Source organism: Coffea eugenioides, chromosome 6 (assembly GCF_003713205.1).
Source record: "Coffea eugenioides isolate CCC68of chromosome 6, Ceug_1.0, whole genome shotgun sequence".
Taxonomy (NCBI): Eukaryota; Viridiplantae; Streptophyta; class Magnoliopsida; order Gentianales; family Rubiaceae; genus Coffea; species Coffea eugenioides.
In genome coordinates, this window is record NC_040040.1 from 19,639,710 (window position 1) to 19,710,991 (window position 71,282).

The 71,282-nt window shown below is 34.9% G+C and overlaps 7 protein-coding genes across 9 annotated transcripts; 1 reads left to right on the forward strand and 6 right to left on the reverse strand.

Annotated features, from left to right (window-relative positions):
• Positions 1-6,225: 6,225 nt before the first annotated feature.
• Positions 6,226-7,747, forward strand: LOC113773785 (F-box/kelch-repeat protein At3g23880-like). The gene has a single exon (XM_027318397.1). The coding sequence runs from the start codon at positions 6,226-6,228 to the stop codon at positions 7,426-7,428; it is 1,203 nt and encodes a 400-aa protein (XP_027174198.1). The 3' UTR covers positions 7,429-7,747.
• Positions 7,748-8,089: 342 nt separating this feature from the next.
• LOC113774672 lies at positions 8,090-15,433 on the reverse strand. Of its 2 annotated transcripts, XM_027319270.1 has the most exons (9): positions 15,418-15,433; positions 15,157-15,313; positions 11,364-12,493; positions 10,980-11,274; positions 10,415-10,624; positions 9,889-10,062; positions 9,400-9,597; positions 9,185-9,298; positions 8,090-8,725 (listed from the first exon to the last, which is right to left on the reverse strand). In XM_027319270.1, the coding sequence occupies exons 3-9, from the start codon at positions 12,446-12,448 to the stop codon at positions 8,378-8,380; spliced, it is 2,424 nt and encodes an 807-aa protein (XP_027175071.1). In that variant the 5' UTR covers positions 12,449-12,493; positions 15,157-15,313; positions 15,418-15,433; the 3' UTR covers positions 8,090-8,377. The 2 variants fall into 2 exon arrangements, with proteins under 2 accessions (XP_027175071.1, XP_027175072.1); XM_027319271.1 differs by lacking the exons at positions 15,157-15,313; positions 15,418-15,433 and adding an exon at positions 14,498-14,515.
• Positions 15,434-29,562: 14,129 nt separating this feature from the next.
• Positions 29,563-30,223, reverse strand: LOC113774766. The gene has a single exon (XM_027319382.1). It carries the CDS (start codon positions 30,161-30,163, stop codon positions 29,816-29,818), a length of 348 nt encoding a protein of 115 aa, XP_027175183.1. The 5' UTR covers positions 30,164-30,223; the 3' UTR covers positions 29,563-29,815.
• Positions 30,224-31,621: 1,398 nt separating this feature from the next.
• On the reverse strand, positions 31,622-34,829 carry LOC113773786 (putative pentatricopeptide repeat-containing protein At3g13770, mitochondrial). The gene is given in 4 exon segments (XM_027318398.1): positions 31,622-33,047; positions 33,049-33,193; positions 33,849-34,192; positions 34,822-34,829. Coding segments are annotated over 4 exon segments (1,794 nt in total). The 3' UTR covers positions 31,622-31,750.
• Positions 34,830-35,025: 196 nt separating this feature from the next.
• LOC113774734 (exo-poly-alpha-D-galacturonosidase) lies at positions 35,026-39,506 on the reverse strand. The gene is made up of 3 exons (XM_027319344.1): positions 38,571-39,506; positions 35,818-36,149; positions 35,026-35,724 (listed from the first exon to the last, which is right to left on the reverse strand). Exons 1-3 carry the CDS (start codon positions 39,149-39,151, stop codon positions 35,222-35,224), a joined length of 1,416 nt encoding a protein of 471 aa, XP_027175145.1. The 5' UTR covers positions 39,152-39,506; the 3' UTR covers positions 35,026-35,221.
• Positions 39,507-39,606: 100 nt separating this feature from the next.
• Positions 39,607-44,993, reverse strand: LOC113774735 (transcription factor bHLH48-like). Its single transcript, XM_027319346.1, has 7 exons — positions 43,871-44,993; positions 43,650-43,781; positions 43,321-43,386; positions 41,350-41,418; positions 41,174-41,245; positions 40,263-40,470; positions 39,607-39,853 (listed from the first exon to the last, which is right to left on the reverse strand). The coding sequence occupies exons 1-7, from the start codon at positions 44,354-44,356 to the stop codon at positions 39,813-39,815; spliced, it is 1,074 nt and encodes a 357-aa protein (XP_027175147.1). The 5' UTR covers positions 44,357-44,993; the 3' UTR covers positions 39,607-39,812.
• A 20,983-nt stretch (positions 44,994-65,976) lies between these two features.
• Positions 65,977-69,529, reverse strand: LOC113775495 (protein cornichon homolog 1-like). 2 transcript variants are annotated; one of them, XM_027320401.1, is made up of 4 exons: positions 69,256-69,529; positions 68,099-68,280; positions 67,676-67,798; positions 65,977-66,336 (listed from the first exon to the last, which is right to left on the reverse strand). In XM_027320401.1, the coding sequence occupies exons 1-4, from the start codon at positions 69,328-69,330 to the stop codon at positions 66,267-66,269; spliced, it is 450 nt and encodes a 149-aa protein (XP_027176202.1). In that variant the 5' UTR covers positions 69,331-69,529; the 3' UTR covers positions 65,977-66,266. The 2 variants fall into 2 exon arrangements, with proteins under 2 accessions (XP_027176202.1, XP_027176200.1); XM_027320399.1 differs by lacking the exon at positions 65,977-66,336 and adding an exon at positions 67,313-67,585.
• Between the last annotated feature and the right edge of the window lie 1,753 nt (positions 69,530-71,282).

The window sequence follows — 71,282 nt, forward strand, 5'->3', positions numbered from 1 at the left end:
TTGTAGCTCTTCATATTGATAAAAGGTACATAATTATGCATTTGTCTTGTGATATATATTCACAACAAAATTCTACAATGAATATGGACTCTTTTTTTCTTATATATTTCTCTTTTGTTCTAAAAGCATCTATTTCTTTGATACTGGTATTTTTTATAATTTCAAAATTATGGCTAACGTAATTGGTCACACTATTTCTAATAAGAAATTGCTTTAGATAAGAAACTTTCACGCACATAAGAATTAGAGATGAGTGCAATGGTCACTAGATAGTTTTATTAGAGAGTTTTTTTATTTTAATTACTAACATTATTGAGATTTAATCATTTGGAATGTTTTATATTTGGAGTTATTGCCCCAATTAAATGCCACAACTTTAACTGAAAGACAAGAGGGTACTATAAACACAACAAAAACTAAGATAAAATAGTTCTTACACTCTATAATGCCAAAACTCATCATATTTTTAACATACTTTTAACATAGTAATAGATAACAAATAGATAGATAGATAGACAGACGGACAGATGTTTTATTTACTTCTCTACATGGTGAAATAACATTTGAATTACATTTTGTGTGTCAAATTTACAATGTGTGCTTGACTTTGTACCGTCTATGTATTTGAGTTGGTTAAAATATACAAGACACATTTTAAAAAAGAATTCTTAGTAACAAACTCTAATTGAGCCCCCAAGTCCACAATAACATACAAATAGAGCTCAGGACTGGTATGGTTTTGCACCCAATTTACTGCACATTGTAGTTTCGACTATAGAATAATGTGAACGTTTAGTACTCAAATTTTTATTTTTTTGCCACAACGACTCAAATGATAATGGACGATAAATTCCTTCGCATAAATTACTGACCTAAGTAGTATGCTAATGCTAGATAATAGGAGATGGTGATGTTTCTCTAGCTAATGATCTAACTATATACCCAATTGCACAATTTCTGCCCAAGTATAACACGTTTCAATTAGCAATTAGATCTTGCAAACAAAGTTAAAGCCTTTTACTACTATTTAAGACCACGAATTGGGGGTTCGAGTGCAAAACATTATAACCCTAACTCTGACCACAATGGAAAGTGGTTACAGTTCTCGTTTATACTAAACTTAATGCTGTCACTCTAATAACTTACTCTTATTCTTACTGGGAACGAAACCAGGATTTGTAGAAAAGTGGCTGATAAGAGTTTATTTTACGTATTTTTAAGTGCATTTTATTAGTTAATTTTGAGTTGATTATTTAGTTTTATAAATAAAATAAAGAGGTTTTTGGTAAAATTATATATTTTTGGTAAAAGTGGATAATATTGCATTTCTATTGATTTTAATGGTAAAAACTTCATTTTTATGCAGGAATGATGATTCAATCACCAAAGGATGTCAAATGAGGTAAAAAATAGAGATTTGGTGATGAATTCAAGTGGCAACAAGAAGAATGAAGTGAAAAACGTTCAAGTGAGGAAATGCAATACAAGTCAGTTTTGACACTCTTCAGTATTTTGACCATATCTGGAGCTACACTTATCGGATTGAGGTGATCTTTATACCATTTTAAAGCTAAGAAAGAGACCTACAATTCGTATGAAGACATCGAAATCCATTTCTGCCATCTTCATGGGCAAAACGTTGGAATACAGAAGCTGCATTCTGTGGTCGGAAGTTAAAACAGAGGTTTGAACAGGTGACAGTATTTCGATCATATCTCAGGCTACAAAGCTCCGATTTGGATGATTCTTGAAGCATTGGAAAGCTAACTCAAAGGGTTACAACTTTTGTGTTTTGTACAAAAGCTAGTTTGGCCTTTATCAATGAGAAAATCGCAGTTGAAATAAGGCCAGAGTGAAAACGCGAGTAGATAAAACGCGAGTTTTTGACGCGTTTTGTGTAGGCGCGTTTTATAGGCGAAATTCTGCAATTTGACTCAGCCAATTCTCTTGTGTTCATACCACTTTCCAGCTATAAGATGCAAGGGAATTCGGTGCACATGCTTCAGAAGACAAAAGGGCAAGAAAGGTGGCTTATTTTCAAGTCAAAAACATTGGTTATTGACAATTATAACAAAGTTAGATTTGGGGAATCAAAAGTTGGAATTTGACTTGGAAAAATAAGCCTTTGAGTGTTTTTTATGCAGAGATATAGGGAGAGGTCTGGACATCCATTTGTGAGCTTAGCTTCTTACAGAAAAACATATTCTCTCTACCTAGGAATTGCAAGAAAAATTGGGATTTCATTGTGTAATCATCTAAGTTGAAGAACAAAGAAGATTTTTGAAGGCTTCACCATATCTTGGCTAAGGCTTTCTTTACTCCTCTTGTATTTTGTAATTCATGATGATTTACATTAATGAAGTTATGAGTGTTTTATCATTCATGAGTAGCTAATTTTCTTTATCTAGGGAGTAGATGAAACTTATGGCCAAATGATATGAATTGATTGTTATTCATTCTTGTTATATGTTGTATTAACTTGTCTACTTGTGTATGCTTGATTACTTGTTGTTGTTTGATCACCAATAACAGGTTTATAGTTGTTTTTATTCATTAAGAAATGGTAAAAATAATGGAATGACACAAGTAGAACTTGAGTTGTATATTCATGAGAATAGAAATACATTCAAGTGGATGAAATCTGCATTTCATGTGTGAATAAGAACAGATTTAGTATTTACCAAGAGATTAGGACAAACCAATCTGTTTTAACCCATTATTATCATGAGAATGTGATTTTGGTATTTCTGGAAATGAATCCTTGGTTAAACAAGAGCAGTAACAAGTGTTGAATTAATTCATTTTAGATCTTTTGTGTCATAAGTGGAATCTACATCCCTAGATCTTAATATTTAGTGAATTCTACTCCCCTTGAGATATTGCAATTTTCTAGTTAAGAACTCTTGTAGTTGAATTTAATTCTAAATTTTCTGCTTAATTTTATTGTGAGTCTAAATAATAGAGTAAATTAGTATCTAATAATTGTTTTAATTGCTCCTCGTGGGATCGACCCGATACACATCTCGTACTACAATTGCGACCTGTATACTTGCAGTCCAACGGGTGTAAATTCGGAATTAAACTTGCACTTAAAGTAAAAACCCGTCAGTGGCAAAGGTGAAATGTAAAACGATTGAATAAAGTCTAATAAAAATCATAATCGCTTATTAAAGAGTTTAGCATAAAGCAAAGCATGTAATTGATACAGTAACAAATTCTCAAAAGGTTAATCAATTATAGCATAATATTCAATATAAAATATTTACATCTAGCAAAATAGGTATTAACTTGCTTCATTATAATCCACGAAATCTAGGCATTCTAAATTGTCCATGCTGTTCGTCTGTAGAGTGAAAAAACATCAGTCTAATTTAGACCTGTGCAATTACTTTGTACTGTCATTCCATCCATATCATAATTTGTAATTTGGACTTGGGCCACTATTTCTGTATTACCATTTTATGCATTTCACGAAGTTTGTGGGGGAATTTTATCCAAAAAAAAAAAAAGTCCTTTTTGTTGTGGGCACCAGGGAACTAAAACCAAAGAAATTTCTTCACTCTGAATACTAATTACATCAAAAGAATTTTACAATTCTTTTTTGGGATGGGGGGAGCGGCCCCTCCCTGCCCCCTGTAGTTCTGTAGGAGGTTAATTTCTAGGGAAAATCGTTCAAAACATTCCTCATATTTTTAAAATAACTTTTTTCGTCCCTCACTTTTAAAAGTGTAATTTTACGTCTCTTACAAATTCATATTGATCAAATTTGGTCCCTACCTAGGTTTCTGACTAGAGTTTAGTTGGAATCCATTACGTGTCTTGCACGTGATTATTTTTAAGGGGCAAAATTGTCAAATTAAATTTTACATAATCGGATCCATAGTCCCTCATATTTTGCAAAATGAATTTTTTCATCCCTCACATTTCACAAAATGAATTTTTTTTATCCCTCATTGACTATGTGTATGAATAGTTTTTTTTTTAATCCACATATATATCTATTTGATTTCATCTGAATAATACGAATAGCATGTAATATATCTCTATTTGATTTCACCTAAACAAGTTAATTGTAATTGTACACATGCTATTCAATAGATATATACTTGGGTTTAACACTAACAATTTTATTTTAAAGTCATGAATATATTTATTTGATTTTACCATGTGAATTTGTTCAATATTTATAGCCTTTTCTCTTTTAGTAATAATTCATTTATTTAGTTGTATAATAAGGTTATCTAATTAATGGGTCCTAAATCGAATTCTGTAGTCATGCTAACGAATTGCAGTTTAAATTTGAAGTTTCTACTCACCACCTTTAAGACCAACAATTGAATTACTTATCTTGTGATTGTCTTAAAATTTAAAAGTGCCAATTACTTTTTTTTTGTCATACTTTTTCTTTGATTTTTTTAATCCAAATTTAATTCGATATAAACACTCGACAATGTCCAAATTATTTGATTTCATCTAAATAGGCTAATTGTAGTTGTACGCATGCTATTTGTATTGTTGAAGTGAAATTAAATAGATACATATATGGATTTTTTAAAAAAACTATTCATACACATGATTAATGAGGGATGAAAAAAATTTATTTTATAAAATGTGAGGAATGAAACAATTCATTTTGTGAAATGTGAGGAACAAAAAAAATCATTTTATGAAATGTGAGGGACAAAAAAATTCATTTTGTGAAATATGAGGGACTATGGATTGAATTGTGTAAAATTAATTTGACAATTTTGCCCTTAGAAAATGATCACGTGTAAGACACGTGATGCATTCCGAGTAAAAACTATTCAGAAACTTAAGTAAGGATCAAATTTGACCAATATGAATTTGTAAGGGACATAAAATTACACTTTTAAAAGTGAGGAACGAAAAAAGTCATTTTATAAAATGTAAAGGATGTTTTGAAAGATTTTCCCTAATTTCTAAAACTGCCCCTTGCTGGGGCCGAAAAAATTCTATGTGGTTTACTTTGTGTAAAAGGTATAGTCCAACTAAAATGCCGGTAAAATTGTTAAATTGACTAAAATAAAAATATAGAGACTAAATTTATTTGATAAAAAAGTTGGAGTAATTGAGCAATTTTCATTTAAAGGTTCAAATGGATGTTCCACGAGTGGCTATAACATTATTGTGGCAGACAATTGCGAGTGGATTCTCCAACATTATGTCAAACATGCCAAAAATGCCAACTTACCATGTAGATGTCCCCGGTAGGACAAATAATTATTGTGTCTTTTTCGTTGAAAACCAAAAAAGAATAATGATAATAATGAAAGAGTAGAACGTCAAAGCTGTAACAGAGAAAGAGAGCATCTTTGACTGCCTATTTTTCTACACTAGTCTTTGAACCATCATCATCCATGACAAAACCAAAGGGAAAACCCCTATTTTAATTTTTTTTTTCCCTTTAGGGGTTAGTGGAGATTAAATCATCATTGGATCATATGGATGTACTATATATGCACCCGTCTAGATTTTTTAAGAAACCACTTAATGTAGCAATTGGTGGGAGGCAAGATTTGAACTCTTGCCTCCTATCCCACCAAGTGTAGGATATTATAGATAACGTGACAATTGACCAAAAAAAAAAAAAAAAGTCTTTGAACCATCCATGACAAAACCAAAGGGAAATTTTAATTTTTTTTTTTCCTTTAATCGGCCAATAATTTGTACCACTTCTGCAAAAGATCTCTTTATGATATGTTTTATTTTCTAATAACAAATATTAAGTTTCCCTGTACGGTATATTTATTAAATTGACATATGTTGGTAATTTGCCAATTAAACATTTTCTTGAAATTGTCATAAAATTAATAGAAATTATACAATTGTTTAGATAATGTACCAAATATTAATAGTATAGCAAAATGTAAAAAGAAAATTGAAAATTTGTAAGTGTATTGGTCACTCAGTAATGACCTATATATAGCTTGTATTATTTTATTAATTATTTAGATATTGGTCCTTCGATCTGTTATATCTATGTACAATTTATGTGATTTGATTTCTGCTATTAGTCTAGATTTAACAAGATTATGATGCTTATAAAAGAACAAAAGGTGTATTGATCACTGAGTGAGTGGTTAGGGGGTTAAATTGCAATTAGCTCATAAACTAAACGTTTAAAAGATTGTTTGATAAAAGGGGTACTATCTTGTTAATAAAAGCCTGGAATATCAAAGTAGAAAACATCCCATGATACCGCCCATGGCCACTGAAGGCCAATCCATGGCTCATCCACCAGAACAGGATTCCGTCCAGTCTATTTTCTCTGTGCCAGTGCCTCATTTTCCCCAAGAAATCATCACTGAAATCCTCTCCTGGTTGCCTGTAAAGTCACTGGGACAATTGCAATGTGTTTGTAAATCATGGTTTTCTCTGATCTCAAGCTCCAACTTCATCAAAAACCATCAAAAATATTCATCTAGACATCCCAAACATGCTCTGACTAAACTGGTTTTACAGGCCACTGAAGACAATCCTGATATCCTTTCAACTTTTTCTCTTCACTCTTTGCTCAATGGCATCTCCTCTATTGAAGTTGTTGAGCAGCTTGTGCTTGATTCTACTATTAAAGAAGATCCATATGACATCGTGGGTTCTTGCAATGGATTGGTTTGCTTAAGTAGCATACCTGGAGTTCTGACTCTTTGGAACCCTTGTACAAAAAAATCGAGAACTTTGCCATATGATTATCATGAGGTTGAGATACTTTACACTGGGACGAATATTTCTGACAGGGTTAGGGCTGCAACGGATCGCAGTTATTGTGCGACTCATGCCTTTGGTTATGATGACTCTAATAATGATTACAAGGTTGTCAAACTGTATAGTACTCTTACTTACAGTTTTCCAAAAGTAGAAGAACAATACGTGTATGCCTTGGGAGTTTATAGTTGGAAATCTGATTCTTGGAAGTTGATTGATGACATACCAGATGGCTTTAGTTCCTGGGATTCTTATGCTCTTGTGAATGGCGCTCTTCATTGGAGATCATACGAAGATGGCTCAAGGAGTACCCCCGTGATCATGTCACTGAACTTGGAGGCAGAGAAATATGGGAAAATTGCAGTGCCGGATAATCTACGTGGTAAGTTTGATTGGAAGTTGAGGGTTGTAGATGGATATCTTTGCATAGTTTGCACCTTCGATGATGGTACAATGGAAATCTGGATTATGAAAGAATATAGTGTGTTAGAGTCATGGACTAAAGTGGCTTCAATACCAAATTCTGCGATATTAAACAATTGTGCTTCACCATTGTTTGTGTCAGCTGAAGGTAAGATTCTGTTGCGGATTCTGTCGCAAGATTTAACTTTGCTGGACACAAGAAACAAAAAAGGAGTGGTTTATTACTCGGAGACAATTCATTGTGCTTTTCTCTTTACTGAAAGCCTAGTTTCGGTCTGATTCTCAAAATTATAAAGCTCACAGATTTGATTTCCAAGGTCTTACAGGAGATGCAATCAAATCCTTCTTCTCAAACGACAAAGAAACGCAACCTGGAAGAGAAACTAAACTAGAGGATTGCAGCTTTTCACTGTTGTTTTTGGATGGAATTTGTTGATATTTTACCGGCTTGTAACCTACTTATCTACTTAGTATTGAAACTCCTCTCTTCTTTGTCACCCCTACACGTTCCTCCCTTCACCCCTTGAATAGTGTTGAATCAAATTCCAAGGTGAACCTCTGTCCCAGCTTCAAAGAATGTGAAATATTCATTATTGGCCACTTAGTTGTTTTCCTTCTTGCTTTTGGACATTGAGACCATAAAAAATCTGATATTCGGAAATTGGTTTTCTTTTCCCTTTCGAGGCTTGTGGAGGATGAGTTAAATGATGGTGATGATTGAAGCGAATGAAGCATTGGAGAAGTTTACATCAAGTGGTGAAGATTGTGCTGCAAGGAAATTGGAGGACTTTGTCAAATATAATCAACAAAAACTTTGGTTTTGGTTCACATCTGAACTTCATTTGAAAGTCCTGACTTTTCTGATTGCTTTCTCCCTAATCCTTTTCCAATTATGTCATGAATGGTCATTAACAAAAAGCCGGACCTCAGGCGAACATCATGTGAGAATGCAACTGTATAATGGTTTCAGATTCCCAATTTATTAATCTACACTAAAAAGCTGACGCAAGGTCCTTCCGGAAGCGTTTACAACATGAATTCAATCTCAGTGTGATGCTGCCAATTATCAACTGCATGAAAAATATACAAAACATCTGCCAATTCAGCTGCTAAGTATTGCTTTCCGCTGAAGCTTTCTTGATCACACAGACAACGCTTTTTGACCGTAAAAGGAAAAAAGAATAAATTTTGCAGCCGAGGGGAACCATAATCCCAGCAAGCATGCACCCTATGTTGCTTGCCAAACCTCGCGAAGCAGTTCGTACCTTGCATTCACTCCAACATGACTTGTATCCTGCTCGTTTTTCTGACTTCCATTTGGAATTAGATGCTTTGGAGAAGACGAAGACTTGTCAACGATAATTGCCAGGGGAGAATCCAATTCCACCAGGTCCTCATCACTGGTATACCCCTTACTCTGTATGGTAGATGCATTCCTCGACAGCTGTGATTTACTACCGGCCTCGGCAACTTTTTCTGCCACATCAGAGGAGGATGGGGGTGTATAGACAACAGAAGCCGCAGGATAAGGAAATGTACTAGCAGCGTCTCCTGAAAACCTCCTCTCTATGATGCACTGCATTTCAAAGTGGAAAAAGTAAGTGAAACAATTCCAGAATTTTAATAGTTGGAAAAGGTCGTCATCATGCAGACAACCATTCAGATTATCTACAACTAAGTTTGGAGGTGTGGTACGACGAGGACACAGGACTTCTAACCATTTAGCTTAGTCAACAGCTTAATATACTACCAAAGACATCTCTAACACTGAATCACATAATGTAATCATAAAACATGGCTGTAGCTTCAAAACACCACAAGCATGTAAGCATCTTTTGCTATGTAATGCCGGAACCTGCTAAATATGTCCATGTAACATGAAGGTTCTGTCCACAGATTAAGATCACGTTTCTGCATGACTCTCTCATGTTAGAAATTCTGCAAAATTGTGTTCTATAATAAATCAAGTCATTATGAATTCTTTTTATCATTATCAATTCTCTACTTCTCTGTTTGTCAAAAGGTATGTTAGTACCTCAGCGTTAAGAGCCTCTAATACAGCTCCTGGAACAGAATCAGGGCAGAACTCATCAGGGGTAAAATTGCAAAGTATCCGTTTAACCAATGGAAGACTGATTTGTGGGCATACCTGCATATTACAAGACACAACAATAAACTTCCCTAAGAGGTCCTCCTAAAATAAGATAGAAGGTAACAAGTGGAATTCATAAATATAAACAAAACATGGACCTCCATTCGAATTGTTCGATCCATAAGCATGTCTTTTGGAAGCATTAAAAGATCACTCAAAGCACTAAGAAGATAGAAACACTTGGGTTCATCTGCACCTCCCTGACCATCATCCTCACAAATGTTCTGATCATCTTTGATCGAATCACCAGCACCCATGCCAAACAAATCAGTTAGCCATCTTGTCCAATTGCCAATCTGCAAAGGTAATATATCCTCATTGTTATAACCTGTACAACGTACAAAATAGCAGATGAAATGTACTTTTATAAGATATGAGTCTTAAAACAGCTACTTTTCCACATTTCAGTCAGACTCTCCAGAAGCCTCCAGAGTCAAGGGGACGGACTAATTTCATGCAACCATTAGATAAAGTAGCAAATATCTTGGCATATGGACAGATGCAAATGGATTCTCTTTGCCTGAGTTTCAAAAAATGCAATCTGTATGAGGTTAGAATTTATTCAGAATTAGTGAGAAAAAACTTACAGAATTTTTGAGCTGTGCACCAGAGCCAAAACTTAAGTCTCCAGCAGGAATAGGCAAAACCCTGCAGTCAACTATGGGATCCGATACTGGATCAGTTGGGATTTCATGTTCTGACTCCCTAAGAATAGCGTTGAACATGGCCACATCTAGTCTGGCAAGACATTGTTCCATGACCTAATGAAAAATGCAGCATCTAGTGAAAGATATGACAAATATAAACAAATATGGAGGTTCAGCACATGAAAACCCAAAAGATTTAAAAGCTACAACAGTTGAAGCTAATTTTGCAAAACCAAGCTCCACCAATACAACCTAGTCAATATAAGAAGAAGATATAAGAAAAACTACAATGGCTTAAAAAAAAAACAGAGAGAGAGAGAGAGAGAGATAAAGAACCTGACAAGAAAAGAAAGTGGTAGCTGGAAGGGATTTTCTTTTGGGGTGGGGATTTTTTTTGGGTGGGGGGGGGGGGGGGGGGGGGGGGGGGGGTGGTTGCAGGCTGCCAGGCAAACATAAACATACACACCTTCCTCGCCAACACAGGCAAGCACCCACATTCATGGCCTCCTGCTCGAACAGGACAAAGTCTCCCAAAAGCATCCTGGAAAGCATTTTTCCATAAGTTAATGGAAAAACTGCCTTGCTGCTGATCACCCAAAGGAGGGCCCAATATTCTACCAAGAACTTTGTTCTTTGTGTGGTCATCATTGGGAGATTGCATATTCGGAGTTAAGGTCTGAAACATAAGAAGTTAGACTTGTACCAAAGAAAAGATACACATATAAACAAAACCTAAGTAGACAAACTACATAAATTAGTACACCACCTACACGGCTTGTGAACAATCAATACGAGACACATCTATTTTCCGACAATTCAATTTGACAAAATTTGCTCTATGTACAGATTGAGTATTAGCTATACGAATATGTCACAATGATAGTTGTCTTCTTGCCAGGCACAATGTGAAAATAATTGGTTAACATAACATAAATATGTATGTTTTTGTTATTCTAACAAAACGATTGTAGTTTCACGCAAAAAATGTATAGAAAAATGCATTTATAAACTGAACAGCATAGAGTGATCACCTGCCACCATATTGACTCAACTATTCGGGAGAACATCCACGACTCAACTTTCTCTAAGGCAGCAGTAAATGTCCTTGTTTCTTGCCAATCATCCATCAGCTGCATGAAACTCTGCTTGTTTGGTAGTTTGCTGCCTGAATTACTCTTCCATTTAAGCAACGAGAACTTTGCTTCACCAATCTTTCCTCCATTTGACTCAAATGCTTTTGCAACAGGACTTGATTGACATGCACTTCCAAATGTCTGAGAGATAATTTCTCTCAATACAACCGTGTTTGACAGCCAGAATGTCAGCCTTACTCAAAGGACCAAAAGGAAAAATTTGTTAGATAAGGAAAAAAGGAGTAAATTCAAGACCATATAAAAGACAAAATTACTACACACCTTGAGACATCATGGCCACAAGACTTTGCAATCAAAACTAGTCCAGAAACAGTATTTCTAGAAACAGTAGCTCGCTTGGCTGGAGACCAGTGTTTGCAGGCGTGAATATAGAGCCTACACAAGCGTCTAGCAGGCGTATGCACCTTATGCGCAGAGCTACCATGCTCAGGAACCACAGAATAAAGTGCAACTTCTAAAGCAGCTACCTCCCTAAGCTCTTCTTCAAGTTTCTCAATTCTTGTTTCCATGTCCTGAATCTTTTGATCTGAAGCTGTCTTGTCTTCATTCTCACCATTTTCCTCAGTTTTTACTGGTTCATCATCACTTCCAACACTGTTAGCACTAACTGAAGTCTCATCCTGTATATCAACATCCTTTGCCTCTTCAAGTGGTTTGTCAACGACTCCTGAAAATTCTGCTGAAGGTTTTGGATGCACTTTGATAGTCTTCAAGTCATCAGATATGTTTTTCCCTGTCCCTTTAGAAAACTCTTTGTTGGATGTTATGGGCTCATTGATAGTACTTTTTGATGCTTTGGGTCGCGTATTATCCGAACTCTGATCAGATTTTGCTCTTCCAGGCTGAGAACTACCAGCAGGTAGATCATTTTTTACTGGAGTTTTAGAAACCCTTGAAGCTCTTTCTATCTTCTCATCATCAACTGCCGCAATATCTCCTTGGGATGACACTGAATCATTAGTCGTGTCACTATCTGATTCTTGCTCTGAGTCTTCATTAGGCTCATTACCCACATCATGAGAAGGATCACTTACTTTGGAATTGGTATCTTTATCAACTATTTCAAGTGTTTTTACAACAGGAGATGCTGCTTCAGACTTGTGGACATCATCCACGTAATCTATCACCATATTTTGATAAACTTCAGATGGCTCTGTGCCTGTGTTTGGGTCACCCACTAATGTACCACTGTCAGCTTTAGCAGATGAAGCTTTCACTTTATTTCCTTCTCGTTTCAAAGCATTTCTGTCACTCTTCTGTTGAAAATTCTGATCTCTTTTCTCGGGTTTTGCAGAAAATTTCCTTTGATTATTTTTCAGAACTTTCTTCCTGTCAACCTCTTTCATGCTTTATATTCACTTTTTTAACTGCATTCCAACAAGCAGCTACAACTGAAAAAGAGGAACAACCATTCATAAGAAAAAGTTCAATCAAGAATGTCTGCAGCAGCCTAAATATCATGACATGACAGTGGCTTTACAAGTCTCTCTAACCAATCTCAGGGAGCCAAAGCTCAGGAAGGAATTTGTAACACACTCAAATGCAGGAGAAAGGAGCGGGGAATTCGTTTTAAATGTTTTTTGAAAAACCTGATCATGTAAAGAGAAATGATGAACGAATGACATCCCGAAATTGCATTAAATTTCAGAGGAATTATAAGAAACTAGTACTTTTGGCACACAATACTTGTGTGTTTATTTCAAAAATATATAATTAATTAATTTTTTTACAATAAGTTATCGTATGTAGAATCATGTTAGAGCATGTATGATTTTTTTTTTCCAGAAATCTATAAGCTACTCTTTTTTATTTAAGAAATTATTACATTTAAAATCATGGTAGAGAAAAAAGAGGGGATGAGGGTAGTTGTACTTAAAAAGTTAAATTACTGAATATGCACAAACTTGGAGCATGCCATAGGAAAAGCAGCTACAATGAGAGACAGGCAAATAATTAGGGCTGGCCAAAAGTATATGGTTCTGGATACAGCCTTCCTGACACCACTTGAACAGGACTCCACTCCAGAGAAACTGTATTTACTATATACAGTAGCTTACACAAACCAACTATGGAGTTGTACACTATGCAACAACATGACAAAAAGAATCAAGTGTTATTGGCAAAAAGTGAGTTTCACCAATAACACTATGTTTCCTTAGCAAGCTGTCATGCATAAACAACAATCAAGTCATTGCACTTGTTAAGACTTGGTGTTTTGTTTTTACCAAGCAGATACTCATTTAACTAGATCTTCTTGTAGCAGTTAAAGAAACCTTATATTCTTGCCCTATTTGAAATTCTCTATAGCTAGACAATGACTGTGTGTATTTTTTAGGAGAAAAAACAATGAAGTAGAGAAAATGTGGATCCTTGAGTTACTCTCATGTGAGTACAAGCGTTTACAAGAATGTAAATGGGCTTAAATCAAAACAAGAATACTGCTATTTTTCAATTACCAAAAAAGAACAGTATTTTTGAATGACAAAAGAACAAAAAGAAAAGCGAAGCACTACAACTTCTGGGATAGAAAATTATGCAGCACTATTCCAGCTTCTTTTTTCTTTTTTGAGCACAAATCTATTTAAACGGAGATACAACATCCAAGATATGCAGCCACAGGATAGACTCGGGCACAAAGAACTGACTCTTTCTTTCAGAGGATGGTCATTCATAAAAGTCCAACTCAAACTGTGAGTCAAAATCACAATGTTTTATGAACAATTTCTCCCCCATCTAAGAAATCTTTTGTGTTAATCGCTCCAGCACAAAACTGCTTAGCGGAGCCAATTACTATAGTTAAACCGCCAATTTAATTGCTTAGTCGAGCCATCTAATAAAACTTTATGTTAATTGCTGCTTGACAAAACTGTTTAGTGGAGCCAACTACAATAGTTAAGCCACCTAGTAGGACCTAAATCTCCAGGAGTCTTAACTGGCATCTTATCACTAAAGCGAACCCACTTAAAACAACAGACAAAATGTGAAAACAGGACAAGATGGTACTGAATTCCCGGCTAGATAGACAGCTAGCGATGTACAATTGAAGAATTTACAGTGTACATAGTTTCACCAATTTGCTAATCTAATTTACCGCTCCTCAAGAAGCAACAAAATCATCCCAACTGAATATTCTGATGGGGAGAACAAGTTGCAACCCTGTAGCATAATTATTAAGCAACATGATTGGGACATAATACAGCTGTACTAAAAGCATATGTTTACGATGACAGATACTAATTCACAATTGCTTAAATTATGGCGACAGCAAATAATTAAATTTTCCATACGAACAAGAAACTTAAACAAAACATATTCATAAATTTTTTTTAAAAAAAATACAGAGCAGACAGTTGTTTACGACCCTGTGCATAAGTTTACTTATATTGTTTCCTCACCTCCATTTCAAGCAATGCTGATCATTATACCATCATCCCATAAGAAATGAATAAAAAGAGAGCAGAGAAAATTCGGTAAAATGAAGAAAGCCGAATTCAGGGGAGGTACATGGCGGTTACAGCCTGGGAAGTGGGGATTGTGGAGCATAACCGTCAAATCTCAAAAGTCGCAATTTTCCAAAATTCCAAACCCATATCCATACATTGAGAGAGGTCTATTTTTCAATCAGTTCAATATCAAACCAACGAAATAAAAGAAAAGGAAAAAAAGAATTAAAAAAAAAAAAGTAGATAAGGAGCGAGAGGAGGAGGAAAACATAGAGATAGTAATAGATTACTTTTTTTCTTTTTTTATTTTAAGAAAAAAGGTACAAATTTAGTTGATGACAGTGAGAATTCTACTGGTAGCATTTCCCAGGAAAAATATTCTGAAACCAACGGCAGACGCCCGGCTACTAAAAAAGTCAAAATTCCTCCATATCACTACACAGACTTTCCGGAATGGGAGAAAAAAAAAATGACATCATATTTCATTTGATCCAATACAATCTCCTCCTTTTTCTTCTCTAGTAGATGAAAAGAGAAAGAGTATAACTCAAAGTTCATACGTAAAATGCCGTGAAGAATACAGTAAAACACTAAAAAAAACAGAGACTCACCCAAAATTCAAGTTTGCTTCTTTAGCTCCAGAGCTTCGGATGGAGAAGAGAATATCACAAAAAGGAAAAATGACGAAGAATTTCAAGTTTCGTGAGGAAGAAGCAGCGGGCGGGAGGATCTTCTCAGACTTGAAAAATCGCAAATGGCATGATATTACTGCGTAATTTCAACGTAATAAGCAGAATTTTCGGCGTTGCTGAATTATGAAGGGAGAAGAAATAATGATGCAGATGAATAAGTGCGAGGCGAAGACTGCTTACTGCTAGCAGAGTACTGGTGCTGGTGCTGGTGCTGGTGCTGGTGCTGGTGTATGGAGAAAGAAAGCTGTTTAGATTGCTGGAATCATTTAATGATGATGATGATGATGATAAAGATGGGGATTGACCGGTTACGTTGATGTCGGTGGGGAGAGAGTCACCGGGAATGACCGGTTACGCTACGCGTTTATTCGTCTTGACTCTTGATGGATGGATTCTTTGTTCTTTGACTTCTTTCTCATGGGTTGGTGAATTACTGTATGGATAATTTGGGTGGTTGATTTTTTAAAATTTTTCATCTCATTTTTTATAAGTATATTTGTAAATAAAGAAACCACAGGTATCACAACTAATCCTATTCGAGTTAGATCAAATCACTTAGGGAAAGTATAGTTAAGGGATGCAAACTACTTCTACTTGCACCAACATTTGCTGGTAATAAAAAAATGTCATTGAAAAAACATATTTAACAAAAAAAAAGTCATTGAAAAAACATATTTAAAAAGTCATTAATTCCCTTTTTATTCCCTTGTAATCTAATTTTGTTGTTAACATTCTTCCTTATTTTTTTTCACCAATCTAAAATGAAACCATTAGGGTCTATTTGATAACATACAAAAGTGCTGAAACTGAATCTTTTCAGATATTCAAATGTTTTGAGTGTTTGATAAATGAAAATCCATCTGCTGAATTCGTTAAGCAGTGCTAAACTTGTGCGTATTTTTTTCAGCACAAAAATCCTAACTAAATGCTTAATTCTGATAAGAATCAATAGAATTACTTCAATTACTTTATCTTATCTACCAAATCTACCATTGTTTGTTAATTATGTTCAAAATTCTTATCTAATTAAACAATTTGATATTCTCTATCTAACGGTTTTTAGTTTCAATTTTCTTCTTTTTTAATGACTTTCACATCTTTTCCATACTCCTCATATAATATATTTCATCTTTTATATTAATTTGATTTAAAAATAAATATTGTCATTTTCATACCTAATAATTTTAAGTTAATTAAATCATAGGTTCTATTTCTTTTTTGAATGAAAAGATATAAAGGCTAAATTGTCAAATTAAACTTATTAAGCATTCAGTTATAAAAATTTATCAAACAGTATAAAGAAGTTTAGCATTAAAATTCAGACATTCATATATTTCTTTTCAGTACTTAAAATTCAGCAAATTAATTGTTTCAGTATTCAGATTTTAGAATTCAGACTTCAGAATTCAAATTCAGTTTTATCAAACGGAACCTTACTCTTTTTCTTATAACAAAATTTTATAGAAAGGGTAGTTTTAAAGTCGATCAAAGATGGGGACTGTTATAAATAACGACTAGTAATTATTCTTGAAACATTCCTTGAGCTATTTTATTAATTAAAAAGATTTCGTAGAATATGGTTTTGCTGTGATTCAAGATTCCATGACTGGTACTAACAAATCAAAGAAAGAGGACAAAGGTCATTGAAAAGAAATTTTAAGGGTGAAATAATAAAAATAGCAACATTTATATGAAACATATACTAATTCTTTATAAATGAACTATCAAAAGTAGCTACTGAACTTGACCCAATGGTCAGGGAAGGGCGTTTAGAGTTCTTTTAGCCATTAGTGTTAGATTGGATTCAAGATTTAATTTATAGATATAGCAGTTGAGGATGGGAAGGGAGGAGCAGGAGGGGTGTCTGTGCACATATATAATTGATTGAATAAAGCTTTTGGAGAGATGGTTAAATTAGGCAATTGTTAATGAAAACTCTCTATTTGTTTCCGATAGCACCTTTATTATCCCTTTTTTGCATTTTTTAGACTCTTATTTATTTATTAGTCGATATGATGAAAATAATAAAGATAGTGATACTACAAAATAATGGAGTGCCAATTTAAGATCAAATAGTTTCTTTTGTTGGCATTAAATGGCTGTCCGTAGGTTTATTGACCCACCACCTAAACCACGTACTATCGTCCGCAGACAAAGTGACGAGTGAGGGCACTAATTGAACCTTTTTTTTATTATTATTCCTGATTAATTGAACGTTAGGGACTGATGGATAAATATGGTAAATTGAATATGAGCGTATGGATCAGATCATCAGACAGTCTCATATGGGGACGGACAACGTGGGGAAACATTGGCCCTTTTCTATTTGGAAAGCAATTAATTTTTCAACAAAAAAAATGATTACGTTGTACATATTTTTTTATTATTTTTTATCTCATACATATTAAATCGTTATAATATATTTTTTTAAAAAGATCTAAAAAATTGCAATCCAAACAATGACCGAAAACTGGATACCTCCTTAGCAGTCCTCAACTACATCTATAACCCAATTGAAACTATTATTGCCAATAAACTTGAATCATAAATATCCTGCACATGTGAAAAATAGGCAAAATATTTTTACCAAATTTATGTCATATTATATTTTTCAAAGATGAGACTGCAAATTATTTGGCTTAAATATAAGGGTTTTTCTAATGGGTATCCATATTGACGCTCGTTAACGCACTTAACATTTACCTAATTTGCCATATAAATATACATACTAATAATTATTATACTCCCTTGCATTTATATACTTTCATTGTTTAATTTTACCTACCCTCTCTTGTATTTATTTACTTTTTCTAATTAATTTTACATTTTCAATATATAATCATTTGAAATATATCTTTAACAAAGCACCCGTTAAACAAACCCTAAATATTATAGGTCTCAAAGGCACTACTACGGTTTGATCAGCTTGTGTTACCAATTAGAAAGCAACAAGAAATTAGAAACGCTGTGCATTATTTTTGGCATTTCTCCATTACTTGCAGTATAACATGTTCACTGAATAAATTCAAACTATCACTCTGATTTCATCGAATGATATATATATATATATATATTTTTTTTGGAAGGATCGAAAGATATTGAAAACAAACGGAAACAACAAGATAAACAACTGCCAACCAATTTGAAGAAATAAAAAACTAGACTGCCTCAGTCCTATGCAAGAAAAGAAACACAAAACTAAGAAATCAGACAAATAATTGCAAAATGATTAATGGAGGTCCCAGAAAGAGTGTTCATTTCTCTGGGTTTAGCAAGAAAACGAAAGAATCAAGTAATTTTCAAACGTTAAGTCAAGATAACCACGTCTAGTAAACTTGAAGGAATTAGCTCTCTCTCTTTCTCTCTAAACATGCTTTTGTGAAGCTTTTACGCAATTGAATACATATTCTTCCACTCGTCACGAATGAATATATCCGAATAAGTATACTAAAACTTTGGTATTCCGAGACTGCAACACCAGAGGAAAATGTGCATCCCCATTTTGAAGATTGGCAAACAAATTGACAGGACAAACTGGAACCCAAGAGAAATTGGATGGTTGTCGTTATAATTAAAAAGATATGAATGTAATTATGATGGCGAGGCATACCAAATGATTGTGTTCTAATCGTCATTGTTTATGCAAATGTAATTTTAGTGGGCAATCTGTACGAACATTTATAAGTAATCTATGATTCTGAAAATACATCCCATCATACGTTGGTGATAAAAGTGGAACTTATCCAAACTTTTTCTTTTGGCTAAAAAAATGGAAGTTGTCAATAGCAAGTCGCGGTCTTAATGGCCTATGAGCTCAACAGCATACTATAAGAAAGGTGACAGGGACAATACATACATTAAGAGGAATAGTGCTGCTCTAACGGGTGAGACGGAGATGAAATAAATAAGAAGCCGGTGGGAGTCACCGACGAAGACCGCCACTCAAATAGTAGACATAGCAGAAGAAATTTTGATGGATGGGGACCCAAGCTTTGGCTTCTTGCTTCCGTGCCATATGTTTCATTATTTTCATGTGTGTGTAAAATTACCTTTATTTTTCTTCTATCATTTTATTTACCTATAGACAGCAACAACTGGACAAAAGAGGGTTCAAGGAACCGTTCAAGTTCTTGCATATGGACAATATCTCAAGGAACTTAAAAGGGTAGATTTACCATCAAGAAAAGTCTTTAGGTAGATGCAACGTTTTGTTATTAACTTTGTGTGTGTTTGGGTAGGAGATTATTTGGGATATTTATTTTTTAAAAATATATAATATTTTTTCGATGTGATACATGCAATATAAAAAAGTGATTAGTAAACGTGCTAATGATATAACTAGGTCAATGTGCATAAATAGGATGTAATCTAACTTCTGGAGTTTTTGGTATGATTGATCTTATGCATTTGTTTTGGCTAGACTATGATTTAGATCTTCTAGCTAATACTTTGTTTATCTTATTTCCTAACACACTACCAAAAATAGTCAAGTCACAAATGTTTCGTTCATTCTAACCAAACACTTTAGGAAATGACAAGTCATTAAATCATCATCCATGAGATTGCGAGTTAAAAATTTGTAATTTCACTAATTTGTCCGAGCAATCTAAAATTACTATATATAGAGCATATATATGAATCATATGTTGGGGGTAGGATTAGGTTTATTTCTAGGAGTCTAATCCTAATTTTCATTTATTGCGACAGAATTGGGAGTGTAGTAGTTTTGCATTGTTGAGAGTGCATTAGGTTAGTGACATGACTTGTAATTAATCTTGTATGCGTGAGGCTACCTACTGCAATTTTTTCTTTTTTTTTGTGTAAGATGATGTGATGTATTCCCATTGTTCAATAATTGGCTGTACTTCATTTTGGCCAACAACAAAAGGCAAGTTGAGGTATGGTCCAAATTTGAGCAAATTATCCAATGGCCATTAAAACTTTTAGAATTGTTAAATTTTGATTATTGAATTATTAAAAGTCTGGTTTTGATCACTAAACTATTTAAAGTTTAAATTTCGAACCATTTCGTTAGCTTTTATCGTTAACTATGATAGATCCGAGTGCTAGCGCGATTCACAAGATAAAAGAAAGAGGCAAAGTTAACGATTAAATTTGATGAAATGGTTAGAAACATAAATTTTAGATAGTTCACCGGTCAAAAACAGATTTTTAATAGATCAGTAATCAAAACTCGACGATTCCAAAAATTTAGTGGCCATCCGAATAATTTGCTCTCCAAATTTTTTATTGTACTATTTGGTGTGAAGATGACCTTTTTTTCTTTTGGTTCTTTTTGTTTTTTGTAAAAATGGTTATTTTTCGTTTTTAAACTAGGGACTTCGTCATTTTACTAAGCTATACCATCAAAATGTTTATGTTCTCAATGTACTTAGTAAAAATTAATTTTGCCTTTGTCCTTCCATCGTGCTTCAGGTCTACAGGTCCAAGACACGATCCGAGTTTTAGCAGTCAAATCCAATTATTTGAATTCCGTTCTCTTAAGCCAAAATGGATATGTTAAGTTATGAGTACTCAGATTTTATGAGTACTTTTTTAACGTAGAATGGGAGTATCACACATTCACTTTTACATCTATATGTCGTGAATAACATGTTCCGAAAACATTCTAGTATATTACAGATCTATGATGTTAACGTGGAAAATTGCAAGCTAGTAGTTCTAAGTTCTCGTGAATCTCAGATGATAAAGATCAAAATCGCTATTTTATGAATTTCATATTTGTGTTCTCGTAGCTAGCCAACGGATACGGCCTCATGCATGGTCCTGTGTATAGCAATTTAGGTTAATTTTTTGTAAGAGATTTGTCACAGAATTAACACATTCTTATGTACTTTCTACGATCAAGGGGTAATCCGACGGGCACTAAATCACTACCGATTCAAACGGGTGCCTATGCACCTATGCTAACGGAACATTTTAAGAAATTTTGAATATTAGAATGTATGACAAGAGATTCGATCCCTTGACCTATACTTACATAAAGTTTTAAAACTCTTTTGATAGTAAATTATTACTCTACGAGTAGTTGGTTATGCACTGACCATTAGATCCAGTGTCGTCCAATTTCGTCCTGTGTTGTTGGCATCCATTAGATCCAATACTGACAAAACATTCATTGGATTCTCTGCAAGGTACCTAGTTTTAAGAAATTGCCAATTGCCTCCGAGATAAACACATAAACAACGAAAAATAAGCATCAGCCGCTGAACACTAGTAATGTTTTGTCAAGAAGCTAGCTTTAGACTTACTGGCTGTGGCATCCAGTTGTTAGAGTGAGGTTCACAGCAGCCATGGCAAACTCAAGATTTTGATAGATGTTATACACGTAATGGGTTCCACTTCCCCTAATAGGCCAAGTAATAATTCTCGAAAACTTAATAATACCAGGTCCCCAATTGTGACATTTTATCTGCATGATATCTTATCCCCTAGATTTTGAATTAGGGCCAATGATTTGAGCACAACAATTTGGTATTGTTGCAAGAACCCGGAAAAAAAAAATGGAATCAAGATCCGCTGCATTTGAATGGACTCCCTTCATAGTCCTTTGTTTGGTCATGAAAATTTACCTAGGCGGTAGTACATAGTAAAACTTATTAAGAATAAAGGATCCATTGTTGAAGAAACATCCATTTTTGAATGCTACTGTAGCTCCGTTTGGATTGGCTATTTTTTCAAAAACAAGTTTTTCAAATACAATGATATAGTAATACACAAATAAAAATAACTTAAAAAATATTTCATCTATACAATATCAAATATTTCAAAAAATATTTATAGTAAAATTTTTTTATATACACTGTTATATTAAATTTTTTCAAAAACACCCCTAAAAACAACTAATCCAAACGGATAATTTTGGGCCATTTGTGTACCTCCGCATTCACCCATTTAATTAAGACTACACCCATAGAATTGAACTTCTTGCTTGAATTGTCCAATCACCACAAGCTTTGCAAAGAGCTTCATTTTGTTTGTTCGTTTTTTCTCTTTTCCTCCCGAGCATGGAGGTGACAAACAATTGCTGACTTGCGCAAGAGGGGAAATGAACTCCAACCTTGGGCAAAGCAGGGTTTCAGATACCCTTTTTGGCCAACTTGGCGTTGTTTCTTCCGGCTTCTGGACGACGGTGGTGGGGCACGAGTGACGGTCCCTTTTAGGTTGTGGTTTCGGTTTGGTGCTTCATTTTCAAAGGGCAAATTTCTTAAAATAATGCTCAATTCAAAAATTCACATTTTTTTATGTTTTATTAGAATCTCTTTTTCACGTAGAATTGTCGCATTTCAGACATACTACGATCATGAAATATTATTTTATTTTTGTAATGTGTCGGAAAAAATTTTTGGGAAAAAATTTTTTTGGGAAAAAAATATTTTTTAAAAAAAGAAAATTGCTGCTGTTGTGGCATCTAAAATCGAACGCAGCGATTGCCAAGTGTCCAAAAAGTATAGTTTCTTAGCCGTTGATTGGAATTCAAATGAACACGAATTGTTATTTATTATTTTTTTAAGTACTGGTCAGTGGTCGCATCTCATCTCGGATTCGGTGACTGACTAGAAGAACTTTTAAAAAAAAAAAAAAAATTTGTGCCAAATGCTAGTCAGCTAGTGTGTGGGGATTTTAGCAGGTATCCTGTCCCAAAAGTGGAATGACATGATGCAAAAAAGATGTTGCATTCCGTTAGTTTAAGATTTATCTGCACTGTCTAAAGGCGAATTTCTACTAACAACTTTATTTGCATTCGAGTGTGTTTGGATCGGAGATTATTTGTCCAAATTTATTTGCTTACATTACCATTATAATTTTCAATACATCTTTTTATTTTTTTAATTATTTTTTTATCTCACATACATCACATCACAAAAAGTGCTGCAGTAATTATATCAAATAATCTCGTATCCAAACACACAACGATTAATTGAAAATCATCACAATTTTGGTGTTTGCTTTCAAATTTTCTAATCAGATGCTATGAATTTTTTTATATATTGATTACGTAAATATAATTATTCCAAACATTCACCTTTGCACGTTTTATTAAAGCAATCTTTAATTTTGAAAATAACACACTATTCGCAATATAATGTCGAATTAACTAAGAATAATCATATATAACTACAAATGTATAAAATTAATTATTAACTATAACTGAAAAATTTTAATAAGTCAGCTGTTAAAAATTTTCATTTTTACCGACTTCCACAACTAACTTAATTAACATAATCATAATTATCTACAAATAAAATAATTAATCATTAATTTAATAAAATGAGCATTCGTTAATTGCAAAAAAAGTTAACTCAGTACACAGATTAACTAAATACACGTAAAAATCATACGCATAAAAAAATTGGTCAATAAACTAATAAACTATAAACCCAAAAAGTAATTTTTCATAACACATAATCATATTTAACTATATATGTTAACTGCACAACTAAATTTATTACCATAATCATTAATAGTGCTCAGTGCACACCTAATGTGTGTGCAATCAAAAAAATACATAATATTTAAGGTCATATATTTTAAATAAAATTTTTATTACTGTCTTTTAAATATTTTTCATAAAATAATTTTATATGGATAGTTATAATGTTTAGGGATAGTTATCTTGAAAACATATATTTAAATCGTTAAAAGTAAAAATCGTCATGAATAGTTATAGGTAGTTAAAGTAAAAGTAATTTTTATAAGGGCAAAAAAAGGAAGTTCACAAAGTGACATAAATGTTAACCTCAATATTAACTACGAACCCCTTCCTCAAGCTTTATATATAGTATAGATTATCTATAATTAAAATAATTACTCATTGATTTATTTAAAAAATATATATATATTAAACACAACTAAAAGCTGTTAACTAAATATTCAAATTACTCAAATACACGCACATTAATAATACCTACAAATCCAAAAATTTCTTATTCATACCATAGTAGTATGCTGTAAATGTTAACTATCCAATTATATTGAGTTTGGATGCCGCAGTTGCCTATTTTTAGTTAACTAACTAATTATACGTAATACCTGGCAGTCACCGCATGTGGCGACTAGGACACAAATACAAAAATTCCCCTAATGTTCCGACATCAAAGAAGAAAAATCGAAAAGAAAAATTATTTCACAGTTGCCGCATTTTCATAAACGAGATCCCCTATTGGTAGAAATTCGCCTTTTTAAAGTTAGTACTGCTACTTTATTTGCAAATACTAGCGATACATTAGAATAATTTGAATATGCTTTTGCTTTAGTTTTGTCATACTGCTACTTAAATCAACATTCAAGGACGAGAGATGGATTAGATGGTACGAAAAAAAGAAGTGTAAGTAGGAGTATAAGTAAGAGGCTTACGTTTGAAACCATCCATTTACACTAAAAGAGAACTGTTTTTTAAAAAAAAAAAAAAATCAGCTTCCCAACAAATCCCTTGGTACTTCTTTTTTTTTTTTTTTTTTTTGTCGACGGAGTGGGTATCCGGATCAATTCTTACGGGCCCGACTAATCCCACTCCGGCCTGGGAGGAGAGGCCCCTTCCCCCCGAACACGGTAACTGCTGGAACTCGATTCCTAGTGGGAGAGTTGGACAACAACTTCCAAGGGGCTGTCGTGACCAAACGAACTGCCCAGGAGGGGCCCAAAAATCCCTTGGTACTCGGTGGACCAGAATTCTACAAATCCCAAGGTGCATTTACCCTTTCAATAATTCAATTATAGAATACCTTTTTGCACAGAGTATCAAGCTTAAGAACTGTAAAACAGCATTATTGAAGACAAAACATATTAAAATAAAGATTTACATTATACCCTCTGCATCATTCATATGAAACATGTCATTTGCAGGTGACATGAGAACTTCGTAAGAATGGTTTATGTACACTGTACCATATCGTATTCATATGAACTGCATGAACCATGAAGATTTATTACTTCAACACGAATATCGATTAAAGCAATTACTAGTCAAACTCAAACTGAAGTTTAATTCAGAGGATGAATGATAAATTTAGGCCTTGTATAGATTATCATTTTTTAAAGAAAGTTTTCATATTTTTTGTAAATATTCCTTCTGCATAATTTTCAATCCCTTTTTACCTCACGTATAATGTATCTCAAAGAAGTGCTAGAGTAATTCTTTTCCTAAGAACTCGTAAAAAATGCAATTCAAACGGGCTCTTAGATCTCAAAACGATTTTGACTCTCACAATCAATTGAGATTTAATTTCATAAGGCAAAACATAGGACACAAGAACTGCTAGCAGCAAAAGTACTTGGCGATCTCATCATGAACCATGAACTACTAGTACGTACAAATTTAATCTTGGCATACTATAAGTAGATGCAACGTCGCGTGTTTTTACTAAGATAAGAGAATTTTGGAAGTTCTTGCCTGATTATATTATGTCCCAATTCAGTCATTGTTTCGGGATCAAAGCAGGCAGATATGTTTCTCTAATCTTTCTAGATTGAAAAGGAAGACAATGTTGTCAGATGCCAACCATGAAATTGGCCCTTTGGCTCTGGGGGGTAGAACATTACTCAACTTCGTCACAAAGCCAAATCTAGAAGTATTAAGTGAATCCCACATGCATGAACTTGTAGAATGTTGACAAAGTTTACTTTTACGTAATTAAAAAGAGGAAGGTGTGAACTCTTTTCAAAACTTTGAAGGGAGAAATCTCTCTCTCTCTCTTATTCTCTCATTTATAGCAAGCAGGTGAGTGAGATCCAAAGGCACTAACCAAATTCGTCTGAATCCATTTACGCACTGCACTCACTTGGTAACTAATTAAATTGTGCAATAATTAAAGTCAAAATGACATTTAGGATAAACGCCAACTAAAGAAGCGGAGCATGGCTTTTTACGTTTTTCTCGTAAACATATTTATCAATTACTTTTTTACTTCGTATATATCAAATTACTGTAATATATCTTTCTATAAAATTTTCATAAAATAGCAATCCAAACGGGCAGATCTCTTTCTTTATCTTTCTTTCTTGAGCTATTACTCTTAGCTCTTCCTCAGCTTATAGATTGATGCTCACATTTGTTTGCTCGAAAGTACAGATAAACACTTCTTTTTTTTTTTTAAGGTTGACCATGATACAATATGATTGCAAATTCGCTGGCAAAGCTTCCAATGCATGATGATGCAGCTTTAGATCTGAGTGCCCGTGATCAAAAGTCATGGGACGAACGTTAATCCCAGACCTATCTCGAGCTCTCCCCGTGCACCTAGTCCATGCTATGGACTCCAATCAATTAGGTCCAAATTCATTTTTGTTTTCTTTTCTTATTCAATAATATAAGTCAGTCCATGAAACAGCAGTATCAACGGATCAAACCTCGCTTTGGGCTTGTTTTGGGCCTTAAGCTAGTGAACGGGGTTAGTTGGCCTTAACTGATTATTTCTTTCAAATATTATTTTACTTGTATCATAATTACAATTCTTAATCGATTTTTTTTTTAATCTTTACAACAACTTTTTTTTTTTTTTTCAAAATCTTCTATACGTCACATTATGAAAAGTGTTATAGTAAATTATTTCATTTTAGATCATATTTCAAATATCTTTACAAAAAATATTTTTATTGCATATGCATCACATCACAGAAACTGTTACCATAATTAGTTCAAGTAATATTTTAAATAATTTCCTGTCTGAACACACTCGTACTATTTCTCACCTGTCTTTCAGCTACTGAAATGGAAGTGATTTACAAAATGTTAAGAGGAACGATAGGGATTCAAAGTCAAAAACGATTCTTTAAATTGTCAAGGAACTCGGCAATAGAGGGAAGAACACGTCTTGTTCCTTAATCGGAACCTTTCTCTCTTGGATGTAGTTGGGCTCATCTGGTCATCATTTCAATGTTCCTTAATTGGTTTGAGAAATCTGGCTGTGAGTGAGCCTTTGGGCTCATTTGATGAAGTCTATGTATATATAATTTCAATGTCTAACAGTCATTTTCCGCCACAAGCAGTGTCCAATGGGTCCTGCCCACTACCCGCCAACTTATAACTTTGGCGGGCCTCCGTTCGGTTCTCTGTGGCTGTGGGCCCTTCAGCACTCAAAAAACCACCAAAAACATCCCATCGGCCTCTGGCAAATGGAATGGAGCAGTAAAAGAAGAAAGTGGGGTGTTTGAAATGTGGGTGGAAGAAAGGCATCTTTGGCATTACATAAAATGACCAAAAAAAAGGAAGTGTGTGTGGCCAACAGGAACACAAGCATCAAATGGCGTTAGTCACTCACTCAATGGTAGCATCTGAATATTCGTCATATGAATTACTGGCAGACTATTGATTAAACTGTCGAAAAGGACAAAAAAAAAAAAAAACCCAGAAAAACCACACATTCTTGGAAGCTGCAGGTGGAATGTATTGTCCTCAGACGATCTCCGAAGCATCTGATCATCATTTCCACGTTCCTACTCCCGCAGCATGTTTTGCCAAATGACCTACTTCCATCCACTGAGGATACCAACTGAAAGTACTTGCATATTCTCGTTCAGCAGGTTTGACAAGCAACCCGGTGGATTTTGGTATCAAACCACAACAAATCCCAATTTATGCTTCAAAGGTACTCAATGAAGGCTTCACGAATGAACTACTGAGCATGCCGTCAATTTCATGTAACAAGAGAAACTTCAATCTCTTAAAGCATCCTAGAATAAGGGAGATTAAAATAAAAACAAAAAAAGGATTGCCCAGAATTCACAGATTCAAGGATCATCACCTTCATAGGGAAAATTTTGGTTGAACCTACTGAAGGTAACACCAGCTTCAGAAGCTATGATGTCAAGTTCATTGTTTGCATATAAGCCAACTGATATGTTAAAACACATTCTGATTGGTCAAGGTACTTTCTATTTGCCTTGCTGATGAAGAAATCTATCATGCCTCTCAACTCCAAAAACTAGCAAGCTTGCAAAAACTAAAAAGAAAAGGATCAAAAGACCATAATGCGCTAGTTTTCTTCTGCCACATGCTCAGAGTACAGGTCACATCTAAGTATTCTTGTTTATTTACACCATACACCACAAACAGAACTCTCCAATAACAATAATCAAACATGGGTAGCACCTCCATCACTGTTTGAAATACTTGATTCAACCCTTACAAGAAACAAGGCCCAAGTCTACCACAAGTAATAGTTGGCTAGCTGGTCAAAAGTTTCTGGAGCTCATTAAGATCTCTGTTTAAGGTGGCATTGTTTTCTTGCAAATCAATTTCGTAGGCACCTCCAAAACAGATTACATCATTAGACTGAGTAATCGCAGTGAGTCACACAACAAACAGACAGAAGTACTTTAGACCTAAATGTCAAGTTAAACCCATTCCCAAAATAGACTAACTAAATGTAGTGAATCACAAAATGTTTGTGTCCGTGGTTCAACAACATTTAACAATATTCTAGCAACCCAAGTAGCCTCTGTTTATGAAACAATATCTTGAAACATAGAGAACTATACACTGCTTCATATATGCAGGAAGCAGACACATTTTTATTGAGTGAAAATCAGAAGCCCCTCCTCCTCACTTCCTTCTTTATCCCCAAAAGAAGAAAAACAAACATCTGAACAGATAACCAAAAAAAGTGTATGGACACCTCCTCCAGAGTGCTCAACAAAATGCATGGGAGCAAAGGAGACAGCCGCTTACATTTCTTCTTCAAAGAGCAAACAGCAGGGATTCCAACAGATGAGCTTAAAGTATAAGCATTCCAATTATCTTGAAAAACCACTTTACAGTGCTTGTGAATGTTGGTGAAATTGTTATGCTATATGCAAACCACATAAGGAGTGGACCATCAACTAAACTACAGATAACAAACATCTAAACTTACCTTCTAATCAACTATAGTTAAGGTTACCAACATACGGGTTCAATCACCCGTAAATCCTACATGAACCACAGAAGTTCGAGTAAACTGCATCAAGACGCAAGAAATACATATCTAGTTGGGATCTGGAAGTTCCTTAACCATTATGGTATGAAGACATCCTTATGAATGGATGAGTAAATATAACCAAGGTTCCAAAAAGAGCAGCAACCGAAAAGCCTAATTATCCACAGAACCACCTAAGGTCCAATACCACATCAACCAGAAATTTGCACGGTATTTCATGCTAATTCTACCAGGTTCCAAGACATTTAGTACAAAACACCGCCACTGAAATACAATTCACATAAATATTTGAAACTATGGATACACAATAACTGCTACTCCAAAATTAACATTTCAGTGAATCAACCACCATAACAAAGATTAAATTCCAATAACCAAAAACTTATGATTAAATTACAAAAAACATAAGCTTTTATGCAAAATTAACATATTCTGATTGCAAGATCATAAGGTTAACATAGTCAAAATTCCAGTAAATAAAAACGCAGTAAAGTAAATTTAAAATCTCAAAAGATTTCATATCTCCCAGAGTCCCAGCTCCAGAATTCAACCAAAAACCCTTATTTCAACTACACCATGAAAACATATCAACAGAAGAACCAAACCCCAAAATGACTATTTCTTCATCATCATCCTCCAGATTAATCAGACTCCTGCGAAGCAGCGGATTCAAGCTCGAGGCGTTCTAGGGCTTTCTGGTGTGCCCAAGTCTCGAGAGTGAGATCGGGCTTAGCGTTAAGCCCGACGCCGAGTATGACGATAGTGAGGAAGCTGGTGATGTAACACGGCAGCTCCCAGTCTTCCCATTTACGAGACTGTCCGGGCGGCGGCGGCGTCCGGTTGAATAAGTAGCCGTTGGGTCTCTCTTGATGGCCCGGTGTAGCCCATCGACTCGGCCCGTGGGCGTCTCCTCCTCTTGTTCGAAGGGCTGGGCTCAATCGCGCCCGCAACATGCCTGCCGCTGTGGCCAAGGGTTTCGGGGACGGCATTTTTCCACTGCGATGTCGCGTTTGGGAACGAAGACTGAGCTCTTCAGTGACTAATCCACTTTTGTACCCTTAGGATGGATCTTAGACTGAAGCGGGCAGAGATCGGTAACACCATACGGCGTCGTTGTGGCTCTCAAGTCGTTTACCTTTTTATTTTTCTGAATTTTCTAATATGAATTTTATTTTGTTTTTTTTATGTCGAATTTTCTTTGGTAAGAGCACTAACATAGTATAATAAATTTTTTCTTGATTAATTAAAAATAAAGAAAAAGTATTCGATAGTCCCTTAAAAGATTTATAAGTAATCTTACTTTGAAATTTATGTTACGTCCTTTATTCTTGGACATAATTTACGACTAAAATTGGATCATTTTATTACGATAATTTATGAACGGTTTATGTGGAACTACATGTACATTTATATAAAAATTGTACAATGTTGGCTTTTGAATTAACCATGAGAAAAAAAAAATCCTGATTACAGAATAAGTTGAAGTAAAAATGTGTTCATTTTTTTTTTTTTTTATTATTCCGTCACCTTATGCCTATATAAAATTCTTTTCATGATATCTGCAGCTGTTAAAGGCTCTTTAAACTTGACCAGTTCAGATAGGCTAAACAGAAAATTTACCTCAAATGTCTTGAAATGTGGCTTCGAAATTTATGGAAAATTTCAACCTCCATGTTCCATAAACCGAGTCTGAAAAGCAGGGGTTTACAAAATTAAAGCATATTACGGGAGACAATTTGTAGATCCTTATTAAGCCTTTCACGGTGAACAGAAATGCTTAGTAAAGGAAATTGAACTATTGGAAAAAAATCCAAAAATATCACTTCTTGAAAAGCTTTATAGCTACAAAAGATAGACTTAAATAAAATATAAACAATTGCTCATCTCAACTTCAAATAAGCTGAGCTAACAGGGGTGCTTCCATAGAAGTCCAACCTCCTGCATATGTAAAGCTGGCTTGTATTCGTCTCAGCAACTCCACACAATGAACAGTCTTCATGCTGTTGTCTGCCAAGAACAGTTGATTGAAATTTTGCATCTTAATTTTTTTATCACATATGATAGTTCAAGAGAAATGTTATGCGGTCCAGTGTCAAGGATCAGTATCTGCGCTTCATACAGAACCAGGAACTCCTCCGCCGGAAATGATACAACCATCAGATGCAATAACTATGAGATTATGCTGGTCAACCCCCTCTCAGCTTTTAAGTGGTTAACATGTCCTTGGAAACTCCTCGACCGACTTCTTTCTGCATGTACTTGAAAGTCATTAGAAAGCAACAAAGTTCACGCCACTAGTTGCTTCTTTCTATCTTCTTTGCCCATAGTTGCTTTCCTAATGGTAAACAACACTACATATTACATAAGATAACTTTTGAGCAACTATGGATCCTCCCTCCTCCCATCCCCACAAATCAAAGTGTCTCTTTTCTTGATGCTGAGTGGTGACAAAATCTGTACTTACCCAGGTTCCCACATAACTGTTACCATTTCACAGGGTCCCTACATTATCCAAGCATATACTCTAGAAACAAAATGGTATAAAATCCACCTTTTGTATGATTATCTTACACCATTCACCAGTAGTCTCCACATGAACACTTTCCATCAACAATATTATGATATCGTCCTTTGTCCCCCAGAGATACTTCTCTTTGAAAAACCTGGGAAACAAACTTGGCAAAGTTATGACAATCAACACAAATCCGTAGATTTTTTATAACCCGAATAGGCTTTCCTTGAGGAATAGCAATTATACCGAATGCCAAAGCTAGTTTTTCACTGTGACCAAGCAGCAACTTCTCTCTCTGCTCATCATCAACATCATGTAAAACACAGCCCTTATCGGGAACATATCCAGCTCCCTTGATCCTGGCTGACAATTCTCTTACCTTTCCTAATATCTCTTCAATTCTTGGATGTGATCTATCACTAGCATGAAAGGTATGGAGGGTTCGCTTGACCTCAATCCAGCTTTTTGCTGGCACATTTCCCATCGCTTTTTGCTGCATCAACTCCCTTACTCTTCTTACCTCTTCCCACCTTCCTGCAGATGCATACAAATTAGCAAAAATAACATAGTTCCCCGCACTTTCAGGCTCAATCTCCAGAAGCTGATTGCCTGCCATCTCGCCAATCTTGGCATTTTGGTGAAACCTGCAAGCAACTAAAAGTGATCCCCATATGGCAGCATTTGGTTCAAAAGGCATCTGCTTGATGAACTGCAAGGCCCTTTCTAATTGTCCAGAATGCCCTAGCAAATCAACAACACAAGCATAGTGCTCAATTCCAAGTTCAACTCCATCAGTTTCACTCAGGATCTCATAAAAAATCTCCAACCCTCTATGCTCCATCCCCCAATGGCTGCAACCAGATAATACAACCAAAAAGGTTACATTTTTGGGTCTAATTGTGCTTTCTGCTTTCAGCAATTCATAAAGTTCAACCACCTCTTTCCACAATCCATGTCTGCCATAGCCCACAAGCATAGCATTCCAAGAGATGATAGTTCTTTCACTCATGTCATCAAAGATCCTCCTTGAGTAAGCAAGATTTCCACATTTTGAGTACATATCAATCAAAGTATTCTGAAGCACTATGTCAAATGGTAGTTGCAACCGAAGAGCATGGCTGTGAACTTGTCTCCCATGTTCAATTGCAGCAAGCCTAGATAATGCAGTTAACAGGCTAGCATAAGTTACATAATCAAATCTCATTCCTTCCATCTGCAATCTTCTAAACAGGTCTAAGGTCTCTGCATCAAGACCTTGTTGGGCATAACCTGATGTAATCGCAGTACAAGAAACTATATCCTTTACTGGCAAGCTCTCAAAAATATCTCGAGCTTCCTGGATTTTACCAGCTTTTGCATACGTCCAAAAGTGAACTTCCAACAAATACATGGGATTCAAAAGGGTGCTTAATTAGAAGAGAATGAATTTGCCTCCCGTGGACAAAGCCAAAAGCACCGGTACAAGATGCAATTACTGTGAAGAAAGTGAACTCATTTGGCTCAGCACCTGCATTAAAGATCAAGCAAATTATTAAAACCCAAGCACCAAATTAGTTAGATATGCAACTTCATTTTAGTTAAACAATTTTTGACCAGGAAACACGTGGTTCTCTCTCTTGTTTAAGCTCACTTGTCAAAATTGAAACACTGCAATTACAACAGTCACCGCAATTACTCCAATCGTGTCATGCGACATCGAGTGGCCAAATGCAATGAAAGTTACTCCTTTCAAAGTGTCATCTTGTTTTAGATTTATGTTCTCAAGTGTCAAGTGTGGTACTATATTAGAAGCCACAATCTGCATCAATTGATATAAAAACCATCTTCTAGAATGCAACTTCTATTCTTTCATATCTCTGCCACTTTTGCATTTGTAAGTTTACTTTTTCTATTACTAAAACAAGCACATAACCATATATATATATATATATATCAGACGGGAGCCCATTTAGAATATATTGTCAATGAGTCAGACTTCCGAACAGCACCTATTAGCATAGCATGTGATCAAAAGCAGCAGCTTTATTGTTATGCATGTATAACCAAGGACCTAAAAGCATCATTCCACATACTCGTACGCCCGCTTCCACATTCATGTTTATACACTTCTATGTGTATATATGAGTGTGCATGCGTGCGTGTGTGTGTATCGAAACAATTACCTGATCTTAACATCTGTACAGAAAGATCGAGCGCTTCAGAGGCATACCCTCTTTGAGCATACCCAGAGATCAGCGCAGTCCATGAAACAACATCCCTTTCTGGCATTTCATCGAACACACGCCTCGCATCACTCAAACACTCACACTTCACATACAGCCCCATCAAGTTCGTCCTGAGATACATGGGTGGTTCATAATGGGTTTTGATCATGTGGGCATGGACCCTTTGGCCTTCTTTCAAGGCCCTTTGGCTCACACATTGGTTCAGAAGTTCCTTGCAGTCTCTTAACTTCACCTCAAGGCCTTGTTTACCCATCTCTGTTAAGGCTTCCTTTATGTGACCGCTAGCGCAGAGAGTTATTAGATTGGTTGAATTTGTCGGTAAGAAAGATATAAGTTAGCTTTTGGAGGTTAGACAATGCCTTGTTTGTTATAGAGGAAAGTCTTTGTTCTCTACGGTGGCAAACAAAGGATACTCTGCTCCTAAGCATTTTTCACGTTGAAAACTTGAGAGCATGAAAAAAGAAGATTTTGAGAGAGATACAACACTACACAACCATGCAGTGGTGGTGGTGGTGAATCAGTGATAGAAAGTCGGATTGAATTTCACACCTTTTTCTATATTGAAACTGTCTGAAAAGAGGTAGACAAAGTGAAAACTTGAGGTAGTGACTTAATGGTAGCAAGGGGATTCTTGGAATGATTTTTTTTTTTCCCTTTTGTGATGATGAGATAATAAATGTTGGATTTTCTTCTATAGAATGAGACTGTTGTGTTTTCAATAATTTTATTCTGCTGGAGTTTAAGACAGAAACTTCTAAAAGGTAGTGATTCAGAGGTAAGAAACACATTTGATTTTCATTTTTATGAAGAATAGAGATTATGAGGTATATAAAACATGTTTTTCTTTCCCTTTTTACCTTTCTTTTCTGGTTTGCACTTTGCAGAAGAAAACTTTTTAATATATAAATACCAGTTCATAGGTCAGAGTATTCCAACTCATATTTTTGATTTGCAAAAGCTTACTGATTATTTGGTAGTTGAACATTAGATGGAAAATCTATTAGCACTGGAAATTTCACTCTTTCACTTCACTTCGCACCATCAGGGTATGTGATCTAGTAATGGCACCTAATGAAGCCAAATGAGTCATTCAGTTTCAGCATATCACATAGTCTACAAGAAAGCTCTGAACGTTCATTTTTCAGTCTGCAAGTATGAAAACAGGCAAAGAAAACCATTTAGGCATTATTAAGCATTTCAGTATCTGCTGTGGAAATGCAACCCCTAGTAATGTGTATACAGGTCTGTGATGTGAATTTCTGAGAGTACATCGAAATTGATCGATAGGCCTCCAAGCTTATTGTTGCTGCCTAGATAGTAGCTACTTCACCAGAATGGAAACCTGAATGGAAGTTCAGGAAAGAGATGTTATTCACAGTTGAAGGCCTGAATTCAAGAGGATTATTCCACCTGGCTGAGTTATCCTCAAACCACCTCATGTTCACATTTTGAACAACCAAACCATCTATGTGTTCCATCATGAACCCTGCTGTGCTGTGCTTCACAAGTCCTTCACATCCTGGACGGTAGTCGAACAGACCACCCGCAAATTTTGTCCGTCGTCTGTACGTGAGATTTACGTTAATGAACTTCAAACTGCTCAAGATTCCATGTTTGGAACCTGATAAAAAGATGCCATTTTCTGAAGTTGCCGTGATGTTAATGAACTGTAAATTGGAGATTGAACCCTCTTTTGAAGTGGAGTCTCTCGGGCAGGTAGTTACATAAATAGGCTCAGCTCTTCCCCACCACAAAGGATCATAATATCTTGTGCTGATATTTATGTTAGAAAATTTAATGTCACTAACATTCCCTGCAGCAAAAGGAGAAGTACCAGCATTTATCAGACTAAATTTCGACTCAGATACAGCTAAGATTCACTTTCCATGTGATAATGATGTCTTACCTCCATCTCTTATTTGGAAGCCAAGCCCTCTGTGGGACTGATAAATAGTAATATTGTCAAACAAAAATCCCTTGAAATCATACCAACTAGCACTGCCAAGCTTGATTGCTGAAGATTTTGTTCGAATCCAGGAGTTGGTTGCAGTAAGGTTATAGACAGGTCCTGTGGATGACTTTGGACAAATAGCATCATCTCCTGTATCAATTCTGCATCTTGTGATGAATGTGTTATTGGAATCCTCTATATCTATCCCATCATTGTTAGGCGAATTGAAGTTCCCATATATTGTAACATCTTCCACTGAGGTGTTTTGCGAGCGGACAAGGTGCAAACTGCAACATTACGTAATGTACTACAGATTGCATGTACAAACACGGCAGCACTGAAGTAAATGATGCATGCTCTTTCATATATACATGGAAAAAGAAAAACTACCATTCACCACACAACTATATAATATCATTCTGTGAGAGAGTCGTAACTCCTCCTCTCGTTTACTACTTTTTATTTCTTGGAGGCCAGGCACTCATCCCCCTCCACCTTCTACTTATTTCACTGTTTTTAATAAATAAAGAACGGACATCCCTCCCGTGTACAAGTTTGTCAAACTATATATATATATATATATATATATATATATAGTTTGGATGGTAACGAGGAAGGAACGGTTGCAAGTAGTAACTATTCAGAAAGGTTGACGATCATGAGGCGTGTCAAAAAAAATATGAGATCCAAATCACATTTTTGTACATAGATATTAATACCACGTGTGATTTTTATAAAATTTTATTTTATATATATACGTTATTGAAAGTAAGTCGCGTTTTGGACAAATGAAATTACATCATGTACGTTTGAAGTTCAAACCTGCCCATTATTCTTGGTCTTTCCGTCACGGAAATGGATAAAACTTTTCTTTTTCATCAAAAATGGATAATATTCTTTAGGTTTTAAACTTTTAAAAGATTGCATTTAAAAATAAAAATAAAAAATGATACTACAATGGTATCGATTGACCGTTAATTTACACCTTCAATTATGCTGTATTGCAATAGCATACCATCAATTATTGATTGGTCCAATAGTATTAGACAAAAATTTTGGTAGTCTCCAGTTTGAAAAAGATAACTTCATGTTTAGTAACCTTCAATAACGAGAATCTACTACTAATTACTGCATGGACATGATAAAATAAAGAAAATAGTTGTTACAACTTACAATGCCATAAACAATTGGGAAATTTTCTTTTCCATTAGACTGTATGCTAATAGATAAGTTTTTATTTTTCTTCTTGAAAATTAAAAATTAGATAAACTGTAATCAAGTTTTTTCAGACTTGTGCTTATGGTAACTTAAAATCCTGTGTGCCGTAAAACCTTGGCGTACATTGCAGTTGGAAAACTCACCAATAAATTAGCATCCATATTAGACTGCACCATAGGACTAAAATTAGCAATACCTAAAATGGGCGCTAACTTCAAAGTATTAACAAAATTCTCAAATTATGTGTTTAATGATGCAATGCACAAAATATAACTAAAAAATCCACCTTATTTGTGAATCACATATCGATTAGAAAAAAATAAAAAGAGAAAAAGAAGAAAGAAACATGTATAGAATAAGATGCATCACATACCAGACAAGGTTGAAGATCCTCCTTGGCTGATTAGTGTGGTAGTTTTACTGTGATGATTATCTCCAGATAACTTATCTACAATTAGCATGCATCTCTTTGCCTCTTGTGCTAGAGAAAATGCTTCATTTTGAAGCTATATTTTACCTGCCCGTTCTCCTTTTTCCATCCCATTCCCCAGTCTAAAAGGTCATAAGTAGCCACCAAGTAAAATGAGTACTTTGTACTTATCTAATCTATTCTATTTTACACCGAGAGAAGTCTAAAGAGCCTGCATAAGAGGCAAGTAGTTATACAGATTCGATTAAATCAAAGGAAAGCTCGACACCGCTTTTGAATTTTTTCCACTATAAGTGAGGTTCAAACATCCGATCTACAGTCTAAAGCAGGATTTAATCCCTTGTTGGTGTTTGGCTCAATGGTTGAGTACTTCATATTCCATACTAAAGAGTAAAGCGACAAAGAGGCCAAAAAAGAAATTCTGGCCTATTACCTAACTTCAAAAAGTTATATATATATATATAAGGCCGGCTCAGTGAGATTGATGTCACAGATTCCTTGATTGAATTGCATACTTCAAAAAGTTATTTTAAAAAAAAAGCCGTCTTAATGAGATTGATGTCACAGATTCCTTGATTGAATTGTATTTTTTGGTGGAATAAATTTTTTTTTTAGTTTTCGTGAAAATATTCTTTGACACATTTTAACTTTTTTTAAGAGTAAATTTTATATACACTGACAATAAATATACTAATTATACATATATAAAAATTAAATTTTAAATTTGAAATATATATAATTGTCATTCATCCAAAAGTGACAGTAAATATATACTAGAAAGATTAATTCTTTTTTTAATTTCATATATGTACATTTAAAAAAAAAAAAAGATGTAGTACTTGTTAAAAAAAAAAAAGAAGAAGAAGAGGAGAAGAGTTAGAGTGTGTTTTATACCCCCAAAAAAAAATCTCGCAAAAAGAAATCACAATCCAAAGTGGGGGTCCTTGCGTGCCTACAGCTGAAGTGAAGTGTTGCGAATGTCCAAATAAAAGATGAGGAGCCAATGAAGGACGAAGAAAACTGAAAAAGAGTTAGAGAAGTGGGACGAGCGTAGACATACCACCAATAAGCGGGCTCGATAAGATTGACGTCCCACACTCTGACGTTCCTACAACCGATGAACCCCACCAATCTTGGCCTGCACTCGTCCCCCAGACACGCCCCCGTCTCGTTCCAGCTCACCATCACATTCTTCCTCTCCTCAAACCTCTTCACGAACTTCAACCCCTGTCCGTTTATCTCTCCGCCGCCGGTGATCCCCACGTCTGCTGCATCCTCCGCCAGCACCACGTACCACCTTTCCTGCTCCCTCGGGTAGTCTTCGATCTTCGTGCCCCCCAATATGGTGGCGTTCTTGTGAATGCGCAAAATCACGCGGGATTTTAAGTGTACAGTGGCTGTTAAGTACTTCCCCGGCGGGAATTCCACGTGGCATGATGGGATGTGGGGGGAGGTCGAGACGGCGGCGGAGCAGGCGTCGATGGTGGATTGGATTGGAAGGGTGTCGTAGTGGACGCCGTTCCCCCTGGCCCCGAAGTCTTTGACGGAGAAGGAGAGTGGCGATGCGGCGGCATGGGACAGGATGGTGGCGGCGTGTGTGCGGAGTGTTATTAGGTGGTAGAAGAAAAATGGGATCAGCATCTTCAAGGTAGTGGAGTGGATAATGATTCCTTTGGGATATGTATAATTTGACCAATTCGATTACGGCAGCAGCGTCTTTGTTGTTGTACAAAAAGAGCCCTTCACGCAACGCTTACTTGGAACAGTGAACCCTGAATGATTAAATCATTCTTAGGATTTTCATAGAATTAGCTCCAAAAGTACAAACGGCTAAAAAAAACAGAGAATTGATGGTGAGAAAAGAAAGAGGGGCATCTTTCAGACAAAAGTTAAAGGCATAAATGCTGCTTCTGGTTCTGGATCTTCATTTTACATTACGAATCAATCAATCAATCAGAGCTCAAACGTGAAGAATGGGATTGAATGACTCTCTATTAAAAAGGGACTATTGACATGTAGGAGTATTATATATATATATATATATATATAGGAGGAATAACAACAAAATAAACTGCAGTCCTACTACACTCAAAAGCTGAGATAAGAAGATGATTGCATTATGGATGGATATTCTGCCAGCTGGTTAACTAGAGAATGTAGGAACCCAATGAGGAACCAAATGAATTGGCCGAGGCATCCTCTCTACGCCTTCCTGCTATTTACTAACATAACACTACTATATGTGATTTATATACAGCTAGCTAGCAAGTAATGTATAGCAGCTTCAGGACCACCACCACCTTCAAAGCAGCTCCATTTTCAGCTGATTTGAGTGCAAAGAAGCTGCAATAACACAAAAACAATTAATATTATTTAGAGTCAGTAGCTTCTTGGATGGGCTAGCAAGTAATATTATGTATTTTCTTTGAAGCACTTTTTTCCTTTTTCTTTGCTTCCATTGGTTCTTTTACTTGGATCTTTTTGGATGAAGCGAATGGTGGGGTTTACTAGCTTCAACGGAGCAGAAATGGGAGCCCAACTGGGTAAAATATCATATATATAATTTTGAACCACTCATTGGTTACACATTTTAATTTCTAGAGTATGATGCTGTATGCAGACTGAAATAACCCACCCACCATTACAGTTGAGACGGGTGCGAAAATAGAAACTACTTGGGAGTACTATAGGTACTAAAGGACACAATCCAATCCATACATAGTTTTTAGAATCACAAGAAGATTCGCATTACCTGAATTTGCTGAAGAGTCATAACTCAACAGCGAGTTTTCTGGAGTAATAAAGTTAGAATTGTCTTCTTCCCGACCCCAGATTGGCTGATGCAGTCCATCTAAATGCCACAGCTGCTGATACTGCTGTCTGTTCCCGTGTACCTGTTCTTCAGGCCACATTGATGGCATAACCATGCCCTGGAAATTCGTTTCTATTGGGGATCCACTCTGCAATGTTCAGAAAATTTATAAATTTTCCATTCTAGAGTTGAAAATATATAAAATGGTCTCTGGGAATATAATAGCAAGAAAAATCATCACTAGAAAGTCAGCATAACTTCATGTTTTTATACAAGTTCAATGAGTGGCACACATTCATGGCAACTCAAACTCCCCATTAAACAACACAAGGAAAATGAAGGATTCCAGGCAGGATTGCTTTTCACACATTCAATGGTGCTATTGCCTATTGTACACTTAGCAACTCAGATAAATGCAACTATGCAACAAATCCAAAAGGATGTGAGAAGATTTAGCATTCCATGAGTGGAATAGATACTGTAAGCAAAAAAGCAAAACCCTTCTGGCATTGCTGATTGATTTTTTTTTTTTTTTTTGGATTCAGAAAAATGCAATTCCCTTGTTAGAAATAGACAGAGCATCCTTATACAGATTGCTTTAACTGAAGGCATATTTATCAGCTGCTTAAGCTTTAGTAGTAGTGCAGAGATGACAGATAGCACGGGTGGTTCATATTTGACACTCCAGATATACCTCCTCAATTCTCTGTTTACTCACCCCCGTATTTCATATCACTGGATATTTTCATCACAGCAATCAGGATGATTCGAACAGATATGTTTTAGCGGGTAATCTTATAGACCATTGAATTCAAGACACTGACAGAGATGCAGGAAATAAATACACATACCTCTGCTGCAAGAAGTGTGTCAAGATTGAAATCAACTCTGGGATTGACAGTAGCAAGTCTCATTGAGAGAAACTGAAAGCCAATTAAGAAACCAACAGGAAATCGATTTAGCGCCCATAACCGTAAAATCACCAGATGACATATACAAAAAAAGAATAAAGGACTTGAAGCATGACCTCCACTTGACGTTGTAGGCACTGAACATGGTTAATGATCTCATCCAGCACCATTGCAGTGCCTGAAATCTGGAAAGAGACAATACACAACTGAGTTGTCGGGTGACAAAGTATTAAAAAGCAAAAGGAGGATCTGATTTCTCTACTAATGTGATTCTTAGTTCAAGTTATCAACTAATTGATGGTGTTTCACATTGAAAACCTGTTTAAACAATAACCATCTCTGTCTTGGCTAAAGATTCAGATTCCTTTGGAGCGTTTAAGACCAAATATTATGTTAGTCTTAATTAATCATTTTCAAGTGCAGCACTATCAACTATCACTATTGGAAATGGGAACATAGAAAAACACATTGCAGGATAACAGCAAAAACTGCCTTTGAGATTAAAATAGAACTAAAATATGCTGACATAGATGAGCATTTGGATTTTAGTCTCATGAACTGATTGTTTAAGATATGACCACCCATGTAAGCGCAAATGGGTAAAAATTAGTCTATAAAGGAGTAATGATTGCAATGATGGAAAGCAAAGCAGTTGGAAACAGATAATTCATAATAGCAGACCCAACTTCAAGTTACCTATTTATGCTTTTCTCATCCAGGTACATCCCAACCTATATGCGATCTACGTGTGCTAAACAAAATAAAGTACTCTCAAACTAAAGTTGCAGCAACTAAATTTGTCCTTTCATCCTTTCAAGTTTGGGGCCTCACAGCAATTATATCAACCAAAAATTTCAGCCCTGAAAGCTCAGCGATTCTTTGGATTGGAAATGTTAATAGAGCCGGGGAAGCATTCATTGAATATTACCCCTCGGTAGTATTCATTTAAGAAGCTTTGGGCGGTTTATGTCAAAAAATCTGTTTTCATACAAGGTACAGGGCTTAATTGAAGGATAACCTGATTGCACTGTAAGTCTATTCATTCACTTTTCCCAGCCATCATATCTTATACTAAGTTTCTTCAGGTCCTTTGAGTACACAAGTTCTATATCCTTCTATTAAAGTTGTCCTCTAACTTGGACAAAATCATTTAAAGACTTCTCAAAATTCTACTCAATTTCACGAAATGGAAGAAACCCCATCACAGATAAGAACAGCAAAATTATAAGATCGCCTGAAGAGCTTTGTATCAGTTCGAAACTCAATAAGAACAGCAATAAATGATCACTAGTGGAAGTTGTTGCATTTAATCATCTTTGGAAGGGCCTAAAAAGTTTTCAAGATTACAATAATAGCATCAAAAGTAGTTAGCTATTTCCTATAGTTCCCTTATTTCCTTATCATCTTATAAAGACCCTTATTAGCTTTCAAGATTAAATGCCAACATAAAATATCATAACTATGCAAGAGCAGCAAATTGAATGGTAAGGCCTACCCCAAACCATCCCCTTACTCCCCACTCAAAAAGTCACCATAATATCACATAGCCAAGTTGCCAACTTAAACAAATGGAACAGCTTCCCCACCAACTGGACCATTAAGAGAGAAAATCAATAAAGGGAGAGGAAGTCCGAACCGACTTCTACATATTGCCAGAAATCCAACCTCCCAACGCTCAAAAAGAAAAGGTAGTTTAACAAAATAACAGAAGTGACCTAAGAAGAAAGGACCCTTCAACAAACAAACCCTGTAAAAGGTAAAGCAAAAATATGTAAGATTTATGAGAGAGACACTTCAACATCAGCAACAGACTCAGCCACTTTTGTTGGTGAAAAAGCCACTACCTTTATTCCCGTTAAAAAGGTGACAGCGACACAAAACATCACGTTAGGCAGGAAAAAATAAATTAATTAAAATTAGCCAATAGTACTAATGACCCCAAACAAAAAGGCACAAATCATAATCAGCAACTATAAAATTGGTAACTAGATTTTCCCATCACGTAATCCAAAATCTAATCATCATGAAAACCAACCATTAACTAAATGACGAAACGACATTTCTTTGTGAAGAAAACGACGTCCAACCTTGTTACATCCGGGAACCAGCTCTTGTAACAGCTTCATCCTTGCATTAATCTTCTCTCTCCTTGCCTACAGAGATCAATTACCCAAGACCAAAAAAAAAAAAAGAAATATATCAAAATTCACTTCAGAACAACAAAATCCCATAAATCCCATCAAAGTCCAACTTTTACAGAACAAAGTACAACTCCTTAAAACAGAATTAATGATTGAACAAACACAATTAGAGCTCAGTCTCCATCATTTCCAACCTAAAAACATGATTAATGACTAATGACGATATAATTAGAGCTTAATTACATGAATTATACGAGGAAGAGATTAATTATTACTCTTTCTGCTAAACTATGGCTATCCGTGGCCTGTCCTCGGCGAGCTCGGACGTGAACGTAAGGAAGCTTCTCGCGGCCGTCTTCGGAGGTTTCATTTGCAGCTTTTTTGCCCTTCTTGTTAGATTCTTTGCCCTAATTGTAACAAAATTTGGAGTTAAGTGCACAATGATCACGTTAATTAGTTAAATTACCAAGGAGAAAACCCTAATTTCGTGAATTACCTTTTTCTCCCTCTCCTTTCGCTTTGCAGAATTCGGATTCTGCTCAACGGCGGGGTGCGAAACAGCTGGAGATGAGTTGGAGTTCGGGTTGGAATCGGAGTCCGCTGGCTCTTGCTTCACACTTTCCAATTTTGCCCTTGAGTTGTCATCTGAATTTACTAAGGTCGAGAATTTGGCAGCTCGGTCCACGAGAGCGGTGTCGGAAGGGAAAATAAGCGTCGAAGCCGGCGGAGGAGGAGGACATTGACTGAATTGCTCTAGGGGTCGTGTCACGGAAGGACTTTCAGCTATGGCGGCCTCCGGCGAGTGCACTAAGAGCTCCACGGCTTGATTTGCCGGAAGTTCAAGCAGTGCGGTGAATGAACTCCCAGAATCCGGCTGCACAGACATTAGCCGGTGAATTTCTTCCCCGACCTGGTGGCTAAACTCCCCTCCGATGACTTCACAGGTAGCGGATCTAGCTTGAATAGCTTCCATTGAGTCCATTTCCAAGTTCCGAATTGCACTAGTCCAGCCCCCGGAAATTAGCCCGACCCGACCCAATTGCTAACAGACACCTTAACTGTTCCGCAAAAGAGCTCAAAAAAAGAGGGAAACGCTTTTCCAAGAAATACTTTTTAAAAAAAATGGACTTTTTTTTCAGTGCTACGTAGAAAGAAAGTACAAAACTTAGAAGCAGAAAAAGTACTCAAAAAGCTTTTCCAATGGCAGAGAGAATTTTGGAAGAAAAAGAAAAGAAACTTTCCCGGCTTCCTTTTCTCCCTCTACCCTCTATACGTTATTCTTTGTGCTCCTTGAAAATGTCTTCTTCTCTTTTTTTTTGGTGGGTTTGTGGAAAATGGGTTCTTGTTTCTTGTTCTGGTTCAATGGCGGTCAATCTCTAGCTATTTCTTCTTCTGCTGCTGCAGGGGTGCCCCTGCTTTCGAGTTTATAGTGGGGGAGTATTATTGAGAAGAGAAAGTGGGTGAAAGGAGACGGGCTAAAAGGTAGCGAAACGAGAATGAAGAAGAAGTAAATAGTGGAAAGAAAGAAACGTAAGTTGGTCTGGTCTGGTCCCCTGTTTGTTCACTGTAACATCTTCCCCTCTCTCTCTCTCTCTCTCATGCACGCCATTAATACTACGTACTCAATAACAATAACATACTAACATAGAGGCAAGGGTACTGGGAAAGGGTATTATTGGGCAGATGCTTATTGGGATTTGGAAAGGAAATAGGACGTATCTGAGAAGGGCACAGCATGATATCATCCTTCATACAAGTACACTGATTTGTGCGAGTCTTACTTGAAGATGCAAGGAAGCCGGTCAAAACTAATAAATTGGTTCACATTTTAGTTTGATTTCTTTTTTCTTTTTTTGACTGATACTATGATCAAATTTTCAAATTTGAATGTGATTGTAATCACTTTAAGGCTCTGTTTGGATTGTAAATTATTTGAGATATTTTTACTGTAACACTTTTTGTGATGTGATGTATGTGAGATAAAAAGATAATTAGGAAGAGAAAAAGGTGTGTTGAAAATTGTAATGAAGATGTAAGCAAATAAATTTTAGCAAATAATCTTCAATCCAAACAAACTTGTTAACGTTGAAATAATCTTTGTAAGTTAAAAGTAAAATGTCATCACAAATTTTACTTGGAATTGGAGAGGATAGTCCAGTCATGCTAGATGGTAATATCACGTGTGTTTGAATAGGAAATTATTTAAAATAATTATTGTAATATTTTTTCCTATAATAGTATGATGAATGTGAGATAAAAAAAGTAATTAAAAAATAAAAAATGTATTTAAAAACGTGTTTGTAATGCAAATAAATAATAATTTATCTATTTTTTAGCAATTTTAACTTTATTTCTAAATATTGAGTCTGTTTTTCTTAATAACATATGAATTTTGAGTCTAGTACTTTAGCAATTAATAGCCACTTAAAAACTAATCCAACAGTTGGAAGATATTTGAATCCTCCCACTTTCTTCTTGTGATCAAGTTTTACTTGATTGTAATGCATAGCAAGTTTATTGGACGTTTTGTCACACCGGTGACCTCTTTTATTCGTTTATCACTTCGAATTTTATGTTAATTCAGTTCTGGCCGAGTTTTAGAAATTATGTGTTTACCTATAAATGAATTACAATCTCGATTTGACTAGTATTCAATCAAAAAATCAGATGAGATAAAAAAAAAATTAAATTTGGGCTTGATACCCTTCAAGTGAAAATCATACAAGTTTTTATGGAGCTAAACTTGATTAATTGCGTTCTTTCATATGTTAATTTCAAGATTTTATGTATTATTTAGGTGTGATGTGGCCTATATTATAAAGTTAACTACAACAAGAAATCTTTTTCTATCATTGTCTTATAATTAAGTGAATTGTTTGTCGAGTGTTTTTATTAGGAAACATTCCAATAATTCTTTATTGAGTTTGAAGTTGATCTTTCAGCCGTATACGTCATACTGCATCGCACCAAGAACTAATGCGTAGAAAGGAGGAGGCGCGTAGTAAACAGCAGAGGGACAGGAATAGCCCAGTGGGGACTGGGTGGTGGGGAACGGGAACTGGCGGGGACCCCATTCAGCCACACCTCTGTTTTTTTTTATCGCAGCGGATGATGTGTCTTTTTCTTCGCATTTACTCCTTTTTTAGCTGTTTTTCATTTTCCGAGTGTGGCTTGCGTACTCCTAGAATCTCTTCTGCCTTTTCATCCTCCTCCACCCCCCCCCCCCCAACCCCAAAAAAAAAAAAACCCCCAGAAACCAAGCCCAAAACGAGTTTTTGGTTCTTTCTTTTGCTAAAATTTAGTTTTTATTTGTCTTGGGAAACTTTTCCCATTTGCGAACAGTATAGTTTGGGTTATTCTAATTCCTTGTAGAAGTTTGTGGGGTCTTACGCTCTTACTCCCTATGCAAAATATTAAGAAAAAACGGAGACCAATTTAAAAAATTAAAGGGATAATTTCACAAACCTTCCCAAAGGTTTTTAACATTTACAGAGAACTCCTTTCAAGTTTTAAAAATTACGCATACCTCCCTCACTTTTATTATTTATGTAACAATGTAGGTCCAAAGAGTTAGATTTTCTCTCAAAAATTCTAAATTATCCTTTTGTACAAAATTAAGAAAGAAAAATATAATATACTCAATTATTTTCTTCCACACTTTGTACAAATCAATAAGCCTAATCCCTAACAACAATCCAAGCATAAGAGTAGTCATCTTAAAGATCCCAAATTGCAAATACAACATTAATAGTTGCCACGCAAAAAAAAAAATGCACACACACACACACACACACAACCCCTCATTGACAACCCATTTTATACCCTAAAATTAAATCTCAATACTCAAATACCTTTTCAATACAAGTTAATATAACCAATAACTATCATTACAACCCTCCTATGGCTTTAATATTTCAAAAGTAAATAATAAATTCTACCTCCATAATAAAATCATAACAAAAAATTTATAATTCAATGAAAGAAATCCTTATGTAATTATTGACAATTTGTAAATGTTTTTCTTGAAAACAAACAGAATATGACAAATTTCACATCTTTAGTTCTTATTCCTATTTTAATCATCAATTTCATTATTTATCTCTCTATCACTACGAGCCTCTTCATTTCCTTTTAGTTTGACACACAATCTACTCCTTCTATTGATTTTGTAATTTTAATTTGCTAATACCCATGAAACTAAAAATAATAAAAAGAGGGTATAACAATATATTAACTAGAAAAAAGAGGAGCAAAAATAGATGAGAGACAAAAAAAAAACTTTTTTTGGGTTTTGTAAATCTATTACCTTAAATTTATAATTGTCTACCAAGTAGAGGGTAGTATAGGTATTTTACTATGCTAAGGGAGGTAAGTATAATTTCTTAAACCTAAGGAGAGCCGAGTAAAATTGTCAGAAACCTCAAGGGAGGTTTCTGAAATTATCCCAAAATTAAAATGAACAAAGTCTGCCCAAGTTCACATAGAACTTTTCACGAGGAAGGAAAAGAGAGGACTTCAATGTTAAAATTGTACAATAACACCTACAAATAAGTCATTTACTTTTTGCAATTTTTTGATGATATTACATGAAGAAACCACAACGCGTGTGACATTAAAACTTAATACTACTATTACAAATTAACCCACAAATAGTTGAATGAATACTAACATACAGTTATGAACAATTCAAGTACGCTGAGAATTGAACTCAGATTCTCTAATGTGTGGGACATTAATCTTGATTACTACACTAAAGTCTATTTGGCACAAATAATTCTTTTACTCATTAAGCTGTAGTGCATGTATTTACGACTATACTTTGAGATATAAATTATTTAGTTATTGAATAGAAATTTTTAAAAAATTTATTCGACCATGGTTTTTGAGTTTTTCAAGTTGAACTTGTCATCATGCAAAGTTTAATATCACAAACATAGTCAATCCTAAATCACTATGATTTTAAGTTTGAAGTTATTAAATCACTTGGCACGCTATACTCCAAAAAGGAAGCAAGAATTCGATAAATTCCAAATTGCACTCTAGTAGTAATCCAATCCAGGCTCAAACCTGCAAATTTTCTGTTTAAATTGTTATTTCTGGTGTTTTTGTTAAAAAAAAAAAAAATGCAGCGATTTTTTGTATATGAAATAAAAAAGTAATTGAGAAATGTATTAACGAAAATGTAAAAATTATTATAAAAAAAAAAGGCAATTCAAAGTTTCCAACTGGATTATAGCCCGAGGTGAAATTGGAGCCTAGAACAGGTTGTAGAATTGACCCTGGACCAGCACTAAACCAAAATTAGGTCTCTTAAACAGCTCTGCTGCATGGCTAGACATTCTTTTCCAGTCCATAAAATGCCCTACAGGTGTACAGTCTTCCTCAAATCTCTTAGACTTGGGCACTGCTACGTATGGTAGCTCAAAAGAGCACAAACCTAGGGTCGTAAAACCAAGGCCACCAGTGAAGAAATCACAGTTCAACGGTTACTACTTCATCCTCCAAATTTGTAAAACCCTCAAAATAATCAAAGATAGGATGGTCAACAGGGAAACTTATGCTGTGGTCTACTCGTATGGCTGAAGTTTTTCGAGGATCACCATTCAACAAGGTAAGAATTAACCCCTATTGTCAATGATCACTTGCTCAGCACCTTTTTTAAACATACATATGATTATCTCAAGCATGTAGCAAAAGTTCTCATTGTAGGAGCAAATTGTTCAAGCCTTGGAATGTATTGTTGGAGACTCGGCTTCTTCTAATAACCAGTTGCCCGGCAAATCAAGTAGATTTTGGCCCCTTGCACAAGCTAGCGGTACTGTTTGGATTGCAATTTTCTAGAGTTTTTGTAGAAAATGTAGTATAGTGATTTGATATATGTAAAGTATAAAGGTAACAAAAAAATGTATTCACGAAAAAAGTAGAAATTTTTAAGTGATCTTTCATCTTCTTAAATTTGTTTGGAAAATGTACTAGTTTTAATAAAATGATTCATGCTTTTATCACACACTCATGTCTTAACCTTTAGCAGCAGCTCTTATTTGGATTAGACTACTGTTTCTTGACTCTCGACTGGTATGGGAATTTTAGCTCCTCTGACGTCATAGATTGACGTGTTTAAATAAGCAAAGAATCGATAAGTTGCATAAAAATAATTAATTCTTTATAAGTTACACAAAAAGTTTTAATTCTTTATATGATTATAAGTGCCCCATGTTTGTGGGACTAATTCATATTGATTATAACTAAAGAACAATAGAACTAGTAACCCACAAATAGTAAGATGAAAACTAGTATTAGTTTAGGATAAAGTCAAGTTCAGCGAGATTTGAACTCAAAATCTCTAATAAAACTCTTAATAAGTCACAGATTATCTGAAAGGGTTTTGAAGTTATTTCAATAGTTGTTTATTTAAACTAAAAGAAATTATGGCCAACAAACCGAAAATATATTTCGATGGACCAAATTTTAATTAGGCATTTTTAAGTGGAACGGTTATCTAGATTCCATTTTCCGTGTTCTCTCCTTGTACTACTTGCATTTACTTAACAATACGAAGTTTAAAAAAAAACAAAGAAGAGTGTTAATATGACGACTAACACCTTGTTCATTTCTAACTAAATGTTAGTTTTCATTTCTAGTGTTGTTGGATTGACCCCATAGCATATTTTAGAGATTATATGGATTGCAATTTTTGGAAGAAAATTAACAAAAAAATATCGTTGTTGTTAGATTACAAACAACGATCATCTTTTTTTTAAATTAATTTTTTATACACTGACAATGGATATATAATCGCCATTAGATGCATGATAATTAATTTAAATATGAATTTAAAATTCAAATTTTTCATAGATGTCGTGCACCTGACTACAGTAATGTATACATTGATATAAGATTAACTTCTTTTTTAATTTTGAGAATATTTCAAAATCTTCCTTTCAACGAATAAGAAAAACTAATAAGGAAACTTCCTCATTTTTATTTTGTTTTGCTGTCAGATAAAATATATTGTCTCTCTCTCTCTCATTTATTATTTTACTTTCTGTTATTTTTTAACTTCCCGTGTTTTTATCTATTCCTCAATACAAATTATCTTTAATCAAAAGTGAGAAAGAGTTAGTTACCCAACTCGAAAAATCACTTCTCCTCGAGGCTTTAAAATTCAAGTTGTTCTAACTTTCTTTTATTTTTTCGCTTTACTCTTTAACAACTAAAGTTCATACTATAATAGTGATTAATATTGTATCAATGTCATAGCATTAACACATTTTCTTGTCAGGTGAAATATTTAAATGTGAGAGTTGCTATTAGTTTTAATTGATGAAGCAAAAATCGAGTAAGGTGCCTAAAGCTAAACGCCAAAGTAAGCAAAATGCCTATAATTTGCATTCAACCGCCCACGCAAATTTTACCTATTTGATTCTTATGAAAATCACCCGTAAGTTCGAAAGATATGCATTAACCAGCGTCTAATACGGATTATGAAGGGAAATTATTTCAATTACATCGCTCAAGTGGGTATTTAATCATGATTAGGTATCCTCAGCATACTCTATTGTTTGAGAATGGAGGAGCGGTCACAGTCAAACAGCACAACAAAAGAAAAGGCCCGGCCTTCAGCCACACTGGGCACATATATACCACTTTGCTTGCCAAATCTGGAAGTACTTAACAGTAGTATTGCCTTTTTCCGTTTATGCCACATGTCGATCACGTGAATAATTAGTTTTTTTGCCCCAGAAGTTTTATTGTCAAGTGAATTTATTTTAATATGGGCTGAATACTAATTACTCACGTGATCGAACACATGCAAGTGCTTAGCTTAACAATTTTTTTTATGTTTTTAAAATATTTTTAAAAAATTATATATCAATACGTTATAATAAGTGACTGGATTTTGGTAATAATTGACAAAAATCATTCAATGTGATCATGTTTGATAGCACAATTCAGTACTTAAATTTAATGAATTCAGATCTTAACATGTCCAGATGTGTTTGATAATAAAAAAAAATAGTATATTTTCATTAATTAAATCGGTTTGAATTGTGTAGGTAAAGCTTACTACAAAAAATAAGTGATAAGTTATTCACTTATCATTTAATGCAGAATGCGCTTAAATATTAGGATTAAGTATTTAACAATTAATAATTTAATGAATTCAAATTTCAGATTTCAGATTTTAAACTTCAGACTTCGTATTTTAATTTTATCAAACATACCCTAAATGTGCTTACAAATTAAAAAATTTAAAACTACATTTACTTTTCACCTAGAATTGCTCATTCCTGAGATATGTGGGACCAAAGTTGCAATTCTTTCTTTGAAAAAATATGACCATTGTTTCACTCTTTCAACTTTGTATCATTCAAACTTAAAGGGGTGAAAACTATGCATACAAACTTGTCATTGTATATGACAAGTTTGTTTGAACACTTACATATATGTATTTTTTTTTTTGTGTTTTTAATAGAGAATACAACATGAGAAACATCATGTGCATTCAAGCGATACAAAAGTGGACTATTTATAAGCATAAAAGAATTATTATATAAAACATATAAATGGTAGCTAATTAAGATTACCAATCAACCAACTACTTAATCTTTTTTTTTTTGGATAAAATAGAAGTCAAATATATTATTAATAAACTACAAATCATCATTGGTTATTGATATATCTCAATAGTTGTATCAAATTTAAAAGTTTGATTATGTAAGAAAAATATGTGTAATCAAACTTGTCGATTATATATTGCCATTGTCCATTATTATTACTTTTTGGGTACATTTTCTCCGTTAACATTGCTCTCTGACTCGAATCTTACTTATCCAATCGATGGTAAAAAGCCAAAATCACAATTCCCGTGATCTTAAATCTGCACATTATATAAATCTGAATGTTGACAGCACCAAATTCATAAAATGGACAAAGGAGGTTAGAGAGCCAAGACAGTCAAGCTATAAGGATTTAAAAATAATTACCTAATTTGCTTGAACAGATTTTTTGCTTTTCTTACCTTTTGGTTTATGAACTATATTTGACACAGTAAAAATAAATAAATGGATTCTGCCACAACTTTGGCCTTAAGCTTCAGACGTTCAAATGACAGTGACGGAGAGAAAGGGGAACAAGAAGGCAGACGAAGCAGAAGCTGGCAGATTGATAATTGCATGTTGTACAAAAGTTTTTAAGCATGAATGGATTGAATACCTGAATAGAGTACAGCCGATTTTTGGAGTTTCCACTCGGGTAGGAAACAAACAGTACGTACTAAAATTTAGAAAAACTTGCCATGCTTCCCGATAAACGATCAAGAACCTCTGATCCAATTTTGTTCTGCTTGAATTAATTGCATGAAGCCGTATTGACCAGGTTCCTGTTCATTTAAACCGGTCTCTGCCATTTTTGAGACTGACCGTCTGGAATCTTGAGCTTCGACCTCTTTATGCTCATGCCATCACAGTCTGCAATTATGCTTAACCGGACGGACCTGCTCTTGTTTGCTGAGATTTACAAGATCTTTGACTTGGAATTTTTCTCTGTCTTTTTTCCTCCTTTTCTTTTGGCGTGGGGGGTGAAGGAGAGGATTTTTTTTTTCCTTCGGGAAGAACTGAGGTAAATTATCAAGGGTAAATTGCAATAACATCCCCTAAGGTTTGGATAGCAAATTTTTTTTAAAAAAATTTTCAGTTGTATCATAAACACATTTTTCAATTTGCTTTTTTATCTCACAAACATCACATCACAAAAAATGTTACAGTAATTATTCCAAATAATTATTTGGAATAAAGCTCTATCCAAACAAAGCTACTAGTACTGATATTTTTGAGGTTTCATATTATGTCACACAACACTATTCCTAGATGCATGTCTAGTGTCACCCACATAAACTGTTCTTGTTTTTAGTTGCTAAAAGGGAAAATAGTTGTGCTGACTTGGGCCTTGTTTGGCAAACAAGTTTTTGGCCAAGTTTATCTGCTACAATTTTTTTAACAACTTTAACTACAGTAACCTCTAAAAACTTCTCATAGTTTTAAACTATGCATTTCAAAATATCCAAAAATTTACACACTTCAAAAAAGTTTTCTACAACTTCTACAGTAAATTATAGTAGTAAAGTTTTAGACAAACACCAAAAAAACTCATTTATCAAATGGGTCCTTGGTTTGTCAATTTACTTGTCGATTATGTGGTATATGTAACAAAAGGCGATGATGAATAATGTATAATGATGTAACAAGATCTATCTGTGTACACACTATAGGCGAACCTGCATAATGATGTATACAGGTGAACATGTATAATGATGTATAATGATACACTGTACACACTATATAGTCTACAGGTGAACCTCTAAACCAAGTTTATATAAATTTTTTGCGTACCGAAGAAACTATATATGGAGCAAATGTCATTGAAATTAAATTACCATAGTCAAAATTGCATATTTGTAATTCTAAATGGGAGTCATTAGTTTAAATTCTGAACATGCAATAGATGTCCAGCATGCCAAATTGCAGCAATATCAACGTCCAATGTCCAACACAGTCAAATAAGCAAGTAATTAGAGTTGCAAAGTAAAACTAGGGTAATTTTAGTGGTATAATGGTCTTTTCGTAATTCACAGAGATGTTTGGATAGGTATTATTTGAAATATTATTTAGAATAATTACTGTAATACTTTTTATGGTACGATGTATGTAAAATAAAAAAAAAAATGGTTGAAAAATGTATTTATAATATAAGCGAAATATTATTTCACAAACAGGTGTTACACTTTAGAGTGTACTTTGTCTATTTTGTGAATACGGTGAGGTAAACTAAAACCAAACCCTAATTACAATTTATACCTATATTTTGTAATATGATATATGTAAAATAAAAAGATAATTGAGATAAACTATCGTGCAAACTTGTCAGCAAACCATATAATTTTTTTTGTGTCCTCCTTTGAGCTTATAGCCCAATGCTTTAACAATTTAAATGTTGGAAGTTTAGTTAACCGGGAGAAAATGTGCCAACTAGCATAGATAAGTCGCAGTAATTGTATTTACTGTAAAGTAGATTGTAATCAACATTTTCAAATCTCCAACTTCAAATGGTTTGTTACCCATTTATTTTGTATACAAATGTCATCAAAAAATAGATTAATCTTTTCTTTTTTTTTTTTTACATTGACGTGCTTGTAATTTTCTTTATTAGTAAATTCGGATGTAAAAGACATATAAGCTCTTCTCTTTTTTTTTTTTTTTTGGAATTCCACTTTGTTTTTGTAGCACGTATGACGTGTATTCAAACCACCTATTCATGTAAAAAACTTTTTACAGAGACTAATTTTTTCTTTGAAAATTAGTTATTTTGGAGGTAAAATTATACGTTTGGGTACTCGCATGAAAATTCCCTGAAGCTGAATCATACTAGTTTCGCTTTGGGGAAAATTGTTCGAGTATTCTTTAACTTCTAATTTGAAAATGTACTTTGTCCCAAATCTTGAACGAATCAATTTGATTCCTAAATTTTCTTTTTTTTAAAAAAAAAAAACTCAGGCTGTAGCGGGAGCATGTTGAATTATTTTTTAGGCAAAGAAACTCATTAGATTTTCTTAGCCAAGGTGATGGGCCGCGCCTGTGACAACTGCACTTTCTACCGCAATCTATTTAGATTTTTTTCTTTAATTTTTTTGGTAGTACCGTCTGCATATTTTTCAATCAATTTTCTCTATTTCTAATCATTTTTTCATCTGATATACATCGCATTACAAAAAATAATAATATATTACGGTATTATTCTAAAAATTCTTTTTTTCAAATTATCTTTTTTCAGTGGATGGTTCCCCTTGAATTTTTTTTTTTTCAATTAAGGAGAACTAACTTCTTAATCTCTCTAGACAAATCTTTAATTCAAAACCAATAAAAAAGAAATTGAAAAACACACAAACGTCCACTGCATAGATCAAATATCTTTGGTAGGTTTTCCTTATTTAATACACATCTCGACTGAAATTTCAGTTTGATTTTTGCCAAGAATACTTGGATTTGGGGCAGGGACGGTCATCAGTATGACCGTCCCTGCATGGTTAAGGGCCAAGATTTGTCCTCAAAATTTTGTGCGGCTGATATTACACCATGTAACTCGATTTTCGCGTCAAGTGTGGGGCCCACCACTATCTGTTCTGAAAATACATCCTGTGAAAAAAAGGTTACATCGTATTTAACCAATGTTACGCGCAGTGCAAAATGAGGACAACCGTTTGTGCCCCGTATCCGAATACTTTCAGCGGAGCTAGTTTAAATTCCCCTAAGCCCCACCTCATTTTTTCCTGTCTTTTCTCATTAATGAGTGTCATTATGGATATTAGAATCCTGGGAATATAATACTACTAAAATACTTTTAGGAATGATTTTAGCTCCAATTATGAGGCGGGAAATGACGCCTTTTCTGAAATTTTTTGGGAATCGAAGGAGGCAGGAGAAGATGATGATATAGTAACGCTGTCGTATCCAACAAACCACTGAACATATAGTTTGGGAGACAAGCAGTTGCTCCATTGATGATGAATGGGGGCCAACCCATACCAATTCTACTATGCATATAAATAACTAACTAATCATGATTCATGAGATGCCCAATTGACACCTATCATATCCGGTTTGCCAAGTCCTTTCTGGGAAGAGCATGAGTTGGCCATGATTCATATTGCTGGTTGACAAAAGGCGAAGAAAAGTGAACTTAAAAAATGGCAAAAGTTAATGGAGAACTGTTGCCCGAATTGAAAACTCAGACGGGGCAACTGTTTAATTAATTACTCCGTCTGTCCGTCCCAAATTATCTGTCGCATTGCAGAATTTTAACTCTTTAAAAATAGTAACTCGACGGTGATGTCAATAAACTTATTTTTAAGATTATTCTTGAAAATTCAAATTTTAAATATGAATTCAGTATGAAATATAAATAATGTGTTGATTACATTGGGAAAAGGGATCAAAATTAATTTTGACTTTAATAGAATAATAAATATTTTGAAATATTCGAAAATGAAAAGCATGGTATTTTCAATGAAATAGAGGGAATGATACTTAAAAATCCGTTACAAAGATTAATTGTTTTTTTTTTTTTGGGTGTTTGTGGACCTAAAAGTTCAAGTCAAATCCACAATTGATTTTGTGGCAGCTCTCAATGTGAAACAATCATATATTTCTTTGACTTTTGTGCTTTTACAATTTTCCACCCAAGTATTTTTCATCTTTTTTTTAAATACATTAGCTAGCCAAAAGGATGAAGCATTTATCGTCCGACTTCAAATAAAAAGGGTTCACAATTTCCATTCATATTACTTTGATGTATTGAATGCCTTTTTGTCTCATCCCTTGCTGCAAATTTAATGAGGCTCTCTGTCTCCAAGTGTGCTTTTCTTCTTTTTTTTCTCCGAATTGTGACAAAAATTTCAGAATAAAATCTTTTAGCCCACTTCTTGTGGTATACATTTCTTCTTTTTTTTTTTCTTGAGGTATATATTCATTTAGCAAAGTGGCCAAACAAAAGAAAGTACAAATTCTGGAATAGGACTTCCAAGTTGACATCAAACACTAGCAAGTTAAACGCAAGTCATGCTGTCCCGCACAATGATGGTTATGGTAAAAAGAATTTATCAAGCAAAACTTCATATTCTTGAGATCCTACTAAATCCTGGGCAGCTCATCTGGCAGCGCACGCTTCCTTAGGAGCGCTTGCCAGGGGTTCGAGTCGTGCAGGGTTACCGTGCTTGGGGGGATGGGGCCTCTCCTCTCAGGCCGCTGGGGATTAGTCGGGCCGCCTTCGGGTCTTGACCCGGACACCCCAGTGTCGACAAAAAAAAAAAAAAAAAAAAAAAGAGAACCTACTAAATGATGTGAAAAAATAAATGTTATATATTGTTAATCATAAATTTGATCAGCTTATGTACCAGATAATTGTAGTTAAGTGGACAGATAAACAAGAATGATTTGCACATACGATATATTGTTTTTGCAAAGGTTTTGCTATTACATATAAATGTGTTGTTAGTTACCTTTTATATATCACATCAGAAAAAGTGTCATCTTTATGACTGTATTTTCATCTTTCATATATCACATCAGAAAAAAGTATTACATATTAATTTTAAAAAAAAGGGTTTCTGAATAATCTTTTATCCAAATTACAAAACCCATTTATCGGTATATAAAGCAGCAGATTTTTCAAAAGATTTCCAAGTTATGACAAATTCTGCATTTAACAATGCGGATTTCTTTTCATATTTATTTATTTTTTTAATCATGAAGGATTTTTTGATTAAGTTAAATTTTCAATTATGGTCGTAAGTTTTAAGTAGTTGGACCAGAAACCCACATTTTCTGTCCCATAATAAGATATGAATATAAAAGATACTACCAGAAAATATGTTTTTCGTTTTTTTTTTAATTTGTTTTGGGAGCTGGCCATAGTAGTGGTCCCATTTGATTGTGCCCTTCACATGAGCATGGCCCCTATTGTCGACGTACATGGTATTTTCTACTGTGCAACTATTCATTGCATTGCATGCTTTAAAATGACCTCTTAATTTCCTCCATCGATATGTATGGCCAACAGGCAACAGCCATTACCCATTCTGATCTTCCTTCACCAGGGGCATCAATAAGAGGATTCTTTTCTCTTCACCCTTACATCAGGGCTTCTGCCTGAAATCTTTTTTTTTTTTTTTTTTGTCAGCAACGATACATTTGTATAACCTACTCTATCATAATCTAGGGGGAGGGGAAGTCTAAGGAAGTTGTGATGGGGGGCTAGTGGGCATACAGACCTAACTAGACCAAGGGAGTGTTCTGACATAACCCTTAGATTTTTTTCAACTTCACCTACAGCTCAAGGAGGAACTTAAGCCCCTCCCTAGTGGCCACTGAGCCATTGGCCCAGTGGTTACTTCTGCCTGAAACCTGAAGAGTGTGTCTTCAGGTTTCAGCAGAATTCTTTGCTGATATCTTAAATTTTTTCCGCAGTCCAAAGTGCACAAAATCAATATCTTGGAGTAGTTACCCCATTTTGAGTATCAATTGTTAAGGATCAAATGACTTGGGTTCTTCTATTACACGTCTCCCTGATGCACTTATTGCACAACTGCTTCTTAAATTGATAAGTGTTATTGATCAGGAGATATGTTTCTAAAAACTTGTAGTAATTGGTTGGGGTAATCCTCCTCTTAAAATATGAATTGGGAAGGGGATTTAGATTCCTAATGTGAAAGAAAAATCATATATTAAGCGAGATACGACATAAGAGATAGAAATAAACTAATGAATAATTTGTGATTTAGAGTCGCTTTTTATAGGCGAACTCAATGTGAAGTACATATTTCATGAGTTTAGCTGCAAAATATATGCAATTTAAAATCACAACATTCTTAAATGATAAACACAAATATAGAATCCTTAAAATAAAAAAAGTGAGTCATCTTTTAACTCTAAATGATAGACACAAACATAGAATCTCTAAAATCAAGGAGGTGAACCATCTATTAATTTATTTCTATTGCTTAAGTTGTATTGTTGCTCAGTATAGGATTTTTCATAGTTCATTATAGGCTATACATGCAATGTGTCGAGCTCGTTAATTGTAAAAACTAGCTATTTATAAAATTTTTCCATATCAAAATAAATAAATATACATACATATGTATATGTGCATATATATACACACAAATATATATATATGTGTATGTATGTAAAAGCTTCATATGCTAGGTTCTTAATAATTGTATCTTGTTCATGTCCTTGAGCAATAATACTAGGGTATTCAGTCATTTCTTGGGCTTACATCAGGATTTTGGTCGTCAATTGCTCCTTGAACAAAGTAATTAAACGTTCGAGAAGCGAAATGATAGTTCTAAAGGATCCTTTTTTTTTTTTTCCTTCTTGCTACTCTTTTTCTTCTCCCCTTTGGCATTCCCATACAAAACCAAATGAAACTAAAATCGCAACAATTCATTACAATTACTACTATATTAAAAATGACATTTCACACTTATATGTACGCCTAGTATGGAAGAGGAGTTTGGAGGCAAAGTGAGAGAAAGGAGAATCTATTATCATGTTTGGATGTTTTAATGGATAAAGTAAAGAAAATTAAAAGGGAATTGAAAGCTTTCACTAATGAAAAATGATCTAGTCGATATGGTACTCATTAACATGGTAAGATTAAAATGGACCAGATCGCACCATGTACTTGGCTATGCATGTTAAGGATACTAATTGCAAAAGATATTTGTTACTAGACTGTGAAAATAAAATAATTGATGGCAAAAATGGAAAATTTATATTTTGTGAATATATTCTGAAAAAATGGAATAGAAACAAAATAACTCTAAATGTTCTTGACTTTGAGGAAATAATTTGAAGAAAAATAAATTAAGCATTTCTTTTTATATTAATTAGTAGCGAATTTCACATGACATATTTTTATGGTGCAAACTAATTCAAGAGAGTGCTTATTATCTTGATTAACTTAAATAATCGGATGATTCCATATTCTATATTATTGTGCTTAAATGATCAGCACAATTTACAATGTGATTGCATACTGAACCTATTTTATTTGAATCCAATGAGCTTAAATACTTGTATTAATTAAAATTCAACTAATTACTGACTTGCTGAGTCACCACTACGCCTGCCACAAACTATTGAATTACCAACGAGATTGATGTATAGTACTTTTTTTTGGGGGTCTTAATTAATGCTAGCAAGTTCATTTATTTAAACACATATACATGTAAAATATTTGACTTGTAATCCTTATGAAGAGGTTATTTATTTATATGTCACAAATATAGTACTGCAAGCAGTAGGAATATAACTGAATCTAATCAAATTAAACATTCGAGTGTTCAAACTTACATATTTTTTTTAACGAACTTAAAATTGTGTTCAAGATTGACTTGTTCATTTATCAATTCGAATTCAAATAAATTTTTATCGAACTGAGTTCGTGTGGTTCGAATGAAGTCGAATAGAGCCAAGTTAGATTCGAACATTGAATAACTTCATTTGTTTTTCATTTTTCAGCTCTAGTGAATAAGACGCAATAATTTTTTAAGTAGTATATTTTGACCACGTATTTGCAAATATATACGTGGAGATGTATTTGCAAAATATAAATGGCTTTTTGTACCCTTTAAAAGTCGCTATTATGAATGATGAACAACAGCTGTACAATTACATCGGAAGATATCTCATGGATATTGTTCCAACGGTTGGGGCCCATACACTATGACCCATCTAGTACGATACCAACGTTTAGAACACCCAACAGAAATTAATGATATTGGGCAACTATGACCCACATTGCAAACAGGAAGACAACTCCAGTCCAGTCCAGGCCCTGACAATGACCCAACATGATGTAGAGAGGGCCAAGGACCAAACACATCAAGTGGGATTAAAAAAATCCAATCACAGGCCCCATTCCCCTATTTACGTGGCCTACAATTAAGTACAAATGTTTAGCCTATAAGTACCATCTTGTCGTCCTCTTACTTTAAACCATTAAAACCATGGATAGACATGGCGTGGAACCACCCGAGTCGTAGTAAAACTTACTTTAAACCATTAAAACCATGGATAGCTATGGCGTGTAAAGATCAAGCCCATTACCTTAAGAGGCGACTCTAGTTGTAAGGTTTTCGAGTTTCAAACTTTATAATGGCAAATTGGTTACATAATGATCTTAATGGTTTTCATAGTGCAGAATCACCATCTTGGGTGGTGCCTACCAATATTACTAGATCATATAGACCAATGTGGGCTATTGATTTCTTTGTGTGTTGCTTTAGTAATATTCCTTTATATGGTTTGTGGCTTCTTCAAATTTAACCCAAACAAATGGGTGTTAGTAGGGTCCATTGAGCATTATGAGATGACAAATAGGCCCAATCCGATTCGTTATCAATTGACACTGAAATTTGACTTTCCAAGAGAAAGGCACCGTACCAATGTGTTTCAGGGGGTTAGCCCATCCTCTGTCGGGTCAGGCTGGATGTGCCATTTTTGACAGTTGTCAGATAGAGTGGGCCCAAGTAATGAGAATCTTCACTGTTAATGTGGACCTGTACGATTTTTGGGTCCAATTTTGGAGGGTTTGGAGGTCACCTAAGGGCCCAATATGGGATCTGGTCCTTTAAAATCAACCTGTTGCAATTTACAGCACCTTGTTTCCATTTTTTTGAATGCCTATGGTTTGGTTTGTTTTGGTTTCAGTAGAAAGTTTAGGCAATGTTTTGAAACCAGCGAGGTGTTCGGGTCAATCAGTCGGACTGGTTCAATCCTGATTCAATAATTTTTTTTAAAAATAATTTATATAAATATATATGTACAAAATAAGATATGCAATGGACTAATTTAAGACTTTATATGATGAAAAGTTTAATATTTTCAAAGAACTTGGATTTTCATAAACAAAAATTTTAAATTATAAGTTGCAACAAATAAATTTTATCTCAATTTCAATTGTATCTATCAAAAAAAATCTTAAATCCAACCCAAAAATACCACAATATTCTAAAATTATACAAAATTCGCGTCCATAGGAATTAGACATTGTGAGTTTAAATTTTTAATTCACGTTTTTGGAATTTAGAAATTGCAACTTACAAAAAAAAAAAAGTTTGGAGGAAGTCAGGAAGGGAAAATCGCCAATTTAGTCCTCAAACTATTTTACTAAAGCCAATTTGGTCCCTCAACATTTTATCGCATGAATTAAGTCTCTTAACTAAAATTCTTGTGCCAATCGAGGACCTATACGGTATCGCCACCCAAAACACATGTATCTGTACAGAAACCGACGGCGAGGCAGGGGCTTTTTTGAAAGTACACAATAGAATTTCTACAGGAAGCAAGACAGAGAACCCATTTTGCATCCAAATTGGAGGAAACCTGAGAAATTAGGGGTTTTCCAAGACAGAACCCATTTTGCATCCAAATAGCGGAAGAAATTAGGGGTTTTCCACCGATGCAAATTGCCATCAATGGAGGGAGATAAGATGACGAAAACAGAGTGGAATGGAGAAATTGGTTCACGGGCAGCACAACAGAGCAAGGAAAAGCTCGAGGATGAATATTCCGCAGCGAGGAATGGCAGCAGTTTTCCATTCCATTCCGATGGAATTGGTTCACGTGCTGTTTCAGCATCTTGCTTAAGTAATGAGATGTCCTTCCTGATCTCTTCTGCTCCCTGCCTAGCATTTTCAGCCTCCGACACCAACTGCTGGAGTTTTAAGCGCATATCATCGTACTCTCCTTGGGGATCTCCTGCAAGAGCTGCGTCGAGCTGTGCTTTATATCTCTCCAATTCACTTTGCAAAGTTTCAACTGTTAATTCTGCTTCCGATGCCTTGTCCTTCAATTCAGAATGGTCCCTCTTGACATTATCAAGCTCCTCCTTAAGGAAATCTACTGAGCTTCTCTGTAAGTTTTGTTCCTGCACAATTTCTCGCAGTTTCCTTGTAGCATCATCAAGCTCTGCTGTGGCGATTTTCAGAGAGAACATATCTGATTCTCTAACATTTTGCAGCTGTTCTTGCAAAAGCTTGATTGCCTCCGTTGTTTCTTCGAGCTTTTCCTCGAGAATTTCGCTAGCATCAAATTCTTCTTTTAAGGATTTGATTTTCAGCTCTACTTGTTCCTTGGTTGTTTGGTGAGATTGGAAGCGAGCCTGCTTTTCTTCACGATGCTCATTTCCTTCTTCTTGCGCCTGAAGAGTGGCCAACTTGACCTCTCCCAGTGTATCGCGTAAGGTGATGATTTCACTGGAAATTCAAGTTAGCCTGTCTCGGTAAACTTGGGTGAGGTGCTGGGCGTCCGCAGCCTCTTGAAATGCAGCTAGTTTTGCTTCGAGGACTTGATCAAAATCCTGTCGGAGGGTTGTAAGCTCTTGTTTAGCAGAAATGAGCTCAACAGCGGAGGCCTTGTATAGTTCTCTTTCGTTGTTGACGTCCTGTTTCCAAGCATCGATGCCCAAGGTGTTGTCTGCTGGATTTGTGTTCCTCGAGCTCCTTGGCTCTTTGCTTTGCAGCTTCTGTTTCCTCGATAGCCGCTTGCTTGGATTCACTAATGATTTCGAGCTTGTTTGTCAGTTCCTGTAGCGTTCTATTGGCTTTCTCCAGTTCCCGGAAAGCTTGAGCTTTTGTGGTTTCTGTGCATTTGAGTCGTGCCCTGAAGTCCTCCAGTTGCTTGAGGGCCAAGTGAAGAACGGATTCTTTCTCGAGCACTCTCTGCTCCCCACCTAACCAAAAAAAAAAATCACTATTCCATGGAGGTAAAAGTGATGGTGGCTGGCTGTTCGATACTACGATAGATTCTATGTTCAAAAAAAAAGAAAAAAGGGCTGCTTTAGAATACTAGGACATTATACCTCATCAGCAGCAGAGGAATTTTTTGGCTTTCTAGATAGAAGGGGCTGCTTCTTGTTGTTGTCGTCGTTGTTGGACCTAGGCGAGGTTGCAGCATCCCCGAATAAGCTAACCGTGGCCTTGACAGATTGAAATGGAGCGCTGGTGTCCACCTCTCCCACCTTAGTTCTTGGAGAGCCTTCATTGCTGGATCTTGGAGTTCCCACTATTGGTTTCGGCGAACCCGCCGGAATTGTAGAATCCAAGGAACGAGTTCGTATGTGGAATCCGAACATTGTAAGAATTTCTTTTTCGGAAGGAAATTTTTTACCCACAACAAATTAAATCACCATAAAAAATTCAGTCTTGCTTCCCGTAGAAATTCTATTGTGTACTTCCAAAAAAGCCTCTGCCTCGCCGTCGGTTTCTGTACAGATACATGTGTTTTGGGTAGCGACACCGTATAGGTTCTCGATTGGCACAAGAATTTTAGTTAAGGAACTTAATTCATGCGATAAAATGTTGTGGGACCAAATTGGCTTTAGTAAAATAGTTTGAGGACTAAATTGGCGATTTTTCCAGTTAGGAAAATAGAAAATAGAGATGCAAACTTGATAAAAGGCAAAAAATGAGAAGAAAGCGAGTGGATGTGGCATTTAATAATTAGTCTTTAGGGTTAAGGAAAATCTATTCTTTATATATATATATATATATATATATTTCAATTTAATAGATAAAAACGAAAAAAACCGCTGGTTTAACGGTTCAAACGGTTCTTACCGATTTTTAAATCCAATCAACCCGAGATATGAATCGGATCGGAGCTATGACCGGTTTGCGATTCGACCAATCAAACTAGGCGGTCCGGTCCAGTTTTCAAAACAATGAGTTTTGGTGACCATGGTTAATGATTCAACTAATATATTAATTAGTTTGAAGATTTATTGGGTAAGTTTCCAAAATATAGGTTGGATAATTAATTTTTTGTGATAAAATGACACCAGGACCTAGTTTAATAATCTAGTTTAGCATTTAAATTTAATGTGTTCAGATCTTAACATATTCCAATGTATTTAATAATAAAAAATAGAACATTTAAATTAATTAAGTGACACTAAATTTCCTAACAAAACTTGCTCCAAACAATAAGTGATAAACTATTCACTTATCACTTAATGTGATATACATTCAAATGTATCAAATTTAGTATTTAGTAATTAACCTAATGAATTCTAGTTTCAGACTTTATATTTTAGTTTTCAAACTTTAATTTTATCAAATGTACCCTAAGTTTTAAGAGTTAAAATACTAACTCGATAGAATTGTAAACGAATCGAATCAAAGTTTTGAACTGTTAGGCTCGATTAGAAATTTTGAACTTGAATCCTATACGAATTTAAAATTTGAGTTCGACTTCGATTCGATATAGCATTCAACAAGTTCAAACTTGCTCAAAATTTTTTATTTTCTTATGTTTATCATTAATTTATTAATAATACATACATAATCCTTATATAACAAAATAATAAATAAATACATATTTCTGAAAAACATAAAGAAATTAATCGAATCAAATCGAGCCTAAATAAGTTGAACATGCATAAATAAATTTGAGTTCAACCTCACCAAAAATCGAACTCGAATTAAACCCTTAATGCGTCTAGTCTGAACTATTCATTAAGGACTCGGTTCTTTTACAACCCTAGGACTCACTAATTCTTTTTTTTTTTTTTGGGGGTCGCGAGAATAAGGCTCCATTGGAAAGAAATTACGTGATTACAACTTTGCGAGGACAGTTGTATTGCAGGAAATCAGTGAAAACTGAAAATTATCATGCTGTGCTTCTGCATAAGGGGTTAACCAGATGGTAATGGTTTCTCAGCTCCGCAGAAACAGTGAGTGAGATCAGAACAAAACCAAATAAACCAGACTGATGAGGCAAATGCACCAATTTCATGGCTATCCTATAGAAACAAGTTGTCCAAAAATCACAATTTGATTTGGGCTTTGACCAATTTTGGAATCAATTCTCCCTCAAAAGTACGAAAAGAAAAATTGATTTATTAGATGGTTCTGTACATTAAGATTGACCTCCTGTATGTAACTGGTTTTTGAACTTCTGTAATGCATGGCAAAGGTTCGTTTCGGCAAAGAGGGCAAGGCAAACACCATTGTGTTACGCACTTTAATAAGATCAAGTGTACCCACTCAAAGTCAAGATGGGTAAAAGAAATGATTATGCTGAAGTTGCAATCCACATCGGTAGCTCTAATACCTATAGGCGGTTCTTAATCATACATGCTTCGTGTTATGCATCATCATGCAAATAGTAATACGAGAGGGTAAATAACTCCACAGCCATCTAGAAAATTATGTTAGTAACTTGGATTTGAGAGTTATGTGTTTGGTTGGTCAGACTCCAAATCCAGGTTCACAGATGTTTCTGCCCAGTAGGAAGAGAGATAAATCACATCACTAAAGCTGGAAGAGTTCAGAACAAGCCAAAAAGGTGAGTAGCTTCACTTTCATCCACTGCAGAATTGATAGTAACAAATACAAGCCTGCAAATTAGTTTAGTAATTAGAATCCTCACAGAAAAAGGTAGAGGTCTACTTCAGTTGAAGCATGCACATGTCAAGCAACAGCAATTAGAGGGCATCAGTCCAAGTTTAGAAAAGCAAAACACCATCACGCCCAGAAAACCTTAAAAAACTCAATCAATGAACACCAGAACTTCGGAAGAATGTGGTGGCACGATTATAAAGCACCAACAGCTAACAAAGATCACAGATAACGTTTAGCAATTACCGCTGTACCTATGTTGCACACACACCATCTTTACTTCAGTCCTAAATTTGACAAAAACAACAAGCCTGATAATAAGCTGAAAGTTATGACGACTTAGACCACTTTAAACCCAGTTGATGATACCAATGTGCCAACAACAGACGAAGCCAACTTCTCCGTACTCTGCTTGTTACTCTAATTAGTATCTTCTTAAGGCCATTGACATTCTCAGGAATCTCTCTCTTTTTTTCCTTCACTTGGTCAGTAATTTCTAGGTCATCACCGAAAAGATTACAATTCCTTCATAATCCAATGCATCTTATCGGTGCTAAGTCCTTCACTAGCATTTCTTTTTCCTTTGGTTCTCCTCTTCTCTCACCTTAAGAATTGCCTTCATCATCTTTAGCCTCTGGCTTACCTTTTCTTAATCCATTCCTTCGGAAGTTACACCACTCTCCAACCCAAATTTAAACCAAAGCATTTGTCAACCTAGCTTGGGGATATACTAAGCTTCTTGAATATGTATGGCAGATTTGAAAATCATAAAAGACTTTAAGACCCATTGTATCTCTGGCAAAGCTATAATTAATCCCCAAGATGATAATACTTCTGAAATTTAGCTTGCAAACATGTTGCATAAAGTGTTACATAAGAAAGCTCACTGTCTACTCTAGATACGCTTCAAGTTTCCTGGGTAATACCAGTAAAATCATACTATGCAAAAGAAAATAGAAAATGAAAAAGGTCCCAAAAAGAAGAATACAAGATGAGAATAACTACTTGCGTAACTTGTCCTCAGTTTACATCAAAATTTAATATTTACATCCATTGAAAGAATATTTTCACGCAAACAGTTAATCATCAGTCCCCTAATCATTCTAAGAAGAATTATTACAATATGTTGAGCTAATATAATATCAACTTTTTCCTCAAAATTCCAGAATGGAAGAGCGAATATCTAATTCTTCATTATCTGAATGGAAGACGGACATCACAACAGAAAATGTCCCAGCAGCATATATTCTACAAGCAAACACCAAGTCTTTAAGCATAATTAAAAACAAGAAATGCATGCATCCCCAGCTTCCATGAAAAAAAAAGTTTGGGGCAAACCTGGTCATGACGAGTACAAAGAGAAGTAAATAGAATCCCAGCTTGACAATCCGAAGCTTCTTCTCCACACTAAGGACTCTGAAAACTTCAGTTACATCAATAAGATGTTCTCTCTTCATAAATCTGAAACACAAGAAACAACATAAATGACAACAAAGAAAAAATTTGGAGTTCATTGCACATAAATCTAAATGGCTTCATGAAACAATAAATGATGACAAAGCATATTTCGCTCAACAGAGAACACCTTTCATGGGACTAAGTTAAAAAAAGACAGTCAGTTCACGTAAAGAAAACAGGATAGCATGGAATAAATGCAGAATTACAGAGAGTGCAGTTCAGATTATAAGTTACAACTCCAGCATATGCATAAACGGGCCAGACAATCAACCAATCTAGAACCTGATAGTTTAAAACCCTTACTTCCTCAAATTGATGTAAGCTGCTGGAAGAGTAGCCAGGAAGAAGAACCAGTGCCCTGACAGAAGAAATAGAATGGAGAATGCGCCATGCAGCAAATACTCAGGAATCACCACATGGTTGATGCGAGATGATGATTCATATGGGTTTAAGTAGTCAGCCTCCAAATCTGATAAACTCACAATCTACAGAAACCCATTACAATATTGAGATACAGGCATAGATGCTTAATAGCAAGAATATACAAGAATGTAACTGGAATCTGTCCAAGAACGGGCAAGCACATGAGAAATGTTCAACCAGTTAAGCACGAGATATAGACAAACAAAATGCGGATAAAATGAAAAATTGCCTTCATAGCAGAGTGTTTGAAGAGGTAATTTGCAAGTGTGTCCTCCACTGACACGTCTTTTGATTTGGATACCGATTTGTAGTAATAACAAAAGGCAGCATCACTAGCTCCTATCAGGCTTTTCTTTTAACTAACTTAAGGCTTCTTGTCCCTTAATTCTCTCAGCAAAAACATGACAATTGACAACGTACAGTATATAAGAGGTAAATAGGCACTAACAGAAATCCAGCCTTCCCCTTTCTTTTAGTTTATTCTCTATAACTGCTTTAACCCCGCATGCATTTGTCGTAATCACAAGATTTTTAACTTTCCCTTAAACTTATCGCTGAAAAGGACACCTGATCACATCAAAAACCAAAAAACTTCTCCCTTTTTCTCTCGAATCAAATTCGTTTGGAGGAGAAGAAAAGCAACAAAAACCGGGCCAGGGACAAAGTACAATCTTCTATAACTTACATTTTTATATTCTTCTTCTTATTCTTCTATTTTTCATTTTTTCCCCCTTGATCTCTTTACCAAACAAACAGAAAGTAATGCTACACCAAAACAAAACAAAAATTCAAAAAAAAAAAAGGCTTTTGAGCATCAGAATTTCCCAGAATCGATCTCTTTTTCCCCTTTTATTAGTGTTGAGAATTCTTTATCGTTAAGCAGAAGAAAGTAGAAAAAGCAACAATGGCATTGCCCTTCCTCCCAAAACCACAAAAATTTCTCCAGTAATATTACATGAAAACAGTGCGAATGAGCATAAGGTACATAAAGGGGTTTCCTTAAAAATTAAGGAAAACAAAAGAAAAAAAAAAGGTACCTGGTAGAGATTCAATGCGATGAGACCCATATTCATGAGGAAAAAGATAATCCAGAGAAGGGGTTCCAAATCCATCGATTCTTCTAAAACTAGATAATCACTCTTGTGCTGAAAAAAATAGAAGAAGTTTGATATAGTAGTCCTCGATAGTAAATGAAGGAAGCTTTCGAGGATTCTTTGCAAGGGTTTATGAGTTATCACTCGGCACTAGCTCAGTTTAAGCCTTAAAGGTTACGAATCGAACTAGGAGGCTTCCATTCTTACCTTTTTCATTTCTTCCGTTTGGGTGATTACCGCGTGATTTCCATTTTTCTAATGGCTGTGCCTAAAAGGAAAAGGTAAAATTAGAATCATTAACGTAGCAAAGGTGACTTCTTAATCCTTAATTTTTGATTATATTATGTTTGGATTGTCAATTATTTGTAAAATTTTATCCACTTTCACATTTTTCAATAATTTTTTTTATCTCACGTATATTATATCAAAAAAGTGTTACGGTAATTTTTTTTCCAAATAATCTACTATCCAAGCACACTGTTTATCTCTCCCATAAATTGACAAAAAAAAGTTTTGCATATTTTTTATCTTCTAATTATTTTACATTATTTAGATAATTATATTAATACATTTAATTTACATAAGTGTATTTACATGGTGATAGCGTATACACTTTTGTCATTCGATGCGTGATTCATATGCAAAATTTATATTTCAAACATAAATTCAGATGTCATGCAACAAATGGTAATAGTGTGTATAGTGTCAATGTATGGAAGATTAATCCAATATATTTTATGATCAACTGTAGGAACTTTTGCAATTGAGATTAAGTCGATGAGACCCTGATAGAGTGATCTTGATATAGTGACTAAAGTTAAGATTTCAGAATTGTTGAGCTGCCTATTGATGATACTGGAGTCAGTAGTATTTTGGATGCGAAGCTGGGAAGTTGAGTGATATCTTCTTGTTTACTTTGATTTGGTTGCTTGAGGTGTGGCTGAGTAAAAAGTATATGCTATTTCAAGAATTGGTTTCAAATGGACATTGTATTATGGTTGCTTGCAAAAGATGCATGGGACCAGTTCCTAACTTCTTGAACACCTATTCTATAGAAAAGAAAACTCAGCTTGTTATCCTCAGAGATGTTCGTCCATCCCACAGTTCTGCCAACAATGCCAGATAATAGCATTCATCTCAAGGGAAATTGTTCTCGAAAGTTACTCATAAATATGCTAGAGCATAATTGAAGTAACTCTCCAGTGGCCTGCAGTTTCCAGTTGTTCATATCATCCATTTTGCTGTCCTTGAAGGATTTTATATTTTTTTTCTCCGGTATTTTTATCACTACTATAGCAGAAAAAGCAGAGGCCATCATATCCTAATCCTGTGGATGACCATCAGAAGTTCGGGTCATCTTGATCTCCAAAGATAGGACGAATGTTTACCAAGTAAAAGACCTCAGAATAACCAACCTAAGTTCAAAATTTTCTCATGCACCACTGTTTGAGATAATAAAAGATACTCTATTCTCTTGCATGAGGAAACTTTGTATAAGAGTTGATGGGAGGAATTTGGTGATTTGAGAACCCCAGTCATTAATGGTAGTAACATTTTTTAGGGGTTTAGAGCGGATAGCATCCACGACTTCATTTTTGTGCCAACGTAGATTTTACATTTTCACGCCCTACCGTATGAAGATATATTGAGAAGAAATCACGGTGAAGAAAAAATAATATTGAAATTTTTAAAGGCGAAAAAGAAATATACGAATTCTAGAATATGATCATGCAATAACTTTCTGTCCCTATTAGATGCTTATTATTGATAATAAACTCTATACTGGCAAATAAATTTAAGTAGCAAATGTTTTATTTAGATGATTTGAGCTGGCCATAAATCACTGATTCCGGTTTCGACTCAAAATTTTGGTAAACCTGAGTTTGAACCTTTATTAGTTATGATTATGACTTCGATTTGTTCCAATTCCGATTTAACAAATTCCCGGATCAAATGATCAATTCCAGTTC

What these genes read in the sequence shown, in the direction of transcription:
- LOC113774672 (XM_027319270.1), bottom strand. Translation starts at nt 12,448, where the DNA reads ATGAAAGAGGTTGACAGGAAGAAAGTTCTGAAAAATAATCAAAGGAAA. An exon ending in ATCGAACAATTCGAATGGAG is followed by an intron (nt 9,299 to 9,399) that starts GTCCATGTTTTG and finishes TGTAATATGCAG; the next exon opens with GTATGCCCACAAATCAGTCT. An exon ending in TAGAGGCTCTTAACGCTGAG is followed by an intron (nt 8,726 to 9,184) that starts GTACTAACATAC and finishes TTTGAAATGCAG; the next exon opens with TGCATCATAGAGAGGAGGTT.
- LOC113774735 (XM_027319346.1), bottom strand. Translation starts at nt 44,356, where the DNA reads ATGGACTCAATGGAAGCTATTCAAGCTAGATCCGCTACCTGTGAAGTC. An exon ending in TGGTTCCCGGATGTAACAAG is followed by an intron (nt 41,419 to 43,320) that starts GTTGGACGTCGT and finishes GTCTCTTTCCAG; the next exon opens with ATTTCAGGCACTGCAATGGT. An exon ending in GCCTACAACGTCAAGTGGAG is followed by an intron (nt 41,246 to 41,349) that starts GTCATGCTTCAA and finishes ATTGGCTTTCAG; the next exon opens with TTTCTCTCAATGAGACTTGC.
- LOC113773785 (XM_027318397.1), top strand. Translation starts at nt 6,226, where the DNA reads ATGGCCACTGAAGGCCAATCCATGGCTCATCCACCAGAACAGGATTCC.
- LOC113774734 (XM_027319344.1), bottom strand. Translation starts at nt 39,151, where the DNA reads ATGCTGATCCCATTTTTCTTCTACCACCTAATAACACTCCGCACACAC. An exon ending in ATCGAGCCCGCTTATTGGTG is followed by an intron (nt 36,150 to 38,570) that starts GTATGTCTACGC and finishes GTAATGTTGCAG; the next exon opens with TTTGCACCTTGTCCGCTCGC. An exon ending in CTTCCAAATAAGAGATGGAG is followed by an intron (nt 35,725 to 35,817) that starts GTAAGACATCAT and finishes CTTTTGCTGCAG; the next exon opens with GGAATGTTAGTGACATTAAA.
- LOC113774766 (XM_027319382.1), bottom strand. Translation starts at nt 30,163, where the DNA reads ATGCCGTCCCCGAAACCCTTGGCCACAGCGGCAGGCATGTTGCGGGCG.
- LOC113775495 (XM_027320399.1), bottom strand. Translation starts at nt 69,330, where the DNA reads ATGGATTTGGAACCCCTTCTCTGGATTATCTTTTTCCTCATGAATATG. An exon ending in GCTTACATCAATTTGAGGAA is followed by an intron (nt 67,799 to 68,098) that starts GTAAGGGTTTTA and finishes CTTGTGTTTCAG; the next exon opens with ATTTATGAAGAGAGAACATC. An exon ending in TTTGTACTCGTCATGACCAG is followed by an intron (nt 67,586 to 67,675) that starts GTTTGCCCCAAA and finishes GTTTGCTTGTAG; the next exon opens with AATATATGCTGCTGGGACAT.